The sequence below is a fragment of the Hyla sarda genome, chromosome 6 (genome assembly GCF_029499605.1).
Source record: "Hyla sarda isolate aHylSar1 chromosome 6, aHylSar1.hap1, whole genome shotgun sequence".
Classification (NCBI taxonomy): domain Eukaryota; kingdom Metazoa; phylum Chordata; class Amphibia; order Anura; family Hylidae; genus Hyla; species Hyla sarda.
In genome coordinates, this window is record NC_079194.1 from 254,566,658 (window position 1) to 254,627,605 (window position 60,948).

General features: G+C 46.3%; 1 protein-coding gene across 1 annotated transcript; it reads left to right on the forward strand.

Moving 5' to 3' along the window:
• The first annotated feature begins 13,410 nt into the window (after positions 1-13,410).
• On the forward strand, positions 13,411-59,697 carry LOC130276938 (phospholipase A and acyltransferase 2-like). Its single transcript, XM_056526979.1, has 4 exons — positions 13,411-13,959; positions 47,508-47,607; positions 55,495-55,754; positions 57,807-59,697. Exons 1-4 carry the CDS (start codon positions 13,948-13,950, stop codon positions 57,906-57,908), a joined length of 474 nt encoding a protein of 157 aa, XP_056382954.1. The 5' UTR covers positions 13,411-13,947; the 3' UTR covers positions 57,909-59,697.
• Positions 59,698-60,948: the final 1,251 nt, after the last annotated feature.

Here is a 60,948-nt window from a genome sequence, read left to right on the forward strand (position 1 = left end):
GACTCGAGGGCAGTGAGTGATTCCTCGATCCTTGGCAATGGATAAGCGTCTTTATGTGTGACATTGTTCAATTTCCTGTAGTCGACACAGAAGCGAATGGTTCCGTCCTTTTTCTTGACTAGGACAAGAGGTGCCGCCCAGGGGCTCTGACTTTCTTAGATTACATATGCGTCTTTCATGTCGGCCAGCATGTTCTTGACAGTCTGTTAAATGCCGAGCGCGAAAGGAAGGTGTCTTTCCTTGATAGGAGGGCTGTCACCTGTGAGGATTCGGTGCTGAATCAATGAAGTCTGCCCAAAAATCTGTGGGGTGCTTGCTGAAAGCCTCATGGTACCTCTTGGCAACATTGATGATTCCATTGACTCTCCCTTTGGTGACAGTGACAAGGCTTCTAGCAGCTCGAACAAGAGGACGCTCTCCCTATTGCATAGGTTCCAGCAGGGCTTGATAGTCCCTATTCTTAACTCCGGGACATGCACAACACCAGATAATGGTCTCCGTGTTGGGTTGTAAGGTCACCGACCTGATGTCTTGAACTCATACTCTGCAGATTTCACCTTGCTTATTGGCAAACTCCTGCTCTGCCTGTAGAACTTTCAAGTGGTGCTGCAAGAGAGGCATGCAAGGCATCTAACACTTCAGTGAAACAATTCTTCATAATGTTCATCCCCAATATAAACTCAGCAGACCCCCTTATCTGTCACATTAGTTACAATCACTCCCTGCCCGCTAAGTACATGCTCTCCCAACTGAATGGTTGGCTCCCATTATCCATGTCTGCTGACTGGTTGCCCATTACCCGCAACTACTCAGATGTTAACAACATCAGGCTCACACACAATAAACTAGCATCCCAAAGAAAACACTTTTAGGTATAGTAGACACTTGTGACCCTGTATCTATCAATGCCTCCAACAGTACACCTTCTACAATAACTTTTACATAGGGGCAGGACGCAACATAAAGTGAGAGACATGACTTAGGTCTTACGGGCAGTGGACCTGATGACTGTTTTCCTGAGGGCTGGTCCATGACCTAAGGGGAAATCCGTTAAAATCCCAGAACTGCATTTTCCAATGTCCTGATTTGTAACAATAAGTGCAAAGGGGTCTTTAAGTCCCCGAGGGTCTATTGGATGGAGGATTGAGGTAATTGAAATTGCAGGTAACAGGAGCAGGGGGCTGGTGACGGAGGTGGTATAGATCTGGCTACCGAGTCTAATGGCTCTGGAACAGGTGTGAGGGGGACACAAGCTTCCTCTAACTCATTCCCAGACTCAATCACTTGGATAGCCAGTCTTTTGAAAGCGGGGAAGGACAAGTTGGGGTTTTGGACCACTAACATTCTCAAGTGAGGTTTGTCCTATTTATTATGAGCGGCACAGTGCGGCGGTGGGGCGGTGGGGGGAGCGGTGCGACGCGGCAGTGGGGGAGCGGAGCGGCGGTGGGGGGAGCGGTGGCGGTAATAGGACTCAGGACCCCCGGACAGGCAGGGGGAGAGAAGCGGGTGGCGGCGGCGGCCTATTGCACCGCAAAAGCCACTGCAGTGCATTGATTTAAAGCGCCCGCTTTAAATCAATGATCTGCAGCGGTGTTGCGAGGGGATAAATAGCCGATAACTTATACCGGAATATCGGTATAAGTTATCGGCTATCGGCCCTAACCTCCACCGATTATCGGTATCGGCCCTAAAAACGATATCGGTCGATCCCTAGAAAGAGTAAAAGACAAACAAACTCTGGATTCTCTCTCTGAAATCCCTCAGGGTGAAGGGGTCTCCATTGTAGGTAGGGAGGACAGGGTTCCCCATGAATGCCGGTGCAGACGCTGGAACACCAGGACTGTTGATGATGACTGCAGGTAGAGCTGGCAAGATCCTGGCTGCTGGGGCCTCACCGCTGGAGAAAAAGGTGCTCTGTCACCTGGTTGGTCTGGAGAGCAGGGTTCTGACATCTTGTTGTGTTTTGAGTGTGCTGTTGCTTTAAGAAGAATACGGTGCTTTCCCCTTTAATGATTGCTTAAGTGCTGCTGCGGCTTGGACTTGACTGACGGGGGTACTGTAATGGATGCTCCCCCTCTATTTTGCAGGCACCAGGTTGTAATCCGTCTTGCGACCAGACTTGCAGGTAATAATGGGTTAATGCTAGCAGGTACTGACACCAAAGACTTAATACTGACAATCATTGGTGTTTGCAGAGTCTGCGATGCATGAGGGGTTGATGGATATCGGCAGAGCCTGATGCAGCCACCGGAATCTCCAATATGGCTGTGCCCAGGGAACCTTCTGTTTTGGTCCGGTCGGCAAAATCTTCCCCAGTGCAACACAGGGTGGCAATTTGGTTCCTCCTCGCTTGATTGAAGAAGCGTCACTGTGGGGACTGACGGGGCGGAGCTGCGACCGCTCGCGCGCGTGGGAAGCACCGAATCCTCTTAACCCTTTTAGGTACTAACTCTGTACAGTTCACAGTATCAGTTAACAGTCTTTTCTTCACCTCCCCCTCTAATTCACAAGCGCCATGTGTAAACCACTTTTCATTTGCAAAGCCATACGCTTCCTGGCGCAGACTTAAATTGCCTCGGCATGCGGTTTTTGCAGACAATATTGGACACAGTTCAAACTAGGGGTGGACTTGTGGCATATAGCGCACACTCGTATCCTGTTCGTGACGCCAAAAGTTGTGGTAGCAGGGGATGATAAGGGCAGCTGTTTTTACCCTAGGGGCAGATGGCATTAACTACTTGTATTAGTGATGCCAGGGCGTGGTTTGACCTGAAGGTATACCGCTGGATCCTGAGCTAGGCACAGGGGCAATATAGACTCTGAGGCCAAGTTACGGACAACGGTAGCTTTACTGAGAGTAGACAGTTGGTAAAGTCTATACAGTTTAGCCAGGGCCCAAGGAGGTCACCAGTGATGCAGAGACCTTAAGGGCTTGCTGGGACTTGTAGTAGGAATGGACAATTGAATGCAGACCATGCTGACTTGACAGATGACAGGGACTGACTAGACTTGACTCATAAAGCTGTGACTTTAGCTTACTTGACTTGATGGTGGCTGCAGGACTGGACTTTGAGGACTTCCAACACTCTGGACACACACTAGGCACGACTGCACTGGACCTCAGCAGGAAGCAAGAACTAAGAGAGAGAAGCTCCACCCAGGGCTTATATGTGGGAGACTAGCAGGGAGCCCATAGGTCACTCTTGGGATCACCTGGTCACTGCTACCTCCTGGGTAACAATCACATGACATAACTCCTAAAGATACAACACATTTTATAATACAATACACTGCAGAACATATGTACAGAGGGGAAACAGGTGCAAGGAGCCCTGGGGACACTGAAGGAGGCTGCCAGACAGGACAGCAAGGGTACGGGGCAACATACTGGGCCACCACATATATACACTGGGAGAGGGGGACAAGTCTTTATACTTACAATGACAGGACAAGCTGGGCAGTAACAGAAGGTGAGGTGCAAAGCTGTCACCTGAGAAGTAGTTATCTGGTCCTAATCTTTGCATTGCTTGCGGTGTATCACTAATAATAAAAATGTATATATAAAAAACAATCAATAGCAGCAAGCAAACCATGCTACCAAGCAAAAGAGGGTGCAGACAGTCTGTGAGGGCCTAGGTCCAAAGTCTCAATAAGGATCCAAAGCAACCAGCCCCCCTCACATGACATTACTTGACTGTCTCCCCAACAGACCCCCCCCCCCTCACATAACAGTACTCCACTTACTCCTCAGCCAACCACATAACAATATTCCACTTGCTCCTCAGTCCTCTAAAATAACAGTACTCTACATACGCCCCAGCTCCCCCCCAACATAACATGACCCTACATACTCCGCAGCCACTCCCCCCACACATGACAGGACCCTATATACTTCCCAGCCCCCCCCCCACATAACAGAACCATACATAATCCCCAGCCCTCCACATAACAGTACCCAACATACGGCCCAGCCCCCACCCTACATAACAGTACCCTACATACTCCCCAGCCACCTGCCCCCACATAACAGGACCCTAAATACTTCCCAGCCCCCCATAACAGTACTCCACTTACTTCCCAGCCCTCCCCCCTGACATAACAGGGCCCTACATACTTCCCAGCCCTCCCCCCCCCCCCCAATAACAGGACTCTACATACTCCCCAGCCCCCAATCCACATATAATGGGACCCTACATTCTCCCCAGCCCCCGCCCCCCACATAAGAGGACTCTATATACTACCCAGCCCCCATAACAGTACTCCACTTACTTCCCAGCCCCCCTCACATAACAGGACCCTACATACTCCCCAGCCCCCCTCTCCACATATAACAGGACCCTACATTCTCCCCAGCCCCCACTCCCCACATAACAGGACCTATATACTTCCCAGCCCCCCTCCCACATAACATGACCCTATATACTCCCCAGCCCCCCCCCTCACATAACAGGACCCTACATACTTCCAACCCCCCTCACACAACAGGACCCTACACCCTTCCCAGCCCCCCCCCCTGACATAACATGGCCCTACATACTCCCCAGCCCCCACCCCTTACATGACAGGAAATTACATACTCCCCAGCCCCCCCTCACATGACAGGACCCTACATACTCCCCAGCCACCACCATGCATAACAGGACTCTACATACTTCCCAGCCCCCCCTTACATAATAGTACTCCACTTACTCTCCACCCCGCATAACAAGAACCTTACATACTTCCTAGCCCCCTCACATAACAGGACTCTACATACTCTCCAGCTGCCCCCCCCCCCCACATAAGAGGACCCTATATACTTCCCAGCCCCCTCTTCCACATATCAGGACCCTATATACTCCCCCCCCTCACATAACAGGACCCTACATACTTCCACCCCTCACATAACAGGACTTTATATACTTCCCAGAACCCCCACCCCCCACATAACAGGACCCTAGATACTCCCCAGCCCCCCTCTCCACATATAACAGGACCCTGCATTCTCCCCAGCCCCCGCCACCCACATAACAGGACCCTATATACTTCCCAGCCTCCCCTCCCACATAACAGGACCCTATATACTCCCCAGCCCCCCCACCCCCTGACATAACATGGCCCTACATATGGTCTCCTCATGCTGCCACCACCTACAGGCTATGTCATTCTGTCACTATATAGTCTCCTCATGCTTCCGCCACCTCCAGGCTGTGTCATTCTGCCACTATATGGTCTCCTGATGCTGCCGCCACTTCCAGGCTTTCTCATTCAGCCACTATATGGTCTCCTTATGCTGCCTCCACCTCCATGCTGTGTCATTCTGCCACTATATGGTCTCCTCATGCTGCCGCCACCTCAAGCCTGTGTCATTCTGCCACTATATGGTCTCCTAATGCTGCCGCCACCTCCAGGCTGTGTCATTTAGCCACTATATGGTACAGCTCGATTTTAAGATACAAGTACAAGCTTTTTCACTGCAGCAACTTATACACTGCAGCAATTATACACTATTGGAGCTGGAATTACCACGGCTGCTGGCACAAGACTTGCCCTCCAATGGGTCCTCAAAAAAGGATTTCAAGTTTGCTCATTCCAATTACCAGGCTTTGTCATTGTGCCTCTGTGAGGCAGTGATTCTAATAGCGACGCCTGTAATTTAAATGTTATACTCATTAACAGTATTAATTCACTAAGGCTGGGTTCACACTGTGGAATTTCTGGGCAGAATTTCTGCTGGAGATCAAGATGGCGGCACTAGGACCGCGCAGACTACATTTCCGTCCCCATAGATGTCAATGCATTTCTGAGCAGATCTCTCAAAAGATCCACCCAGAAATGCATTGCCGTCTATGGGGATGGCAACGAAGTCTGTGCGGTCTTAGTGCTAAATCTCCAGCAGAAATTCCGCCCAGAGATTCCATAGTGTGAACCTTGCCTTACACAGCACACTCCCTATGCGTGTTACAACAAGGCAAAGTGTTCTACACCCCTATGGAGGCTCTCTGTAGCCTGGAAATAGCTGTTTTTAATAGCATTTCGCCGCAAATTCGTATCAAACCGAATTTTTTTTAGAAAATTTGGCGAATCAGCCGAATTGAATCTTTCAAAATTTCTCTTATCTCTATTGATTATGTTTGCACTATATTGAGAATAAGGGGAGCTGTGTAAACCCCATGTGACCCTGCCTGCCAAGAGGAACCCCTAAATTCTTGCCGTTATAGGGGGAGATTTATCAAAACCTGTGCAGAGGAAAAGTTGTCCAGTTGCCCATAGCAACCAATCAGATCGCTTCTTTCATTTTTCACAGGCCTTCATGAAAATGAAAGAAGCGAGCTGATTGGTTGCTGTGGGCAACTGGACAAGTTTTCCTCTGCACAGATTCTGATAAATCTCCACCATAGTGTAGAGGGGGGAGGAGTCACCCCAGTTCTAGTACAGACTAAGCTGAGCAACAGTGTGTTTCAAGTGTGTTGTGTGTAGAAGCCTCAAGGGAAGGCCCAGATCAAATTTATTGAATCCGGTCATTCTGCAAGGATTACCCACACGATGGAAGTTCATTCCCTGGTGTAGAATACTACAATACCTTGACAGAACCCTAGCTACCAGGATCAATCTACCCGTTTTACAAATCAGTATCAATTCATTTGGTGAAAGCACCACCAGTCCCAGCAAGGCAACCGGGCTCCCAAGGGGTTAAACTGCATCCTCTCACCCAATACCATACTGTCTGTGTAATACCATCCGTACCCTGCTCAGTAAAGTCAGTTATCTGTAACCTGACATCGGTGTGTTAATTTACCCCCCCATGTCTGGCCCAGGAGAAGCTGTCTCCAACCTCGGACCATGTATATGACAACGGTGCTCTGGTGTCACGAAGTGATAAAGTAATTCCCTACACCACCCATGGTACCACATTTTTTATCTTTTTTATCAGACATAATTCCTATAAATGAGATAACATTTTCTTATGACGTTTATTAGAAAGGTTATACTAGAAATGTTTTGCCAAGATGTACAACATAGAAAATTGATGTGGTTCTTTATTGCTTGGCTTAGAAGGATAAGAGTCCAGATTTCTTCCTGTCCTGCTCACTAGATACAATGATGTAGAGGAAACATGAGCAGCACCTGAAAGTTTCCAGCAGCCATGACAAGAAGCTGACCCATGAGTCCTCAGCTACGCCCCTTTATCTGTCCATTTATATTATACTAATACACTAGATTATTTTAATGACATCATGTCTTATATAGTTTACATATGTCATAAATGCTGGGACATGAAGCATCCTAAGCATAGTAATATTACAACTGCTGCTCCCACCCTCATATAACCAGCTTACTCACTTTTTTGCTTTTTAATTCTGATTATACAAGTTCTCTGCTGATGCGTGTCAGCATTGGCCTACGATGATCTGGCAAAAGCCAAAGATTATGTAGATTGTTTAACCCCTTAAGGACTGAGCCCTTTTTTCACCTTAAGGACGCGGCCATTTTGTGCAATTGTTATGATTCGGCTAGCTGGATGTGGATCCTCTGTGTCAGCGAGGGATTGGCGTGGACCGTGTCGGTGGACCGGTTCTAGGGTTGCTACTGGTTTTCACCAGAGCCCGCCGCAAAGCGGGATGGTCTTGCTGCGGCGGTAGCAACCAGGTCGTATCCACCGGCAACCGCTCAACCTCGCTGACTGCTGAGAAGGAGTGGGACAGAAGGACTAGGCAGAGGCAAGGTCAGACGTAGCAGAAGGTCGGGGCAGGCGGCAAGGTTCATAGTCAATAGTAATAGCAGGAGGTAAGGAACACAGTAATGGTAAACACAGTAGACGCTTTCTCAAGGCACTAAGGCAACAAGATCCGGCAAGGAAGTGCAGGGGAAGTGAGGTAATATAGCCAGGGAGCAGGTGGAAGCTTATTAGGCTGATTGGGCCAGGCACCAATCATTGGTGCACTGGCCCTTTAAATCTCAGAGAGCTGGTGTGCGCGCGCCCTAGAGAGCGGAGCCGCGCGCGCCAGAACATGATAGCCGGGGACCGGGACGGGTAAGTGGCTTGGGATGCGATTCGCGAGCGGGCGCGTCCCGCTATGCGAATCGCATCCCCATCATGAATGTCAGTGCAGCGCTCCCGGTCAGCGGACCCGACCGGGGCGCTGCATAGAGGAGAACGCCGCGAGCGCTCCGGGGAGGAGCAAGGACCCGGAGTGCTCGGCGTAACAGTACCCCCCCCAGGTCTCCCCCTTTTTTTGTCTCCTTGTCCCTTCAATAGAGACGAGAAAATAGGGGGCGCCTCTTGAGTCTCCTTCTGGAAAAAGAAGTCCTGGGTAGCTACACCAGCGGCAGGCACTTCAGAAGGAATGGGGAGGGGGGGCAGAGGGAGAAGCATGTCACAGGGCAGAGTGTCACCAGAACGGGGGCTATGAGGAGGCACGGCACAGTCCTGATAGGCCTTGGGGAGACCAGGCACAGGAGGAAACACAGAGGCCCGACAGACGGGGCTGGGAGCAGACGTGAGGCATTCCTTGCGGCAAGCAGGACCCCAATTCTTGATCTCCCCGGTGGTCCAGTCAAGGGTGGGAGAATGATGCTGGAGCCATGGCAGACCGAGGAGGACTTCAGAGGTGCAGTTGGGCAGGACCAAAAATTAAATTTTCTCGTGATGCAGTCCAATGTTCATAAGCAGGGGCTCTGTGCGGTAACGCACAGTGCAGTGCAACTTCACTCCGTTGATCGAAGAAATGTAGAGCGGCTTGACGAGGCGGGTCACCGGAATGCAGTACCTATCAAGCAAAGAGGCCAGAATAAAATTTCCAGAAGAACCAGAGTCCAAGACGGCCACGGCTGAGAAGGAGGAGTTGGCAGAAGGAGAAATCCGCACGGGCACAGTGAGACATGGAGAAGCAGACTTCGTACCAAGAGACGCCACACCCACGTGAGCTGGGTGCGTGCGTGCGTTTTCCAGACGTGGAGGAGGAATAGGGCAATCCACCAAGAAATGTTCGGTACTAGCGCAGTACAGACATAGATTTTCATCCCTACGGCGAGACCTCTCTTCAAGAGTCAGGCGAGACCGATCCACTTGCATAGCCTCCTCGGCGGGAGGCACATGGGTAGATTGCAAAGGATAGTGTGAGAGAGGTGCCCAGGGATTAAGGTCTTTTGCCTGGCGGAGTTCTTGGTGTCTTTCAGAAAAACGCATGCCAATGCGGGTGGCCAAATGGATAAGTTCATGCAGGTTGGCAGGAATCTCTCGTGCGGCCAGCACATCTTTGATGTTACTGGATAGGCCTTTTTTAAAGGTCGCGCAGAGAGCCTCGTTGTTCCAGGATAATTCAGAGGCGAGGGTACGAAATTGGATGGCGTATTCGCCTACAGAAGAACTACCCTGGACCAGATTTAACAAGGCAGTTTCGGCAGAAGAAGCTCGGGCTGGTTCCTCGAAGACACTGCGAACCTCAGAGAAGAAGGACTGTACAGTGGCGGTGACAGGATCATCGCAGTCCCAGAGCGGTGTGGCCCATGACAAAGCCTTCCCAGACAGGAGACTAACCACGAAAGCCACCTTCGACCGTTCTGTAGGAAATTGGTCCGACAACATCTCCAAATGTAGGGAACATTGTGACAGGAAACCACGGCAGAGTCTAGAGTCCCCATCAAATTTGTCCGGCAGGGACAAGCGGAGGTTATATAGCCAGGGAGCAGGTGGAAGCTAATTAGGCTGATTGGGCCAGGCACCAATCATTGGTGCACTGGCCCTTTAAATCTCAGAGAGCTGGCGCGCGCGCGCCCTAGAGAGCGGAGCCGCGCGCGCCAGAACATGATAGCCGGGGACCGGGACGGGTAAGTGGCTTGGGATGCGATTCGCGAGCGGGCGCGTCCCGCTATGCGAATCGCATCCCCATCATGAATGTCAGTGCAGCGCTCCCGGTCAGCGGACCCGACCGGGGCGCTGCATAGAGGAGAACGCCGCGAGCGCTCCGGGGAGGAGCAGGGACCCGGAGCGCTCGGCGTAACAGCAATTCTGACCACTGTCACTTTAAACATTAATAACTCTGGAATGCTTTTAGTTATCATTCTGATTCCGAGAACGTTTTTTCGTGACATATTCTACTTTAACATAGTGTTAAAATTTTGTGCTAACTTGCATCCTTTCTTGGTGAAAAATCCCCAAATTTGATGAAAAATTTGAAAATGTTGCATTTTTCGAACTTTAAAGCTCTCTGCTTGTAAGGAAAATGGATATTCCAATTATTATTTTTTTTATTCACATATACAATATGTCTACTTTATGTTTGCATCATAAAATTTACGTGTTTTTACTTTTGGAAGATACCAGAGGGCTTAAAAGTTCAGCAGCAATTTTCCAATTTTTCACAAAATTTTGAAACTCGCTTTTTTTCAGGGACCAGTTCAGGTTTGAAGTGGATTTGAAGGGTCTTCATATTAGAAATACCCCATAAATTACCCCATTATAAAAACTGCACCCCCCAAAGTATTCAAAATGACATTCAGTCAGCGTTTTAACCCTTTAGGTGTTTCACAGGAATAGCAGCAAAGTGAAGGAGAAAATTCACAATCTTCATTTTTTACACTCGCATGTTCTTGTAGACCCAATTTTTGACTTTTTGCAAGGGGTAAAAAGGAGAAATTTTTTACTTGTATTTGAAACCCAATTTCTCTCGAGTAAGCCCATACCTCATATGTCTATGTTAATTGTTCGGCGGGCACAGTAGAGGGCTCAGAAGGGAAGGAGCGACAAATGGTTTTTGGGGGGCATGTCACCTTTAGGAAGCCCCTATGGTGCCAGAACAGCAAAAAAAAACACATGGCATACCATTTTGGAAACTAGACCCCTCGGGGAACATAACAAGGGTTAAAGTAAACCTTAATACCCCACAGGTGATTCACGACATTTGCATATGTAAAAAAAAAAAATAAAAAAATTACCTAAAATGCTTGGTTTCCCAAAAAATTTACATTTTTACAAAGGGTTAAAGCAGAAAATACCCCCCAAAATTTGAAGCCCAATTTCTCCCGATTCAGAAAACACGCCATATGGGGGTGAAAAGTGCTCTGCTGGCGCACTACAGGTCTCAGAAGAGAAGGAGTCACATTTGGCTTTTTGAAAGCAAATATTGCTCTGGGGGCATGCCGCATTTAGGAAGCCCCTATGGTGCCAGAACAGCAAAAAAAAACACATGGCATACTTTTTGGGAAACTAGACCCCTCGGTGAACGTAACAAGGGGTTAAGTGAACCTTAATACCCCACAGGTGTTTCACGACTTTTGTATATGTAAAAAAATATTTTTTTTTTACCTAAAATGCTTCTTTTTCCAAAAATTTTACATTTTTAAAAAGGGTAAAAGCAGAAAATACCCCCAGAAATTTGTAACACAATTTCTCCCGAGTGCGGCGATACCCCATATGTGACCCCAAACTGTTGCCTTGAAATACGACAGGGCTCCAAAGTGAGAGAAATTAGGGATTGCATAGGGGTGGACATAGGGGTATTCTACGCCAGTGATTCCCAAACAGGGGGCCTCCAGCTGTTGTAAAACTCCCAGCATGCCTGGACAGTCAGTGGCTGTCTGGTAATACTGGAAGTAGTTGTTTTGCAACAGCTGGAGGCTCCGTTTTGGAAACAGTGGCGTACCAGATGTTTTTCATTTTTATTGGGGAGAGGAGGGGGGCTGTGTATATGTAGTGTATGTGTATATGTAGTGTTTTTTACTTTTTATTTTATTTAGTGTTAGTGTAGTGTAGTGTTTTTAGGGTACAGTCGCACGGGCGGGGGTTCACAGTAGTTTCTCGCTGGCAGTTTGAGCTGCGGCAGAAAATTTGCCGCAGCTCAAACTTGCAGCCCGATACTTACTGTAAACCTCCGCCCATGTGAGTGTACCCTGTACGTTCACATTGGGGGGGGGGGGGGGGGGACATCCAGCTGTTGCAAAACTACAACACCCAGCATGTACGGTCTATCAGTGCATGCTGGGAGTTGTAGTTTTGCAACAGCTGGAGGCACACTGGTTGTGAAACACCGAGTTTGGTAACAAACTCAGTGTTTTGCAACCAGTGTGCCTTCAGCTGTTAAAAAAGCTACAACCCCCAGCATGTACGGACAGCGGAAGGTCATGCTGGGTCTTGTAGTTATGCAACAGCTGGAGGCATACTACTTTGGGTGGGGATGCTGGGGATTGTAGTTATGCAACAGCTGGAGACACACTGGTTTGCTACTTAACTCAGTGTGCCTTCAGCTGTTGCAAAACTACAACTCTCAGCAGTCACCGACAGCCAAAGGGCATGCTGGGAATTGTAGTTATGCAACCAGCAGATGCACCACTACAACTCCCAGCATGCACTTTAGCTGTTTGTGCAAGCTGGGAGTTGTAGTTACACAGCAGCTGAAGGTACACTTTTCCATGGAAAAAATGTGCCTCCAGCTGTTGCAAAACTATAAGTCCCATCATGCCCATAAGGACATGCTGGGAGTTGTGGTGGTCTGCCTCCTGCTGTTGCATAACTACAGCTCCCAGCATGTCCTTTTTGCATGCTGGGAGCTGTTGCTAAGCAACAGCAGGAGGCTGTCACTCACCTCCTGCTGCTGCTCCACGTGCATCAGGTCAGTCCCTCGTCGTCGTCGCCGCCGCCGCCGCTGCTCCAGGGGCCCCGATCCCAACATTGACGCCGGGGATCGGGGTCCCCAGCTCCCGGGGTGCACGTCCCGCACCCGCTCACGTCCTCCGGAAGAGGGGCGGAGCGGGTTGCGGGAGTGACACCCGCAGCAGGCGCCCTGATTGGCCGACGAATCAGGGCGATCGTGCCACCTCACCAGTGCCACCTCACCCCTGCTGGCTATGGCTGTTCGGGGCCGTCTCTGATGGCCCTGATCAGCCAGTAATTCCAGGTCACTGGAGACCGGACTGACCCGGAATCGCCGCAGATCGCTGGACTGAATTGTCCAGCGATCTGCGGCCATCGCCGACATGGGGGGTCATCATGAACCCCCTGGGCGATATGCCGCGATGCCTGCTGAACGATTTCAGCAGGCATCGGGCACTGGCTCCCCTCCAGCTAGCGGTGGGGGGCTGGGAATGGCCAGGACGTACTCAAACGTCCTGAGTCCTTAAGGACTCGGAAAAGGGGCCGTTTGAGTACAACCTGCGTCCTTAAGGAGTTAATCCCTGATGTGTATCCTATTTGGTTCTCTCCATGATTTCTATGTATTGGGATTTTTCTTCTACTCACATTGGGGGAGATTTATCAAAACCTGTGCAGAGGAAAAGTTGACCAGTTGCCCATAGCAACCATTCAGATTGCTACTTTCATTTTGAACAAAGCCTCTGAAAAATGAAAGAAGCGATCTGATTGGTTGCTAGGGGCAACTGGTCAACTTTTCCTCTACACAGGTTTTGATAAATCTCCCCCATTGTGAAGCCATATAAGCCGAGGTGGTATCATGTGAGTGTTGTGGGCACACAGAGCTGAGTCATGTGCCCGGTGCCAGGCTCTGCCTGTTTATCCTGCTCTCTGACTGTCAGCAGATATTACACAAGACTCTGCCTGTATTTATGTTCCCATTTTACATGCACTTTACATCTTTCATCTAGTATTTAGCTCCTGTAGAATGCATGGAATAGATTTATCTGGGATATTTCCTTATGCAGGCTGCACTGGCTGCTAGAATGCTAGAAATGTGAAAACAGCAACAGACTGTGATCCCTGCGCTCTCACCCCCTCATAATCTCTGACTGCCACCATTCCCATTCTCCCTTCCAGAGCTTCCTGTTCCCAGTGCTCCCAGTTCAGTGCATGTGGCCTTTTATAAATCTGTGAATAGGTGTGGTCTGTGACGCAGCTATTTTTGCAGCCTCATATTTATTTATAAGCACAGCTATACTGCCTGCGTCCTGGCGTCTAGATGATGGAATATTAAGGAGAAGACGTCGTCTTATTAAAGGTCAGAGCTACGAAGAGACATGTCACTCCTGGTAAGTGAAATAATCTCCTAATTTAACTCCTAATTTAATAAATCAAAAAGAGCATAAATCAGGTCAAAATTTATTGTAATATACCATAACATAAACTTTAAACTAGAGGAATGATTTTGTTGTGTTTGGATGGGGAAAAAAAGTTAATTCTGCTTAGAAAGAAATAGCATAAAATAACTGATTCGGATTTCCACAGACGATAAGCACACGAGGCACATAGGGCTTTATTGTTGCTGTATTTCTAGTTACTTTAGAGAGCAGAATATCTGGTGTTCTACATTTGTCTCATCTGTCCCTTTCATAAGAATTGTTAAACTGCTTTCTCTGCTGTCAATGTGGTTATTTCCCTCCAAAACCCCTTTTTATGCACTGTACATAAGAGGCGTGGCCTATGGTCTACTGTGCCCTCTTTACTTTTATTCACTGCCATAGGGGTGCGCCTGGGCACACCCTAATCAAGCCTCACCTCCGTGCTGCACTGCCATGCCGTGCATTTGTTTCCCTGCCGATCCAATCCTCCTACACTATGCGAGCAATATCGCCGCACAGTGTAGGACGAACATGCTCCTCCTCCAGACGTCCCCTGTAGCATGCGCGGCACGTTCCATGATGTCACGCCGAGGCGGAGTCACAGCAACGCAAGGGTGAGGCACGGCCAGATGATTACTGCGCATTACCAGCGGCATTACTCTCGGTATCCCACTCTCCCAGAACAGCTTACGGCAGCCAATATCTGCTAGAGGTGATTTTTTCATTTTTAAATCATCAATTTGTAATAAATTGTGTAATTTATTGGTTATATAATTATTATTCTAATAGTGTACGCTAGCACTACCATCTTTCTATGGATTCTCTAGTTAGTTAGTCACCCTAATGTTTTAGTTTAGCAGCTTTAATAATAACAGCTATTGTTTATTTATTTTATATATATATATATATATATATATATATATATATATATATTTTTTTTTTTTTTTTTTCAGATTTTATTTTTTTTCCTCAGCCATGCACACCAAGGGGTAGATTTATCATTAGGTGCCTATTGTAGACACAGATCTACCCCTTTACACTGCTTGTCTAATTTACACTCTTGCTCAAGATTTACTTAAGTTGTGCACGTCCTTTGATAAATTTTGTGCAGATATAGAAACCCCAGCCCCCCCGCTCTATCGTGCACTCCTTCTCTACCTCACACTTCACAGAGCTGGGGCATTTTCCCGCTGTACACTGCTCACATAGGTAGAAGTGCCGGAGCAGCAGTGTGCGCCAAAAAAAACTCTGCACAATAGTAAAATGTAAATCTTTATAAAGTACACAGAGGGGGAGATTCTCAAATAATTTTGCACCAAAAATAGAAAAATCAATTTTAGCGTAAAAAGTATCGACCACATTTTCAAAGATTTGTGACGCGGTTTACACTGTTCATGTCAGTTTTGTAAAAGTGGGCGTGTCCACGTATATTGTCTGCTTTGCATGATATTTTCAAAGGGGTGAGAGTCAAGTTTACATCAAAAATTTCACACCAGCTTTTTGATAGTGTAGAAATCACAGAAATGGTTGTAGTTTTATTGTTTTTGTTTTCTTCTCATTTTAGATATGTGAATGCGGAGGACTACGGCAGATTTAGAGGATTGCGATGATGAACAGCGTTATTTTAAATGTCAATAAAAGGGTTAACAAGGGCTGTGGGGAGTGTTTTTTTTCTATAAAAAATTTTTTTCAATGTGTTGTATTTTTTATAATTGAATTTTCATGCTTAGTAGTGGAAGCCGTCTTGTAGACAGAATCCATTACTGAGTCAGGCCTTAGCATTAGCCCCAAAATCAGCTAACACTAACCCCCAATTATTGCTCCCCGTGACCCACCGCCACAGGGGTGCCGGGAAGAGCCAGTACCAACAGGACCGGAGCATCAAAAATGGCGCTCCTGGGCCTAGTCAGTAACAGGTGGCGTTATTTAGGCTGAGGAGGACCAGTAACAATGGTCCTCGCCCACCCTGGTAACGTTAGGCTGTTGCTGCTTGGTTGGTATCTGGCTGATAATGAAAAAATGGGGGAACCACACACTTTTTTAAATTTATTTATTTATTTAAAATAATAATAAAAAACGTATAGGGTTCCCCTATTTTCAGTATCAACCAGATACCAACCAAGCAGCAACAGCCTGACATTGCCAGGGTGGTCAAGGATCATTGTTACTAACCCTCCCCAGCATAAATAACACCAGCCTGTTACCGCCTAGGCCCAGGAGCGCCATTTTTGATGCTCCGGGCCTGTTGGTACCAGCTCTTCCCAGCACCCCTGTGCTGGAGGTTAGCATTAGCTGATTTTGGGGCTAACGCTAAGCCCTGGCATAGTAATGGATTTTGTCTATAAGACGGCTTCCACTACTAAGCCTGAACATTCAATTGTAAAAAACATAACACATTGGAAAAAAAAAATTATTTAAAAAAAACACTCCCCTACAGCCCTCATTAACCCTTTTAGTGAAATTTTAAAAAAAACGCTGGTCATCGTTGCAATCCACCGAATCTGATGTAGTCCTCTGCATTCACGTATCTGAAATGAGAAGAAAAGAAGATAAAGGTTAGTACATATTTGGCGCTCTTCCTTGCGGAGTGCGCACATAATACTGTGTGTTCCTAAACAGGGAGCCTCCAATTATTGCTAAACTACAACTCCCATCACAGCTGGAGTCTCCCTGTTTGGGAACCCAATGGCAGAAAGGCTCTGTTCCCATTATGCAAAACACACAATGAGAACATAGTCAGGTCTGGGCTGTGTAACTCCACCCCCTAATGATGTCATCACTAGGGGGGTGAAGCGATAAAGGTTGCCGGAGTGAGCCCCCCTTTTGATCTGCCCCTCAACCCCTGGACTATAACTCCCATCATGGACTGAGTCTGCCTCATGATGGGAGTAGTAGTCCAAGGGGAGAGTGACAGATCAAAAGGGGGTCTCACTCCTAAGACCCCCTGCAACCTTTACTGCTCAACCTCCTAGCGATGACATCATCAGGGGCGGAGCTACACAGTCCAGGCCTGACTCTGTTCTAACGCATTTTGCATAATGGATCACAGCAGGTCATTCTCCGCTGTGATCTGCATTTATTAACTTTACAAGCCGACGGCACATACAGCTCCACTCCGCTGCCCGACGGCTCCAGGCTACTGTATGAAAAAAAATGTATCGGTGTATCACACGCACCCTCATTTTCACAGGAAAGTTTGAGGGGAAAAAATTTATGTAAAATAAATTACTTGGAAGCTCTGAACTATAGGCCTCATCATCCTCCCAACTTTGATTCCCCCTGCTCCTCAGTTTGCCCCCCCCTTCCCCATTCCACATCATTCCTCCCCTTTTATCAGCCCCTGTGCCACATTTACCCCCCCCCCCCCTCTGATCCCCTGTGTGCCTCCTTTCCCCTGTGATTCTCCTTGCTCATCATTCCCCCCAGCACATCATTAACCCCCTGCTCATCATTCACCCCCTCTGACTCATGATTCCCCCTGCTCATAATCATCATTCTCCCCCTGGTCATTATTTCCCCCCTAGCTCATCTTTCCCCCCTTGCTCATTGTTCCCCCCCCCGTCTCCCCCTACTTTTTTTATTTTCATATTTCCTTGCCTGGCTGCACTCCAGCAGGCTCAGGTAATGCAGCGGGTCTTGTGGGCTGTGTGGATAGTATGACAAGTGACGTCTCCTGCCGGCTTCTCTGCACGGCATCAGGGACAGCATCCTCATTCTCTGCAACCGCCGCTGGTCAGAGTGGCCACAGCGCCGGCTGCTTGTTTAAGTTTAGCAGCCCGACCACGGCCACTTTATAACAGTCACCCGCGGCAGCTGCAGTAAATGAGGAGTGGAGTGATGTCCCTGATGCCGCGCAGAGGAGCCGGAAGGAGACATTACTGGTCATACTGTGGTAGACCTTGGGGGGTGTATGGTAGTGGTGGTATAGTATTGGTATATGAGGGGTTAATGTTAACCCTATAGTTCGTGACAACAGGCTGAGGGCTGGTATGCTGAATCAATGTTCCGGCCTATCGCCGCCCTTCCCAGTAATGATAGGTGCATGAAATGACTGAAGGTCCACAAAGAGATTGAACTTGAACAACTTTACTGAAGTGCTTGCAATATCCACGGCACAGTAACAGTCTCATATAAACAGTCCTTAGGTTACTTAGTGACTGACAGTTGTTGCGGACCTTGAGTTAGTGATACAGCCTCTGAATTTATGATTTGCAGATCCGTCCGGATTTAGGGGAGTTATTAGGTCCGGTGATGCTGCAGAGTGTTTGGGAATTTATACACTCTATAATTAGATTGTTCAGCCGTCGACACAAGGCTCAGGCCTTACTCACTGCGTTAGTTGCTGTGCAGATCCTTCTCTCATGACAGCCCACAAGGTAAGAGAGAGAAACATGGCCGCCGGTCCCTTATATGGGCAGGGGGCGGGGCGAATCTGATTGGTCCGAACGTCTGCCATTACATGGTGTAATGGGATTGCTTACGTCACAGGGCCTCCAAAGGTCCTTAAGCTTAATACCATAGAGTTCACCGAGTCACATGACCCGCAGGTCCTGCAACGCTATGGAAACAAGTAATTAACCATTTATTTACATATATGTTATCCTATGTACATTAATCTTTGCATAAAATACTGATCTATAAACTGAAATGGAGGCGACTAGGGGTAGACTGGATGACAGGGATCCCTACGTCCTAGGGACTCTGGCTATGGGGACCCATACATAAATAGGTACCGTATAGAATGTGGTACCGGGACACCACAATACTATCTACACAGCCCACAAGACCTGCCCCATTACCTGAGCCTGCTGGAGCGCGGCCAGGCAAGGAAATATAAAAAATATTAAAATCAGGAGGAGAAGTGTCCGGGCCCTCAAGAGCCACCGCTGGTCACTGTTTTAAAGTGGCCGTGGCCAAGCTGCTGATCTTTAACAAGCATCCGGCACTGCGGCCACTTTAAATCAATGAGCAGAACATTTATCGCCAATTCATAATCCCCGCTGCCAGGAGACGGGAGCTCTGCTTGGTGAAAAGCTATGCACCAAACAGAGCTCCCATCTCCCGGCGGCGGCGATTATGAAGAATGAGAGCTGTATACAGAAGCCTGGAGCCGACAGCGCATGTGCCGCCGGCTTGTTAACTTAATAAATGCAGATAGCAGCGGGTCTCTGGAGAATGACCTGCTGCAATCTGCACCTCAGCCCCTGGACTATAACTCCCATCATGGGCAGAGTCTGTCCATGATGGGAGTAGCAGTCCTAAAAGTCCTGCAGCCAGGGGATGTGCAAGTGCCATTCCTCAGCGCTGCGGTACTACAACTACTCCCATCATGGGACAGACTCTGCCCATGATGGGAGTTATAGTCCAAGGGCTGAGGTGCAGATCGCACTGGGTCATTCTCCAGAGACCCGCTGCTATCCGCATTTATTAACTGTAAAAGCCGGAGGCACATGCGGCTCCACTGCGCTGCCGCCGGCTCCTGTATACAGCTGTCACATTTCATAATCGCCACCACTCCACTCTCGGGCGTGGATTATGAAATGTGATACAGTATACAGGAGCCGGCAGGCAGCGCAGTGCAGCCGCATGTACCGCCAGCTTTTACAGTTAATAAATGCGGATAGCAGCGGGTCTCTGGAGAATGACCCAGTGCGATCTGCACCTCAGCCCCTGGACTATAACTCCCATCATGGGCAGAGTCTGTCCATGATGGGAGTAGTAGTCCTAACTGTCCAAAAATAGTTAATACAATTCTCAAATGCTTTAGTAGTAGACACTTTGGTACGTGTCCTCCAAGGTGGTGTATATGTGCGCAAGAAAAGTGCATTTGTACATTTTTTTTTAGTTTAAAAAAAAAAAACACGCAGTTAATAAATTTGATTCTACAGTAGAAAGGGCTCTATGGTAAACTTAACCATAGACATGGCTATGAAGAATAATATCAGATTTTGCGCAAAAAAAAAGACGCAAAAAAACTCTTGCACAAATTTTGCGTTAAAAAAATAGACAAAAAAAAGCTCTATATACGATAAATTCCCCCCTAAGAGTTTATTTCTTCTTCCTTCATGCTGCATTTTTATTTAATTTACTCATTCGTTCAGCCTCAGTCAGACCCATCTGTGTCACATATTAAAGGGGCAAATGACTACCTACTGATAGTTTAGATTCAAATACAGATTGTTCTGATTTATTGTTGTAAACTTGCATGATACTACATATTGTTCACACAGAGCACCTGACCTGGGCTGGTTTACTGAGTGCAATTCACAATGAGGGGCATTTACTAATCTTTTACTATGTAGTCTGATTTTTACCCTGTTTTTTTCTACTTCATTTTTGACTATGTGCGACAAATTTACTAAATTGTTGCACGGTGTTAATAAATTTGGCACACATAGGCAAAAGTGGGAAATTTACTTCATGTAGTAGAAAAAATAGTCTGTTCCTTTTTCCTGCTGTCTGAATAGGTTTGGCTGCCAGGTTTCCTTCTGGATCTTTTGTTTTTGAGTTTTTTTTTTTGGGGACTTTTTCACCACATCTAAATAATTCAATAACTAAATTGTAGTCATGGCTCAGAATAGTGGTAAACGGCGTTTAGTGTGTGTGTGTGTGTTTATTAAATTTTTTTAACACTGTTTTTTCTCCCTAAATGTACTTTTTTTTGTTACTTCTTCTACAGATCCGTGTATCCTGTGGACTCCTTCAGTGGACTACTTTGACGACCAGTGTTTTTCTTTGCTTGATGTTAATAAAATGGTTAACGAGGGCTTGTGGGGGAGTGTTTTTTTTGTAATAAATTTTTTTTTAAACCTGTTGTGTTTTTTTTTTTTTTTACTTTACTAGACAGGCTTAGTAGTGGAAGCTGTCTTATAGACGGAGTCCATTACTAAGTCGGGCTTAGCGTTAGCCACAAAAACAGCTATCGCTAACCCCCAATTATTACCCCGGTACCCAATGCCACAGGGGTGCCGGAAAGAGCCGGTACCAACAGGCCCGGAGCATCAAAAATTGCGCTCCTGGGCCTAGGCAGTAACAGGCTGGCGTTATTTAGGCTGGGGAGGGCCTGTAACAATGGTCCTCGCCCACCCTGGTAACGTCAGGCTGTTATTGTTTGGTTGGTATTTGGCTGAGAATAAAAATAGGGGGGACCCTATGTGTTTTTTTTAAATATTTCACTATTTTTAAAAAAAAAAAACATAGGGTCCCCCTTATTTTCATTCTCAGCCAAATGCCAACCAAACAGTAACAGCCTGATGTTACCAGGGTGGGCGAGGACCATTGTTACTGGCCCTCCCCAGCCTATATAACACCAGCCTGTTACCGCCTAGGCCCAGGAGCGCCATTTTTGATGCTCCAGGCCTGTTGGTACCGGCACCCCTGTGGCGTTGGGTACCGGGGTAATAATTGGGGGTTAGCGCTAGCTGTTTTTGTGGATAACGCTAAGCCCAGCTTAGTAATGGACTCCGTCTATAAGACAGCTTCCACTACTAAGCCTGTCTAGTAAAGTAAGGAAAAAACACAACAGGTTTTAAAAAAATTTTATTACAAAAAACACTCCCCCACAAGCCCTTGTTAACCATTTTATTAAAATCAAACGCTGGTCATCGAAGTAGTCCACCGAATCCGAAGTAGTCCACAGGATACACGGATCTGAAATGAGAAGAAAAAAAAAATGGGTTAGTACATTTATTATCACCTGCTCACACATCTCCCGCCCCGCACGACTACAACTGCCAGCATACCCTTACAGTAAGGACATTCTGGGAGTTGTAGTTGTGTGGTGCAGGAGATGTGTGGGCAAATGACAAGCTTGTCCCCTGCCCCCAGCTGCAGGACTACAACTCCCAGCATGCCCTTACAGAAAGGTGGGGCGGAGGTGGGGCACAGTGTTTCCCAACCTGGGAGTTGTAGTTTTGCAACATCTGGAGGCACCCTGGTTGGGAAACACTGTTTTAGGCCAGTGTTTCCCAACCAGGGTGCCTCCAGATGTTGCAAAACTACAACTCCCAGCATGCCTGGACACCCAAAGGCTTGGGCAACTTACCGGCTTCCGTAGGATCCAGCGCCGCACGACATTGCCACGCGACAGTGCCGCCCGACGATCTCCGTCACCGATCGTCGCTGGAGCCTCGGAAGGGTAAGTCCCCTTCGCCGGTCCCCTTCAGCTGTTTAGTTTTGCAACAGCTGGAGGACTACAGTTTACAGACCACAAACCAGTGGTCTGCAAACTGTGGCCCTCCAGCTGTTGCAAAACTACAACACCCAGCTTGCCCTGACAGCCAAAGCCTTTGGCTCTCAGGGCAGGAGCCCAGGCTGACATTACAGTGCTCCTCATATGGCCTCCCCGCTACCCTCACTTATGGGGACACTGATATCCCCCCCCCCTTGTCTCCCGCCCGTGCCGCTCAGCTCCCGCTGCTACAAGACTACAACTCCCAGCGTGTCCTCACTGTAAGGGCATGCTGGGACTTGTAGTCTTGCAACAGTTAGCAGACAGATGGGAGTTGTGTGGCGCTGGCAGGTGAGAGGGGGGGGGGGGTGTAAATCACTGCAGTGTCCCGGTAGCGAAGTGAGGGTAGCGGGGAGAAAGTATGTCGGAGCCCGGGCGGCAGTAGCTTTTCCTGCTCCATGTTGGAGCTGGAGTAAATTTAGTCAATTTTTACAGCCGTTGCGACAGTTTATTGCGCAATTAATAAATACCTGACTACTGCAAGTAAAAATGAAAACTTGCGTAAATCAAGCGGGGAAAAAAAAGTTGACTTTCTAGCTCTTGCTAGAGAAAGTCGCTCGAAAAATAGGGTAGGCGCAATTGCGACAATTTTGCGCCAAAAATAGTCAGAAAAAAATGACTAAACCCCTTAGTAAATGCCCCTCATAGAGATCATGAGCAAATTGTGCAGATCTGTTTATGTATGTGTGCAGAGTGTATTTGTGTGTATGTTTTTATATATATATATATATATATATATATATAGACACGTGTGCGGCGTGAGTTTGTTCTTTAGGGTGCACACCCTAATGCAATAGGCTGCGCACGCCTATGTTCACTGTCCTCTCGCTCAGTGATTGGCAGATATCCCGCACAGGAGCTTTTGTCAGATATTACAGCGCAGGTGCAATAAGCGAGTGAAGCCAATGCCAAAGTGGAAGAGAGTTGGCGGATGCCTGGGAAACTAACTGCGCCTGCGACACCTATGAAAACACTGGTGCCTGCCAATTATTTAGCAAAAGGGCGGCAAATGAGAGGCAGTGCTGCCTCGGGGCACAGCAGACCCTGGTCCATACCTCCTTGACACATGCATGGCACATTAAACGTTTTTTAGGATATAATATGGATATAATATATTTAATATGTAAGGGATTATTTCTACCGATTCATCTGTTGTAAATTTGAACTAGGACATTTTTACTTTGCTCTTGAAATAAAATGGGTTTACCAATGAATCGTTCTTATAGTCAAAGTCCTGAAAGGCTGTTAAAGGGGTACTCCCACCCTAGACATCTTATCCCCAATCCATAGGATAGGGGATAAGATGTCTGATCGCGGCGTGACGCCACACGGGGGCGGAGTTCTGACATCACGGACTTCCGTTCCCATAGTTGCGACTCATACCCTCCAGCGGTTCCGGTGAGAACACAGGTGGGTGCCGCAAGCAATAATGCGGGGGTCCCCAGCGGCGGGACCCCCGCGATCAGACATCTTATCCCCTATCTTTTGCATAGGGGATAAGATGTCTAGGGTGGGAGTACCCCTTTAATAGCTGTTTAAGAGTAGTGTTTCTTGTGTTTAAGAGAAGTCTTTTCTTTTCTAATATGTGCTGAAGGGTTGGGCCCTGGACAGTGTCTCCTACCTCCTCTTGCAGCCAACAATAGACAAAACAAGTTTTCTCAGCTATACCGCCATGTTACTTAAAGCTATACTGTCATTTAAAACAACTTTTGACTTGTAGCTCAGAGATTGCAGAGCACCTTATTCCCCAGCTGACCGCCAGATTAGACCTTTTCTCTGGATAGACTTATGTAGAGAAAAGGTCACATTTGATTGACAGCCAGGAAATAAGGTGCGCTGCAGTCTCAGAGCTACAAGTCAAAAGTTGTTTCAAATGACAGTAACACTTCAAAGTGAATGTCTCAACTGGGATTTTTTTATTTATTACTGGTTAGAGCCAGATACTGAAGCATGTTCTTATTTTGCTAATTTGTTTACATTTTCTGAATGTAATAGCAGTACAGTGCAAAGCAAGGAGCGCAGGCGCAGTGGGGAAGGCACAGTGACATGTATCGCATGTGCTCCTCCATAGGCAGCCATGTATGGACGAATGACCCGTCCAGCTGCAAACAGGGACAGGGAACCTGGCGGGATGGAGCTCTGTGATTAGAGAAAACAGGGCAGCATAGAAGTTTTACAGTATCAGTAACACATTATATTCACTGCAGTGCTATATTAATAAAAATGGTAAAGGTGACCAACACCTTTTAAAGGGGTTATCCACCATAAGGTGATTTTAGTACGTGCCTGGCAGACAGTAATGGACATGCTTAGGAAGGATCTGCGCTTGTCGGGGGGGCTAAATGGCTGTGTTGTGAGATTACCATAATACTGTGGCTAGCTTTTTGTGAACTAGATATTTCCTGTTGGCATTTGTTCTCCCAAACTACACATCCCATAGTTCCTTGTTTGTAAGTGTGGGGTCACTTTTCTCCCTCCATACATAATTCAATCCCACCCATTGAACTACAAATGAGCTGCATTCCATTCAAAGACCAGTGTTTTCTAACCAGGGTGCCTCCAGCTGTTGCAAAATGATCTCTCTTCCACTCAGCGGTTGCTCCACCCATTGAAGCAGGATAGGCTTCCTTTGCACACATGACTAGTGATGTCATGTCTCGGCTGCACTGCAACCTGGGAAAACCCGTAACCTGAATTTTGTATGCTGTTAAAAATAAATACTGGAGTGAAAAATCTCAGAAGAATATTGAGAACACCCTCACACACAGGTACAGACACTATATTATGACCTACACTAACTGTACAGCCTCTGTAGCATAGTCAAATAAAACAAATTCCTGGAATACCCCTTTAAAGTAAGGACATGGCCATAGGCACAATTAACGTCTCCAGACGCTATTCTTTGCTTGAGGCAGGTTTGTAAGCATGCTCTATGGGAGGCTGAGCTTCTTCTGTCTTTGCTCTGTTGCTTCATTTTAAAGACCCATTACAATGTCCTGTTAAGAAAACCCTTAAAAACGGCGGTTAAAAAATCACATTCAAGTCTATGGGATTTTTTCATTATCCGTTATCACCTATTATAGCCCATTATCAATAACAGATGTTATTTGTGATGGGAGAAAAATTAATGCATGTAACGTTTTTTTCTCCCGTCATAAATAACGTCTGTTATTCATAACGGGCTGTAATGGATGATAACGGATAATCAAACAATCCCATAGACTTGAATGGGATTTTTTTACGGACGTTTTTAAGGGTTTTCTTAACGGGATATTGTAAAGGGTCTTTGAAACGGAGCAACATGTAGTGTGAAAGGAGCTTAAAGGGGTACTCCGGTGGAAAACTTTTTTTTTAAATGAACTGGTGCCAGAAAGTTAAACAGATTTGTAAATTACTTCTATTAGCAGCTGTATGCTACAGAGGAAAATCTTTACTTTTTGAATGTCTTTTTTGTCTTGTCCACAGTGATCTCTGCTTACACCTGATGCCCGCATCAGAAACTGTCCAGAGCAGGAGAAAATCCCCATAGCAAACCTATACTACTCTGGACAGTTCCTGACACGGACTGAGGTGTCAGCAGAGAGCGCTTCCTGTGGAACACAGTAGCCAGGAGCAGTTGTGTGTGAAGCAGCTTTGGGTGTGTCCCTTTTTGTGTTTCTCCAGAGTTCCAGAGGCAGAGCAGGTGATTCACCAACCTTTCCCAGGGGTGTGGCAGGCTCCTTGGGAGAGTTTTCCCTGCATGGAGCCCCTGGCCTCCACTCCCCGTTCTTCCAGGCTGGCGGGGGGTGGAGAGAAAACAGCGACAGCCATTTTTCCGGCCGGAGGAAGAAGATCTGGCAGAGTCTGCAGCAATGCAGGCTCGGCTCCTCCGGCAATGGGTGCCAGCCAGAGATCCAGTGGAAGGAAGGCGAGGAGGCAAAGTATTGAGTTGTGGGCTGAGAGAGGGCCCGAAGAGTCCAGCGAGACCTACTGCTCCCGCATGACCGCACGGTTTGCTGAATACGACCGCTGCGGTAGGGAGCTTAGGTTGATGAGAGAGGACCTGCGTGGAGCCCAGAATCTGGCATGCTCTGGGTCCAAAAAGAATAAACTGGAACTGAAAAAGAGGATTGCAGCCCTGAAGAAAGACATTGCAAAGATGGAGGAGAGGAGAGCAGAGATCCTGGAGGGAAGCGGTCTCTTCAGGGAGAAGATGGAGAACCGGGATCGGTTTGCCGCCATGAAATCCCCAGGTAAGGTGGAGGTGGATGATGGGGAGAGTAGTGGCGGTGAAGAAAGAGAGGATGGTGGTGTTGGTGTAAAGGAGGAGGAGGTGGAGGAGAAGAAGTTGGAGGAAAGTGTACAGGTTGTGGAGGATGATGTATTGCCTGACCCTACTCCCTGTGACACCCAGACCACTAAGACTCAGGACAGCTACATAGAGCCGGCTCAGGTGGCACTACCGCTAAGCGATAGTGAGGATGATGATGTGGAGAGTGAGGCTGGGGGATTGCTGAGGGCTATAGTGATGCAGGAGTCCCCAGCCCACCTCCAGAATTTTACATTTGGTGATGACCAGTGTGATGACACATTAGTAAAAAGAAAGGCAAAAAAACAGAAGACCCAGGAAACTGTGCATTATGTGTTCCGTCCTTTCCAGCAGTCTGGGCCAGCTGCAAAGCTGGTTCAGGCTGCTGGGTCCTCTAAACTGCCAGACTCCGTTTCTGTGGTGGAACGGAGCCAGCATGGGGGATACAGCATGGCGTCAGTAAAAGCTGCAGACGCAATAGATGTGAAGCCCACCCATCCTGCCGGTAGGGAGGGGCAGGATGGGCTCATGGTGGGCAGCGCGAGTTATGCCCCTGTGTGCTCGGGGGGCGGTTCCCCGAGTACTGTGGGCATTACCGGCACTGCAAGGCACTCCCCTGTGAGGGGGGGAGTGTCCGGGCGCCGGGATTATCCACAGAGCCTGTGAAGTCGGGTGAAGCAGGTGCTGGCGCTGTGGGAGGAGCTGGGGTGCGCCCGGTGGGGCAGTCCCAGAATCAGGATGTGATAGCAGCCATGAAGGAGAAGCCATCGGCGTCGACCCCAGCAGCGGCTAAGCCAGCACAAAGGGCTTTACTAAAGCCAGCCATACTACAAGTCCCAGCCAGCCCAGAATTTGTTAGTCAGGACAACAATGTAGGATGTGATATTGATGGGTGTAGTAGTGTTGTGGGTGAGAGGAGTGTATGTGGGAGTGTCAGTGGAGTGAATGTTGATGGGAGTGGTAATAGTATGGCTGGAAATAAAGAGGTTGAGAGTTGTGGTGTGAATGGTGTTGTAAGTGGTTCTGGCTCTGGGTCTGGTCCGGCTGCCCCCCCGGCAGTGACTGCTCCCAGGAGCTATGCTAATGTCGCTGCCGGGGGTTCAGGGGGGTCCCCGTCTCCGTCCGGCCCTGGGGGCCATTTGCAACAGCGCCTCCTGGAGGCTCTATGCAGGGGTGACAGGTCGATCCAGGTAGAGGGAAGGGGTGAGGTCGACCTGTCTTTCTGGATAGAGAGACACGGTTTGGGGGCTTTCCGAGAGCGGAATGGGGAGGTGGTCTGGTCCCTCCCGACACCCGGGCAGGACAATAACCGTAGGAATGTGGTCCGTCTGATTTGGAGGGGCGAGGATGCGTGTCCACCTCGCGCTAAAGTGGTTGAGCTCCTCCTTCAGATGGAATTCAGGGCGAGTGACATCTTTGCCCTGATTCACCCCTACGGTTCGTCTGAGTTTGACGCCAGTTTCGTTCGGCCAGAGGGTCTTGAACTCTTCTGGTCAAACTATGAAGTGGCGAAGAACGAGCCCGGCTGGCGGGATTTCACCGTAAAGGCGATTTCCCGTCAGAACTCTGTCAAGAAAGTGACCGTTTTGACCCGTAACGAGTCGCTTTCTTGTTATGACATCATGACCTGGCTCGGTCGGTATGGGGATGTGACGGACATGCCCAAGAAAAACTTTGATGAGCACGGGATCTGGTCCGGGGCCTGGATGTTTTCCGTCAAACTCAAGCGTTCAGGCAGTACGGTTGCCCACATTCCGTCAGCCGCCTTCCTTGGATGTGACAGGATCCAGGTCTTCTACCAGGGGCAGCCTAAGGTCTGTCACAGGTGTGGCAGCCCCACCCACTTTAGCGCAGCCTGTACTGTGCAGGTCTGCGCTTTGTGTGGTGGGGTGGGTCATCTGGCCGCATCCTGTCGGCAGATCCGGTGCCACCTGTGTGGTGTCCTCGGACACCCTTTTAGCCGTTGTCCTAGCGCCTTCACCCGTGCGGCGGCCGCTCCGGCTGAGGAGAGCTGTGAAGTTGCCTCGGCTGGGGAGGGTACGAGCAGGGATGGGGGCACAACAGGGCTAGTGAGGAGGAAAAAGGGCCCCGCCAAACTAAGGCGGGAGGAAAATCGTAGAAGGAGTAGGGAGCTGGAGAGTGCCCAGGTGGCGGGGGTAGCTTCAGCCCCTGCTCCTGAAGCTGGCCCTGTAACTGCTGAAGCCCTGGAGGAGAACGTGCTAGATGAGGAGATCAGGAGACTGCGCAAAGAGGATGGCAATATGGCCGACCTTTCTGATTCCTCCCACTATGAAAGTGTGGATGAGGATAGTGGGGAGAGGCCTAAAAAGAAAGATAAGGGCAAAAGGAAAGGGAGAAAGAAGAGGTCAGAGTCATCTGTTCCTTGTACTACGGGCCAGGTCCAAAACGGAAGCCTGACTGCCCCCCCTCTGATTGACCTGTCAAACCGGTACCTCGTCCTCGATACCATCTCCTCCCCCTCCTTGGAGGGGGAAGGTGAGGGCGGGGTGCCTAGGAAGAAAGAGCCTCTGGGGGGAACTGGGCCCTGTCCTGTCGGGACACCTTCCTCGGAGGGCAGGGCTAGACCGGGGCCGGATGGAGACGGGGATCAAATGGATCAATCTGAATCCAAAAAAAGGTCTAAGTGTGGTCCTGCCCTCTCGTCTTCTTCAGGGGATGAGGGGGCGAAAAAGAAAGGGAAGCAAAAGTAAAGGGTGTGGCCGTCTAATTTAATCACCCTGTATGGCGGCACTCACCCCATTGACGCTGGCATCTATTAATTGTGCCAGCATAAAGTCGGATACGGCTAGATTTGCAGCCTTTGATTTTCGGCCGTGTTGAAGCCGATATTTTCTTTTTACAAGAGACCAGGTTGTCAGATCTAGCCTCTCTGGTAAAAACCAGAAGAGAGTGGAGGCGCGGCCCCTCCCACTGGTCTCTTGCAGCTGAGCTGTATAGTGGGGTGGCGGTCCATTTTACCGCTCCTGTTGAATGCCGACGGGTTATTGAATTAGAAATGGGGAGGTGCCTGATCTTAGATGTCTTCATGAAGGGACAAGAGCTCCGGCTCATTAACATCTATGCCCCGCAAACTAAGCGGGGCCGTAAAGATCTCTTTATGAGGATTAAGCCCTTTCTTTTTACGAGTCGGCAAGTGATCTTTGGAGGGGACTTCAATAATGTCACGAGGTCCCAAGATCGGGGAGGCTCCAATGGTCCGCTGACTTGTGATAGTGTGGCACTGATTAGCATAACTAGAGAAGCTCGCCTAGAGGACGCCCACATCCGGAGCCCCTCGGGCCACGCGGGTTTCACCTATCATCAAGGGAGTCGCAGGTCTAGGATAGATAGGTTTTATTTAAAGGAGGAAGCCGTCTCTTCTGCAGTGTCCGTGGTTGAGGTGGAGTTCTCCGATCACTGTATGATTTTGTTTTCCCTGAATGGGAAAAGGTTATTGGAAGCTGAATTCGTCCCTCCTGGAGGAAGCGGAGATAAGACAGTCCTTTGAGGATTTTTTTCAGAGTCAGGTACCTTTACTGGACCTATGTAGTAGTAAGTCAGAGTGGTGGGAGATATTCAAGAAGCGGGTTGCGGGGTTCTTCCGCCAGCTCTCGAGCCTCAGGTCCCTGAACAGGTATCGCTTGTATCAGGGTCTGAGGAGGAAACTCGAGCTTCTCGTCTCGACTGGAGGTAGCCGATGTTACGCCTAGCGCTCCGGGTCCCCGCTCCTCCCCGGAGCGCTCACGGCGTCTTTCTCCCTGCAGCGCCCCGGTCAGTTCCGCTGACCGGGAGCGCTGCACTGTCATGGCCGTCGGGGATGCGATTCGCACAGCGGGACGCGCCCGCTCGCGAATCGCATCCCAGGTCACTTACCCGTCCCGGTCCCCTGCTGTCTTGTGCTGGCGCGCGCGGCTCCGCTCTCTAGGGCGCGCGCGCGCCAGCTCTCTGAGACTTAAAGGGCCAGTGCACCAATGATTGGTGCCTGGCCCAATTAGCTTAATTGGCTTCCATCTGCTCCCTGGCTATATCTGATCTCCTCCCTTGCACTCCCTTGCCGGATCTTGTTGCCTTGTGCCAGTGAAAGCGTTTAGTGTGTCCAAAGCCTGTGTACCTGAACTTCTGCTATCCATCCTGACTACGAACCTTGCCGCCTGCCCCCGACCTTCTGCTACGTCTGACCTTGCCTCTGCCTAGTCCTTCTGTCCCACGCCTTCTCAGCAGTCAGCGAGGTTGAGCCGTTGCTAGTGGATACGACCTGGTTGCTACTGCCGCAGCAAGACCATCCCGCTTTGCGGCGGGCTCTGGTGAAAACCAGTAGCCTCTTAGAACCGGTCCACTAGCACGGTCCACGCCAATCCCTCGCTGACACAGCGGATCCACAACCCGTAAGCTGAATCGTGACAGCCGAGAGGATATCTCCAGAGTGAAATCCTTGCTGATGAGGTGTCAGTACGATAGACACACATCTTTGGTTTTTGAGAGGGATTACGGGAAGTACCGCTCGCCCGACCCTTACAGAAACTGTAAGATGTCAGTGAGTAGTAAAGTCATTTCAGGACTGATTGATAGTACAGGATCTCTGAATCGGTCCAGATCAGGGATCTTGGAGGTCGTCAGATCCTTCTACTCGCACCTCTTGGGGAGGAAGGATCTAGATCGAGACAGGATGTCGGTTTTCCTGACTGAAACCATTCCTGAGCCAGGGGTAGATCCCTCTCTTGATGTTTTGGCAGAAGAAATCAGGGAAGAGGAAGTGAGACTGGCGATCGAGGGGCTCGCCCCCAAGAAGTCGCCAGGTCCGGATGGCTTAACATCCGAGTGGTACAGGACCTTTAAGGAGTCTTTAGCTCCCCTCTTGACTGAGGTATTCAATGAGTGTAGGGGAAGTTAAAAAACAAAAAAGAAAAAAAAAGAAAAAATGTGTGTATGTATATATGTATGTATGTGTGTATGTGTATGTATGTGGATATGTGTATGTATGTGTATATATATATATATATATATATATATATAGTATATAAAAAAAGGAAAAAAAAATATAGATGTATAAAAAAATAATATATATTTTGTTATTCAAGTTGGATTATTTTTGTTACGGCAGCTAGCCTTTTTTTTTTTTTTGTCTTGTTATTAGGGGGGGGGGCAGTGTGGTTATGTTTCCTAGTTTGGATATTTTTAGTTTTTGATCCCAGCGAGGAAAGCTTTATTTATGTTCATTAGGTATGTGTGTGTGTGTGTGTGTTGGACTATAGTAGGTAATGATTTATTTATTTATTTTTGGTTTATCTGGGCTGGCCGGTTTAAGTTGTTATTTTGAGATGAATAGTTTGTTATGTTCAGTTTTGTTAATTTTGTTACAGTGAAATGAACTTGTTTTGTGTTTTGTACTTTTATAATAAAAAAGAGTGTCAGCAGAGAGCACTGTGGACAAGACAAAAAATAAATTCAAAAAGTAAAGAATTTCCTCTGTAGCATACAGCTGCTAAAAAGTACTAAAAGAATTAAGATTTTTTAATAGAAGTAATTTACAAATCTGTTTAACTTTCTGGCACCAGTTCATTTAAAAAACAAGTTTTCCACCGGAGTACCCCTTTAACTTTAATCCTGTGTAGATCACTTTCCAGCAGTCTTTTCTTCACATACAGAACAGGAAGTTTTTGGCTAAGTTTCCTCTTGGGTTTTTTTCTGGCAGTTTTTGGATATCTGCCACTGCAGTTTTTGAGCCAAAGCCAGAAGTGTATTCAAAAGGAATATGACATATAAAGGAAGGACTTATACTTCTCCTCCCTTATGGATCCACTCCTGATTTTGGCTCAAAAACTGCAGTGGAAACTTAGCTTAAGGGTGCGTTCACACGGCCGTTTGCCCCCGTTCCGTTTAAAAAAAAACGGATTTAAAAAAAGGATAGAAACGGCTGATCAAACGGGTATCCGTTTTGAAGTGTTTGTAACCATTTTTAATCCGTTTTTTTTTTTTTTTGTTATGATAAAATCAGCCACCTACAGAGTCTGTTCCATAATGGAGGTAGTAGTAGTACAGAGGCTGAGGGATTGATCGCACCGGGTCTCACTTCTGACACCCGATCCGATCAGAAGTTATTAAGCAGGGGAGCGGGCGGCATGGTCCGCAATCCTGCGATCACCGATGTATTTTACTTTCATTTCTAAATTCCCCGCGGGGAGCTCTGAATGGCCGGTACTGAGGAGCCAATCAGGGCTCCCTGCAGGGATTTTTAAAATGGACAATGTATATTAAAAGCGCTGTGGGGGGCAAGATATATAGCGCTATATATATCTAGCCCCCCAGCACATTTATAAAGATATAACCCCCGCCAGCGCAAAAATATATACCCCCGCAGTATATATATATATATATATATATATATATATATGTGACCCCCCCACCAACGCATTTATAATGTAACCCCCGCCTGCGCCTTTATAATTATATACAACCGCCAGCGCATTTGTCAATATATACCCCCTCCCAGCGCATTTATGTGACCCCCCGCTGGCACATATGTCATTACTGCAGTGCGATGTTTGAATAGTAGTTTACTCGCAGAGCATCACACCGGCCGCTGCCGGCGCGATGCTGCTGATAGAATACCATTCATACATCACGCTGCAGGGGCATATTATATAGAAGTGCTGTGGGGGCCAGATATATAGTATTATCTGGCCCCCACAGCACTTCTATATAATATGCCCCCGCAGGCTGCAACGCGATGTATGAATAGTATTCTATCAGAAGCATCGCGCCAGCAGTGGCCGGTGTGATGCTCTGCGAGTAAAATACAATTCATACATCGCGCTGCAGTAATGACATATGCGCCAGCGGGGGGGGGGGGTCACATAAATGCGCTGGCGGGGGGTATATATTGATATTTGCGCTGGCGGGTTGAATATAATTATAAAGGGGCAGGCGGGGGTTACATTATAAATGCGCTGGCGGGGGGTCACACATATATATATATATATATATAAATATATATGTTGTGGGGGTAAATATTTTTGCGCTGGCAGGGGTTATATCTTTATAAATGCGCTGGGGCTAGATATATAGCGCTATATATCTTGCCCCCCACAGCGCTTTTAACCCCTTAAGGACCCAGCCATTTTACACCTCAGGACCCGGCCATTTTTTGCACATCTGACCACTGTCACTTTAAACATTAATAACTCTGGAATGCTTTTACTTATCATTCTGTTTTTTCGTGACATATTCTACTTTAACATAGTGGTAAAATTTTGTGGTATCTTGCATCTTTTCTTGGTGAAAAATTCCAAAATTTGATGAAAAATTTGAAAATTTTGCATTTTTCTAACTTTGAAGCTCTCTGCTTGTAAGCAAAATGGATATTCCAAATAAAAAAAAATGTTATTCACATATACAATATGTCCACTTTATGTTTGCATCATAAAATTTATGTGTTTTTACTTTTGGAAGACACCAGAGGGCTTCAAAGTTCAGCAGCAATTTTCCAATTTTTCACAAAATTTCCAAACTCACAATTTTTCAGGGACCAGTTCAGGTTTGAAGTGGATTTGAAGGGTCTTCATATTAGAAATACCCCACAAATGACCCCATTATAAAAACTGCACCCCCCAAAGTATTCAAAATTACATTCAGTCAGCGTTTTAACCCTTTAGGTGTTTCACAGGAATAACAGAAAAGTGAAGGAGAAAATTCACAATCTCCATCTTTTACACTGGCATGTTCTTGTAGACCCAATTTTTGAATTTTTACAAGGGGAAAAGGGAGAAAATGTATACTTATATTTGTAGCCCAATTTCTGTTGAGTAAGGACATACCTCATATGTCTATGTAAAGTGTTCGGCGGGCGCAGTATAGGGCTCAGAAGCGAAGGAGCGACAAGGGGATTTTGGAGAGTACGTTTTTTTTAAATGGTTTTTGGGGGGCATGTTGAATTTAGGAAGCCCCTATGGTGCCAGAACAGCAAAAATCCCCCACATGGCATACCATTTTGGAAACTAGACCCCTTGAGGTACGTAACAAGGAAGAAAGTGAGCCTTAATACCCCACAGGGGTTCCACGACTTTTGCATATGTAAAAAAATAAAAATAAAATTTAACTAAAATGTGTGTTTCATCCCCAAATTTCACATTTTTGCAAGGGTTAAAAGCAGAAAATACCCCCGAAACATTGTAACCCCATCTCTTCTGAGTTTGAAGGTACCCCATAAGTTGACCTGAGGTGTACTATGGGTGAACTACAATGCTCAGAAGAGAGGGAGTCATATTTGGCTTTTTGAGAGCAAATTTTGCTCGGGGGCATGTCGCATTTAGGAAGCCCCTATGGTGCCAGGACAGCAAAAAAAAACAACATGGCATTCCATTTTGGAAACTAGACCCCTTGTGGAACGTAACAAGAAATAAAGTGAGCCTTAATACCCCACAGGGGTTTCACGACTTTTGCATACGTAAAAAAAAAAAATCACTAAAAGGTGTGTTTCCCCCCCAAATTTCACATTTTTGCAAGGGTTAATAGCAGAAAATACCCCCCAAAATTTGTAACCACATCTCTTCTGAGTATGGGGGTACCCCATAAGTTGACCTGAAGTGCACTACGGGCGAACTACAATTCTCAGAAGAGAAGGAGTCATATTTGGCTTTTTGAGAGCAAATTTTGCTCGGGGGGCATGTCGCATTTAGGAAACCCATATGGTGCCAGGACAGCAAAATAAACCCCACATGACATACCATTTTGGAAACTAGACCCCTTGAGGAATGTAACAAGGCGTAAATTGAGCATTTACCCCCCACTGGTGTCTGTCATATCTTTGGAACAGTGGGCTGTACAACATTTTTAATTTGCACAGCCCACTGTTCCAAAGATCTGTCAGACATCTGTGGGGTGTAAATTCTCACTGCACCCCTCATTACATTCCGTGAGGGGTGTAGTTTCCGAAATGGGGTCACATGTGGGGTTTTTTTTTTTTTGCGTTTGTCAAAACTGCTGTAACAATCAGCCACCCCTGTGCAAATCACCTCAAATGTACATGGCGCACTCTCCCTTCTGGGCCTTGTTGTGCGCCCCCAGAGCACTTTGCGCCCACATATGTGGTATCTCCGTACTCGGGAGAAATTGCGTTACAAATTTTGGGGGGCTTTTTTCCCCTTTACCTCTTGTCAAAATGAAAAGTATAGGGCAACACCAGCATGTTAGTGTAAAAAGTTTATTTTTTTACACTAACATGCTGGTATAGACCCCAACTTCACCTTTTCATAAGGGGTGAAAGGAGAAAAAGCCCCCCAAAATTTGTTAGGCAATTTCTTTCGAGTACGGCGATACCCCATATGTGACCCTAAACTGCTGCCTTGAAATACGACAGGGCTCCAAAGTGAGAGCGCCATGCGCATTTGAGGCCTGAATTAGGGATTTGCATAGGGGTGGACATAGGGGTATTCTATGCCAGTGATTCCCAAACAGGGTGCCTCCAGCTGTTGCAAAACTCCCAGCATGCCTGGACAGTCAACGGCTGTCCGGCAATACTGGGAGTTGTTGTTTTGCAACAGCTGGAGGCTCCACTTTGAAAACAGTGGCGTACCAGACGTTTTTCATTTTTATTGGGGAGGGGAGGGGGGCTGTGTAGGGGTATGTGTATATGTAGTGTTTTTTACTTTTTATTTTATTTTGTGTTAGTGTAGTGTAGTGTAGTGTTTTTAGGGTACAGTCACATGGGTGGGGGTTACAGCAAGTTTCCCGCTGCGAGTTTGAGCTGCCACGCAAAATTTGCTGCATTGCAAACTTGCAGCCCGATACTCACTGTAAGCCCCAGCCTATGTGAATGTACCCTGTACATTCACAGGGGGGGACCTCCAGCTGTTGCAAAACTACAATTCCCAGCATGCACAGTCTAAGTGCATGCTGGTAGTTATAGTTTTGCAACAGCTGGAGGCACACGGGTTGGGAAACACTGAGTTAGGAAACAATGTTTCCCAACCAGTGTGCCTCCAGCTGTTGCAAAACCACAACTCCCAAACATTCTCAGGCATGCTGGGAGTAGTAGTTCGGCAACATCTTTAGAGCCAGATGTTGCCGAACTACAACTCCCAGCATGCTTGGAGTTGTAGTTTTGCAACATCTGGAGGACTACAGTTTGCAGACCACTAATACAGTGGTTCCCAATCTGTGCCCTTCCAGATGTTGCAAAACTACAACTCCCAGTATGCCAAAACTGTCCAGGCATGCTGGGAGTTGTAGTTCTGAAACATCTGAAGGGCCAGATGTTACAGAACTACAACTCCCAGCATGCCTGGACAGTAAGGGCATGCTGAGGATGTGTAGTTTTGCAACATCTGGAAGGGCACAGTGGTCCAAAAACTGTGGACCTCCAGAAGTTGCAAAACTGCAACTCCCATCATGCCCAGACGCCAAGGGCTGTCTGGGCATGCTGGGAGTTGTAATTTACAGGGTCCCAATACAGCAATGCATGTCGCTTTACGGCGACGTGCATTGCTGTAAAGGGCCTGACCGCGGCTGAAGATCTACTCACCTGTCGCCGCCGCCGCCATCTTCCTCGCCGGGATCCGGGTCTTCAGGGACGAGGTAAGTACCGGGGCCGGTCCCCAGCACTCCCCCATCCCCCGCCGCGTCCTCCGGTCTTCCTCCCGTCCTCTCCGGACTTCCAGGGGCAGAGCAGGACGGGAGGAAGTAACCGCCCCCCCCATCTGCGATTGGTCGGTTAACTAACCGACAGATCGCAGGGAATAGGAGGAGGTGGCCGGCTTGCCACCTCGCTCCTATTCTTTAGCATGGTCCTTGCTGTCTGTGACAGCCGGGATCATGCGAAATTACCGGGTGGTCGGGTCCCAGAGACCCGATCAGCCCGGTATCGCCGCAGATCGCAAGGGCGATTTCCCTACATGGCCCCCCTCGGCGTTTGCCCTGGATGCCTGCTGAAGGATTTCAGCAGGCATCTGGTTCTGATCACTGCCCGGCGAGCGGCAGAGACCGGAAAACGCCAGGACGGACGGGAACGTCCTGGGTCCTTAAAGCCCATAGTGGGGGGACGTCCGCGTACGTCCTGGGTCCTTAAGAGGTTAATATACATTGTCCATTTTAAAAATCCCTGCAGGGAGCCCTTATTGGCTCCTCAGTACTGGCCATTCAGAGCTACCCGCGGGGAGTTTAGAAATGAAAGTAAAATACATCGGTGATCGCAGGGTTGTGGACCATGCCGCCCGCTCTCCTGCTTAATAACTTCTGATCGGGTCTCAGAAGTGAGACCCGGTGCGATCAATCCCTCAGCCCCTGTACTACTACCCCCATCATGGAACAGAGTCTGATCCATGATGGGGATAGTAGTACAAACACTAATGTAGTCCCCCCCAGCCACCGGCAGATTCCCGCAGCTGGGGAATTACTACTCCTATCATGGAACAGACTTGTTTCCATGATAAGAGTAGTAGTAGTCCCACAACACTGTAGGAGTCTGCTGATGTCACCTCTTCTGAGCATGTTCAGATGTAATTACTGATATTTTAAACCCGGGTTCAAACAGATGACATTAATGATAAAATTATGATATCCGTGTTTTCTTCGTTTTTTTTTCACGGAAGAAAAAATACTGCATGTGCCGTTTTTTTCTTCCATGAAAAAAACGGAAATGAGTGCAAACGGGTGCACACGGATGTAAATGGATTGTAAAAAATTCCCATTGACATGAATGGGATTTTTTTTAAACCGTTTTTAATCTGTTTACAATCTGCAAAAACAGAGCTGAAACAGGGATAAAAAAAACGGGGGCAAACGGCCGTGTGAACGCACCCTTAGTCTAGTTTTAGAGAGAGGAAAATAAGCGCTCCATAGATTAATATTGTTTAAACCCTAAGGGTGAGATTAGGATGTAAATTAGCTGCTCACCCTAGGTAGTTGTGTAGCCACATACACAACAATGGTAATCGCATGTAAGGTAGGTTGTCTGCTACCCACCGAAAAGTGTACGGCAATAGATAGTTGGCTTCAGAAGAACCCGGCTAAGTGGCGCTGATCGACCAGACAGGTGAATGGATAAAAGAGGATTTATTGACCAGAATGCAATGCGTTTCGCTGCGCATGCGCAGCTTCCTCAGGCATGACAGGAGGGATACACAGCAGGTTTGTATGGGTAAGAATTAACCATTTCAGTGACAGTGCAAAACTCAGGGGAAGCAAAATCACCTGTGTATTTGCAACACCCATATTGTGAATGGTCGTGGACGGTCCGCAGATACCGAACTCGCGCACCAATCACAATATGCGGTTCACAAAAAATGATCACAAATATGTATATAAATATTCTTATAAAAGAATAGATAAATGAATAATTATTACTAATATCCAAATATATATATATATATATATATATATATATTTATATATACCGTATATACCCGAGTATAAGCCGAGTTTTTCAGCACGATTTTTCGTGCTGAAAACACCCCCCTCGGCTTATACCCGAGTGAACTCTCCGCCCTCAGTGGTCTTCAACCTGCGGACCTCCAGTGGTCTTCAACCTGCGGTGGTCTTCAACCTGCGGACCTCCAGATGTTTCAAAACTACAACTCCCAGCATGCCCTGACAGCCGATGGCTGTCCGGGCTTGCTGGGAGTTGTAGTTTTGAAACATCTGGAGGTCCGCAGGTTGAATACCACTGCCCGGGCCTTCGTCATCATCCAGCGTCCCTGTGCATCGTCGTCAAGGCAACGTCATTATTCCGGGGCCGGGCGCGGAGAAGAGGCCCACCCGGTGAAGATGGACAGCCCGGAACGACTATCCCTCCCCACCGAACGTTCCTGCAGCACAGATGGCCCGGACCAGCTCACCCAAATGTCCCGCCGAGCGGAGGTGAGTACAAAACTAAAGGGGGGAGGGGGGGCTGGATGATGACGAAGGCCCGGGCAGTGGTCTTCAACCTGCGGACCTCCAGATGTTTCAAAACTACAACTCCCAGCATGCCCGGACAGCCGATGGCTGTCCGGGCATGCTGGGAGTTGTAGTGTTGGAACATCTGGAGGTCCGCAGGTTGAAGACCACTGTTAAATCAGACATTGACAAGCGGTGATGATGAAGGGGGTGGTGTGGGATGATGACAGGGTAATGTTGAAGGGGGGGATGATGAAGGGGGGGATGATGACAGGGTAATGATGAAGGGGGGATGATGACAGGGTAATGATGAAGGGGGGGATGATGACAGGTGATGATGATGAAGGTGTTAATGACAGGGGTCTGGATGATGACAGGGGGGATGATGTATTTCACACCGTAGGCTTATACTCGAGTCAATAACTTTTCCTGGGTTTTTGGGGTGAAATTAGGGGCCTCGGCTTATATTCGGGTCGGCTTATACTTGAGTATATACGGTAAGAGCAAAAATAATGTACATATATGTACATTCTATTACACAAAAATCTAAACAGAAAAAAGAAGAGAAAATCTGTATATATAAAATAAATAACATACAAAAATATAAACAATTATCGAACATTTTCTATTGATTAAGTCCCTGAGGTGTCAGGGTTGCAAGATTAAAGATCCAATAAGATTTGCGGTTAATACATTTTTGATTTGGAGTTGTTTCAGGAATGGTTTCTAAAATGATAAGATGTAAATCATTAATGTTATTATTATGTATTGTAGAGAAATGACGAGAAATACTGTGTAATAAAAAACTATTTTTGATATTGGATCTATGCTTGCACATACGTGATCGCACGGTTTGAATCGTGCGACCCATGAACTGTAGCTGACAACTGCAGTATAATAAATATACAGCAAATTGGATGTCACAACTCACTCTATGTTCAATAGAAAATGTTCGATTAGTTTGAAATGACTCAAAAGTAAGATTTGGAGTGCCAATCAAGGAACAACATGAACATCGTACCCTATTACAGGGATAACAGCCTACCGGCAATATTAAAGAAGTTTTAATCTCATTAGTACTATTTTATAACTAATTAGGGGCCACTAGGCTTTGTAGATTTCTGGATTTACAAATCTACAAAGCCTAGTGGCCCCTAATATGGGTGTTGCAAACAGGTGATTTTGTTTCCCCTGTGTTTTGCACTGTCACTGAAATGGTTAATTCTTATCTATATAAACCTGTTGTGTATCCTTCTTGTCATGCCTGAGGAAGCTGCGCATACGCAGCGAAACGCGTTACATTCTGGTCAATAAATCCTCTTTTATCCATTCACCTGTCTGGTCGATCAGCGCCGCTGAGCCGGGTTCTTCTGAAGCCAACTATCTATTAGTCTAGTTTTAGGCTGTGGTAAGAGTACAAATTGCAAAGTTTCAGGATTATTTTATAAAATTGATAGTAAAATGGAAAATTTGAAAATAAAACCACAAAAAAAATTCTTTAAAAAAATATTTTAACATAAAGACTTGATTTGAACAATAGAGGATTTTTTATGACACGCTCCCTTTACTAAGCTTTGGTCCTTCTCTCACAATTATGGAAGTAAACTATTTCTGTGGGCGGTACTTGGCAGAGAGAGAGTAACTGACCTTGTGTGCCCACCAACATGCCGCTCATTGGGGGGGGGGGCATGCTGGCACCATATGCTTGTATGATACATGATTTGTATGTATACTGCTAAGCTAAAAACCTAATGAAAAGAGAATTTTTATTTAAAAAAAAGTCGCATGTATGTAAAATGTATGTGAATGTTAACCACATAGCTGGATTGAGCATTGAGTCTTTTGCCATATATGAGGAGAGCAAATGTTGTGCACAATCGGCCTCATTTACTAAGAGTGTTGGGTTTTTACTAGTGGGAAATGTTGTTTCAGATTTGTAGGATTACACACTATTTACTATAGGGATCACATATTTACAAGTCGGGAAGATTTTCTGACCATCTTTTTCTAGGTGGAAATTTCCATCCATTTATTCACAGGATTTTCTGTGAATTCAATAGTGAATAGGTCGGGTTGTAAACCACGCCCCTTTGTGACAGACCACACCTCCTTTTTAGGCTTTTCCCAGTGCAATGTCGGGGTAGTTGGACTTTCCTGGTGCAAACTGTCGCGCAGTGTCTCAGACATGTCTCAGACACTGTGTACCAACAAAACCCTACAAAAACTAGTGGGTTTTAGCTTAGTAAATGAGGGCCAATATAAATACTTACACAGCCTTTACCATGAAACAGAAAATACCGAGCGTGAAACTAATACTTTGTGGTTATGTCTAAAGTGGAATCAACAACACAATTACTAAAAGTAACAGTATATAATAGATTAAGCAGAGGATTCTCAATCTATAAACAGCTATTAGTGTTACTAAGCAGTTCAATTTAAGGTTGTTTAAAGGGGTACTCTGGCCCTAAGACAATATATCCCCTATCCAAAGAATAGGGGATAAGATGTCTAACCGTGGGGGTCCCGCCGCTGGAGACCCCCGCAATCTTGCATTCAGGACCCACCTCGGGGGGTTGCACGCCGCTCTGCAAGCTTAGAATCTACCGTGTGACGACCACGGGGCCGGAGTATCGTGACGTTATGACTCCGCCCCCGTGTGATGTCACGCCCCCAACCCCGCTATGCAAGTCTATCAGATTCTGAGCTGGCAGCGCAGTGTGCACCTCCCCGACATAAGTGCTGAAAGCAAGATTGTGGGGTCCCCAGTCGAGACCCCCGCAGTCAGACATCTTATCTCATGATGTCTTGAGGCTGGAGTACCCCTTTAAGGCAATTTAAGATCTATTTTGCTGAGTATAAGTGAATACACTGTACTTTAGCATATAGAACTTTCCACTATGGTCTAGTCTTTAGGTTATTTTATTCCGTATATTAATGCTCTGAGCAGACTGTCAGAGGAGACTGGCCAGAAACAAATCACCCTAATACCGGAGACTATTCATTTAAAAAAAAATTCCACTGGATAACCCCTCCACATCTCTGCTGGGTTTATTGTTGTGGGGTTTACCTGTCACAATTGTCTTTGTCTTACATTCTGTGATAGGAAAGAGATTTACCTATTCGAACTGCATATATTACCACTAGCAACACTAAAGTATGTAAAGCATATTCAACGATTCGCTTGACAGTATTACTGCTTATAAAGTTAACTAAAAGTGAACAAATTTCCAAGTATCCATCCTTAAGAACAGTGACTTTGTTACCCTGTGTTGTTAGGAGTATTTTGTTTTGTTGTACACAGTGGAGTTCAGTAAAGTTAACCCCAGTATGTCTAGCTCGTATGCCCTACGCCCGGTCCCAGTGTTTAAAACGGGGTCACGTCGTGACCCCGCATCATACCGGGTCGGTCTTGGCTACTAATCATAGCCGGGACTCTGGGCTAACAGTGTGCGGCATCAATTGTTGTGCCGCGCACAGTTAACCCTTCAGATACGGCGATCAAAGTTGACCGGCGTGTCTGAAAGCGAAAGTTAACGCTTCCTGGCAGCTCAGTCGGGCTGATCGGGACATCGCGATAAAATCGCGATGTTCCGATCAGCTGGGACGCAGGCGGAGGTCTCCTTACCTGACTCTGCAGCGTCAGATCGTCGATTGATTGCTCCAAGCCTGAGCTACAAGCTTGAGCAATCGAGCCCCTATCTGACTGATCCGTGCAAAGCTATGGCTTTGCAGGGATCAGCATAGGAGATAAGTGTGTGCAGTGTTATAGGTCCCTATGGGAGCTATAACACTGCAAAAAAAAAAGTTAACAAAGGTCATTTAACCCCTTCCCTAATAAAAGTTTGAATCACCCCCCTTTTCCCATAAAAAAAAACTGTGTAAATCGTTAATTAAATCGCACGGTCAATGGCGTGCGCGCAAGAAAATTCCAAAGTCCAAAATAGTGTATTTTTGGTCACTTTTTATATCAAGAAAAAATTATTAAAAAAGCGATCAAAAAGTCTGATCAATACAAATATGGTACCAATAAAAACTTCAGAACACGGCGCAAAAAATGAGCCCTCATATCGGCCTGTACGCGGACAAATAAAAAAGTTATTGGGGTTAGAAGATGAGAATTTTTTACATATAAATTTTCCTGCATGTAGTTATGATTTTTTTCCGAAGTACGACAATATCCAACCTATATAAGTAGGGTATCATTTTAACTGTATGTACCTACAGAATAATGATAAGGTGTTATTTTTATGGAAAAATGCACTGCGTAGAAACGGAAGCCCCCAAAAGTTACAAAATTACATTTTTGCTTCAATTTTGTCGCACAATGAATTTTTTTTCCGTTTCGCCGGATTTTTGGGTAAAATGACTAATGTCACTGCAAAGTAGAATTGGTGGTGCAAAAAATAAGCCATCATATGGAATTTTATGTGCAGAATTGAAAGCGTTAGGATTTTTAGAAGGTGGTTAGGAAAAAATGAAAATGCAATAACGGAAAAAACCTGCGTCCTTAAGGGGCAAGGCTGATTCTATAATCACAGAAATTAAAGGGAAATTCTGGGTAAAAACATTTATCCCCTATCCAAAGGATAAGGGATAAGATGTCTGATCGCGGGGGGGCCTGCTGCTGAGACCCCCCGCGATCTCCCTGCAGCACCCGCATTCTACGCAGTGCTGAATCTCCAGTTTCGGGAACCTCCGGGTTTCTGGGACTGGGGACGTGACGTCACGCCCCCTCCATTCATGTCTATGGACGCAGGGTTTTTCCGTTTTTGCATTTTCATTTTTTCCTAATCACCTTCTAAAAATCATAACGCTTTCAATTTTGCGAAACTGGAGGTTTCCGAAACTGGAGATGCAGCACCCGCATAGAATGCGGGTGCTGCAGGGAGATCATGGTGGGTCTCAGCAGCGGGCTCCCACGATCAGACATCTTATCCCTTATCCTTTGGATAGGGGATAAAATGTTTTTGCCCGAAATACCCCTTTAAAGTATGCAAGCTAAATGTGAATGACACATACCCCATAGGAATAAATGCATAAAACAGAAGAGAAAAACAACATGGTTAGGGATGTGATAGGGATATGATAAATAACAAAAATAAAGCATTCAGACAATTAACCCCTTCCCAACCCATGGCATACATGGACATGTTATCAGCAGCTGACATCTGCTGGTAATTACGTAATGATCTCTCCGATGTCCATCATTTAACTGTTTAAATACTGTGATCTATACAGATCACAGCATTTAAACATTAAATGCCGCTTTTCCCTGGTGTCTAGTGGTCCCTAGGGGTTATGGGTTGCTAGGGAAGCCAGAGGCCTTACCTGGTCCTTGGTGTCTTCCCTGGCTCTGAGATTGCTTGGGGCTCCCTTTGGCAGCCCTTAGCAATTGAGCACAGATTTCATGGATCAATGTAATGCAATAGCATTACATTGATCTATGTAAGCAATCTGATGATGGCTTATGATAGGCCCCTAGGAGGGACAAAAAGTGTGTTTAAAAAAAGTAAAAATTAAAAATTTTACAAATATTAAAAAAATCCCTCCCTTAATAAAAATTCAAATCACCCCCCTTTTCCAATTTTTTTAATAAAACACTGCACAAACAAAAAAATACACATATTTGGTATAGACGCGTGTGTAATTGTCCAAACTATTAAATTATTATGTTTCTGATCCTGCACAGTGAACGGCATAAATGTAAAAAAATTCCAAATGCCAAAATTGCTGATTTTTGGTTACATTACATCCCAAAAAAATCGTAATAAAAAGTAATCAAAAAGCCAGAACTACACAAAAGCTACAGCTCATGGCGCAAAAAACAAACCCTTACACACATGGTGGAAAAATAAAAAAGTTATAGGAGTGAGAACATGGTAATGAACAAAGTTTTTATTTTTTATTTTTCAAGGTTTACATTTTTTTTAACCATAAACAAAACAGAAATATTTTTCAAGGTTTACATTTTTTTAACCATAAAATGAAACAAAAATGATTCAAGTTTGGTATCATTGGAATCCTACTGACCCATAGAATAAAGATGGAATGTCATATTTACCATATTTTGAACTCCCCAAAAATTATTGCCCTACAAAATTGTGCAATTTTATACTTTTTTAAATTTTGCCCTGCATATAATTTTTTTCTGGCTCTGTAATACATTGTATGGAAAAAAAAAGTGAATCAGTGGAAAGTCCAACTTGTCAAGCAGAAAATAAGCCCTAATACAACTTTGTCAGTCGCAAAATAAAAGAATTATGGAGAAAAAAAATACTTGAGCCAGTAAAAAAAATTAGCTGGGTCATGAAGGGGTTAAAGCAGGATGGTAGTGAGGAAGTATTACAATTTAAAGAGCTTTGACTCCTAGGGGATTGCTGAAATTGTTCGTCCACTCCGGCATACCACCTAGGTGCATTACGTTTACCGGATGACTGATCCAAACAACATCCTGCAATTCATTGATATTTATAGGTGATCCCTTGGGAGTCAGGGGGGAGGGGAACAGAGTTTCTTCCCTAAGGCCTAGGTTTAGGATTTTCTAGGTTGGATTGTGGTGTTGCAATTCTTTTTTGGTGATATGCGGGAGGCAGATATGTGTTCCCAGGGGGAGGGATGGGGAGAGATTGTATGTTTGCTGCTGCTTAATTCCTTGGGATCATTACATTATTGTCTGAGCAAACTGTTCCAGATGTTTTGTTAGAGGCTTATTTATTTTCTCCTTTGCCTTTATTTGTATTATCTTATTGTTTTACTTCTATTTTTGTATGTACTTGTGCATGTTTTGCTTTGTTAGATAACATTGTTCAAAAAACTTATATTGGAAAAAAAAATTATAAAAGAGAAGAATAAATTGTGTAAAGACAAATAAAAGTAGGAAACGGTAAGTAAAAAGTATCCAAAATATTCTTCACCAATATAAATAATAAGAAATGTAATTATATAAAAGTGTTGATTCCCTTAGAAATAATCTGGGTTTAATGGTGGGGGAGGATGAGGAAAGGGCCAATCTACTAAATGTCTTCTTCTCTACTGTATTAAAGGAAAACTGTCACCCGTTCACCCCGCACTATAACATGATACGCGGGGTTATAGTGCGGGTGAACCGTAGACCGATGCAGGGTCTCGGACTGCTATACCTACCTGCAGTCTGGCATCCCGTTCCTCCAAAGGGCCCCCTTGTGCCAACGCTCACTTGCGCACTGAGGCGGGCCCGCCGGCTAGATTTAAATATTCATAAGCGCCGGTCAAGTGAGCGCTGAGGAGGGATGAGCTCTAATGTGACCAGTGCTTATGAACATTTAAATCTAGCCAGTGTGAACGTTTTTCTTTAGCACATGAAAATCCAATGTCAGACAGCATAAAAAGGGATAATGTAAATTCTCCAGCACATCTCACCTGTTTAACCCAACAAGAAATGCAGCGCCCTCTAATGACATTAAAACACACTAATCACCAAGCCCAGATGTTTTGCAGAAATAAAGTACAATGCTAGACAGACCCTTATTCCTTTTATTTAATGGTTCTATAAAGACAGGGATGGTTCCACAGAACTGGTACTCAGCAAATGTGGTACCAATATTCAAAAAGGGGTCAAAGAAGGCATCCTGGAGACTATAGGCCTGTAAGTTTAACATCTGTTGTGGGTAAAATATTTTGGGGTTTTCTGAGAGATGCTTTTCTGGAATATCTTGAAAATAACCTTCTAACACAGCACCAACATGGGTTTATGCGGCATCAGTTCGGTCAGACTAATCTGATCAGCTTCTGTGAGGAGGTCAGTTATTGTTTGGACCTGGGTGAAGCTGTGGATGTTATATATTTGGACTTTTCTAAGGCGTTTGATACTGTGCCACACAGAAGGTTAGTTCATAAAATGAAGGGGTCAGTTGTGCACCTACCTGTTCAGGGTCTGTTCGGCACAAAAAAAAAGAGCCAAACGGACCCTGACGGGTCAGAGCACAATAGCAGTATGGACCTAGCATGTTGAGCAACATTAAATGTTTTCATCAGACAAAGAATTTCCATTGCTTTCAGAGACATTTGGAAAGCATCCATCATGTTACTGACTATTATTATAGTCAAATATCATTATTTTATTATTTCAGCTATGTTTATTTTTTTTTTTAGGGTCCACCTCCTAAACCTGGGGACCTCATTGAATTTATCCGCTCCTTTTATAAACATTGGGGCATCTATGTTGGTGATGGCTATGTTGTACATCTCACAGGTAATGTCATTTACATTGAATCTAGCTTCTGAACCCCTGGCTATAAGGCCTTATATTGTATACTAAATGGTCCAAATTCACAAGAGAAGGAGCTTCTAGCAGCAGAGGCAATTTTAGAGATCACTGAATTATTTTAGAGTGGGGATCACCTAATGTGCCCCCTAGATTAAAACCCAGACCCCTAAATCTATCCCCATTTCAGAGAAAAAAACTTTTCCTCACTTCTTTACTCTGCTGCACACAGGACATAATGCTAGTCAGCCTGACAGTAATAATTCCCGGCACTCACCAATGTATGCTCAATGACATCAAGGTCTATTCGTGTCCTTCATAGTATAGATACATAAAACAGGATGCTTTTCAGCTAGATTCACCTTCCCTAGCTGTCTCAGCTGTTGGTTGTGTTGCAGCACAAAGCTTCCGCCTGCGCCGACTGAATTAGTCGGCTCTAGGACCGTGCGGACACTGCAGTCTCCTATAGACTGCTATGTGTTCCACTAGGATTTCCGCCTGAAGAAAGAGCAACACCTTTCTTCAGGCGGAAATTTTCTAGCGGATTTTTCATCCGGTTTTTCCGCTTCACAAATTTCGAAGTGTGAATTTGTGAATGGAAAACCATTCACTACACTATGCATTATAGTAAGCGGAATTTCTGCCAGAAATTTCAAAGCGAAAATTCCAGCGGAAATTCCGTAGTCTGAACCTAGCCTTAGATCTTTGGTGATGGACCCTGAAGGAGCCCTTAACTATGGGGCGTGATTACACCTGAGACTGCTGCAAACCCTATATTAATCCCCATGGGAGGACTCATCTCCATGAAACTCTGATGACTGTCTAGGCACATGTGTTAACAGCATATCTACATGTCAGTAATATGGCCCTGTTTTTGTGGATAAGTGATAGGCAGGGGTCAAGTCCTGGGGAAAAAAAGGGTGGGAACTCACCGTAGATTTCCACTTAAAGGGGTAATAGACATCTGATATAGGCAAATATAGGGGATAAGATGTCTCCCACGTTCTCCCTGCTGCTCCTGGCATTTGTTTAGAGCGTTGGGTACAGCGCCAGAGGCTCGTGACGTCACGCCCCCTCCCATAGACTTGCATTGAAGGGGCATTACTGTGACATCACGAGCCTCTGCCTTGCATCACCAGTCATCCGTCATGGAGCGAAGTTCGCTACATGCACCGGATATTTGGGGTGCCGCAGCTGAGATTGCGGAGGTCCCCAGCAGCGGGACCCCCGCAATAAGACATTCTATCCCCTATCCTTTGAATAGGGGATAACATGTCTAGGGGCGGAGTAACCCTTTAAGGGCTGGCCCTGCAGGACTCATGGGAACTGTATTCCTGCTGTGGAAAAAGTGCAGGAACGCAGTTCCCATGAGTTCCTGCAGGACTTGAGCCCTGGTGATAGGGTTCATATTCTGGTATATGGGACCTTGACTGTACAAGGCATGCCGAGGTTTTTCTGATGTGGCATGTTCTATTATAGGCCATTTCCATGCAAGTTATTTTCTCTAGAAGCAATAAGAAATGCTCCGTACATAAAACAAGAAAAACTTGCAAACATCTGAACGTATATTCTGTGTAGACTTTGTAGTACTGTATATATGTAGAGCTGTAGAAAGATGGAGAGACTTTTTTTATTTCCTGTTTCATGACAATATAACTAGTAGGTTGTATTGGTAATATTCTCAATATGCAGTACATTGTGCTATGTTGTGTTGCTGACTGTTTCCAGTAGGAAGCTCTGTTCTATTACATACGATACAAGATCACTCATGTATCATCCAATTTTCTACTTGTTTAATTTAGATGTATCTAAAGTTTACATTACAGATATATGTTGAAAGCTAAAGGTAATGAGGGAATTTACTATTGTACGCTGTGTCTGACACGCCAACTGCATTGTGTGAGATGTTTTTTTTTTGTGGTATTTATTAGTTTGGTGCACGTTGGTTAGTAAATTCCTGTCCAGATACGAAATACATACAAAGGAAGATAGAAAGAAAATAGAAGCGCAACACTCACACGATGGCTTGAATTCAAGCTGTATTAACGAAGGTCCAGATACCGATGACTTCTGCAGGGAGGCGAAGGTGGATTAGGGGGGAGCTCAGACGGTGGCAGCGGTCCGTATCGCGCCAATGTGCGCTTCGTCAGGCCATCTGGCGCGATACGGACCGTGGCCGCCATCTGAGCCCCCCCACCCCCTAATCCACCTACGCCTCCCTGCAGAAGTCACCGGTATCGGGATCTCCGTTAATACAGCTTGAATTCAAGACTTCTATTTTCATTCTATGTTCCTTTGTCTATTTGTATCTTGAGACATGATGCACAATTAGTGACCCACGCTGGGATATCACCTCCTCCTTCTCCACCTGGACATATATGTGTGTCGTTCAGTTGTTGGTGCCAATTTTTTTCACTGCAGTTTTCTCAGTACTTTTTCTGTTGGTCACATTTACATAGTTATTTCCTCTTCTGCTTTTTTGTGTGGCTTGTGCCAGAAATTGTGCCAGAAATTAGCCTTTTTATAAGCAGATTAATCAGCAAAATATACATCATTCTAGGCATACCCCTTTTTCTGGAGCTAAACCTCTGAATATGAACATGTCGAAAAAGAGTAGCCCATACAGTGTTTATTAATAGCAAATGATAGGACAAAAATGTGGTGCATAAGAAATAGTAAATTCCCCTCCAATATTCTTAGGAAATCATCCTAGATAAAGTATAAAGATGGATCCATCTGTGGTGTCCCGGTATTGCATACCGTACCTTGTGTAGTGGTCCCCAAAGTCAGAGTTACTACGTTCAGGTAGGGTCCCCCAGGTGGAAAAGCCCCTAGTTGCCTCCTCCTTCTCTAATTTCATAATGCTATTCTGTATATATTTAATATTGTGTATATTTAATATAATGTATATTAGTCTACTTACCTTGTTAGTGTCGCCGGACCTTCGGTCATGTGACCATGTTAATTCTTCTATGGTATGTTGGAGGACCTTTGGAGGTCCTTGGGCCACATGTTTACCCATAACTCTCTGTACAGGAGATTGACAGTTGCATGGACCAGTAAGCTTTAGTCCAGCCCCTGCCCCAATAAGGGAGCTGTAGCCAATTATCGCTCTCTTGGGTTGCTGCTCTTTTGGATGCCGGACTAGCAGTACCCCCCCCCCCCCCTCTTAGGTCTCCCCCTCTTTTGGAGCCCAGGAACCTATGGATGAGCTCCTTGTCGAGGATATTGTCCTCGGGCTCCCAAGACCTCTCTTCGGAGCCACAATTCTCCCAATCAACCAGATTTTTTTTTAACCTCTGACGACCTTGGAGGCGAGGATTTCTTTTAGCTAGAAGACGTCAGAGGACCCAGTGACAGGAGCAGGAACGGTGACCTTGGGGGAAAAGCGGTTAAGAATGAGAGGTTTGAGAAGGGATACATGAAAGGAGTTAGGAATACGAAGAGAAGGAGGAAGATGGAGCTTGTAGGAGACATAGTTGATTTAAATTTTGACTCTATATGGTCCAAGGTAACGAGGACCTAACTTGTAGCTAGGGACACGAAACCGAATATATTTGGCAGAGAGCCACACTTTGTCACTAGGGGCAAAGACAGGAGGAGCTCTTCTCTTCTTATCCGCATGTTTCTTCATGCGAAAAGAGGCCAGTGAGAGCGACTTTTGAGTTTCCTTCCAGATAGAAGAGAAGTCCAGGGTCAAATCATCTACGGCAGGAACTCCAGATGAAGTGGGGATGGGGAGGGGGGGAAGAGGGTGACGGCCGTACACCACAAAGAACGGAGACTTGGCGGATGACTCAGAGTTTTTGAAATTGTCTGAGAATTCAGCCCAGGGTAACAGGTCGACCCAATCATCTTGGCGGGAGGAAACAAAATGTCACCAAGGATCTGATTTACTCTCTTCACTTGTCCATTGGACTGCGGGTGGTAGGAGGACGAGAAATTGAATTTTATCTTTAATTGATTGCAGAGAGCTCTCCGAGACGATATGCGTAGGAAGCCCGTGAAGACAAAAGATCTGCAGAAAAAATTGCTTCGCCAACTGTGGCGCAGAAGGAAGGCCTGGAAGCGGAGTAAAGTGAGCCATTTTGGAAAAACTATCAACTACCACCCAGATGACAGTGTTGCCATGGGATACAGGAAGATCAGTGATGAAGTCCATGGCTATGTGGGACCAAGGCTGTTCAGGCACCGGCAGCAGATGGAGAAGACCAGAAGGTTTCTGACGAGGGGTCTTGTCACGTGCACAAACTGTACAGGCTCGTACGAAATCAGTCACATCCTTTTCCAAGGAGGACCACCAATAGTGTCTGGCAATCAACTGTAAAGTCTTTTTTATTTCAGCGTAACCAGCCAGAAGGGAGGAATGGCCCTATTTGAGGATCCAGAGGCGAAGACAGGGAGGAACATAAGTCTTACCTGGAGGGACAGGTACCAGAGAAGCAGGAGCAGAAGAGATCAGGCACTCAGGGGGAATGATGTGCAAAGGAAGGGTCTCGGCTTCAGAGGCATCAGTGGTACGAGATAGAGCATCAGCTCTGACATTCTTGTCTGCGGGACGAAAATGGATCTGAAAGTTGAAACGGGCAAAAAAACAACGACCACCTAGCCTGGCGAGGATTTAGCCGCTGGGTGGATTGGAGATAAGACAAATTTTAGTGATCTGTATAAATGGTGATGGGGTGAAGGGATCCTTCCAGAAAATGTTGTTACGCCGAGCACTCCGGGTCCCCGCTCCTCCCCGGAGCGCTCTCATTCGCAGCGCCCCGGTCAGCGGGGGTGCGCTGCGATATTACTCCCAGCCGGGATGCGATTCGCGATGCGGGACGCGCCCGCTCGCGATGCGCATCTCGGCTCCCGTACCTGACCCGTTCCCCGTCTGTGTTGTCCCGGCGCGCGCGGCCCCGCTCCTTAGGGCGCGCGCGCGCCGGGTCTCTGCCATTTAAAGGGCCGCTGCGCCACTGATTGGCGCAGCAGGCCTAATCAGTATCCTCACCTGTGCACTCCCTATTTATACCTCACTTCCCCTGCACTCCCTCGCCGGATCTTGTTGCCATTGTGCCAGTGAAAGCGTTTCCTTGTGTGTTCCTAGCCTGTGTTCCAGACCTCCTGCCGTTGCCCCTGACTACGATCCTTGCTGCCTGCCCTGACCTTCTGCTACGTCCGACCTTGCTCTTGTCTACTCCCTTGTACCGCGCCTATCTTCAGCAGTCAGAGAGGTTGAGCCGTTGCTGGTGGATACGACCTGGTTGCTACCGCCGCTGCAAGACCATCCCGCTTTGCGGCGGGCTCTGGTGAATACCAGTAGCAACTTAGAACCGGTCCACCAGCACGGTCCACGCCAATCCCTCTCTGGCACAGAGGATCCACCTCCAGCCAGCCGAATCGTGACAGTTGTCTCCACTCCTCAAGAGCCAACTTAATCGCCAATAGTTCACGGTCTCCAATGGAATCATTTTTTTCTGGAGGTGAAAAGGTTTTGGAGAAAAATCCGCAAGTGACATTTTTTCCTTTAGTGGATTTTTGTAGGAGAACAGCTCCGGCTCCAACAGAGGAGGCGTCATCCTCTAAGAAGAAGGGCTTCTGAGGATCAGGTCTGGACAAGACTGGAGCAGAGGAGAAGGCGGCTTTGAGGTGGTTAAAGGCTTCCTCCGCCTGTGGCTGCCAGGATTTCGGATTAACATTTTTCTTAGTCAGTGCTACAATAGGAGCAACGATGGTGGAGAAGTGGGGAATGAATTGACGGTAGTAATTTGCAAATCCGAGAAATCTTTGGATTGCTCGCAGGCCAGTGGGACGAGGCCAATCCATTATCGCAGAAAGTTTATCAGGATCCATTTGAATACCTTGTCCGGACACAATGTAACCCAAGAAGGGAAGACTGCTGCGTTCGAATAGACACTTCTCAATTTTGGCGTAAAGTTGATTTTGGCGTAGTCGCTGGAGCACTTGATGAACATGAAGGCGATGTTCCTCTAGGTTGGAGGAAAAAATTAGGATGTCGTCAAGATAGACTACCACACAAGAGTACAGCATATCCCGAAAAATTTCATTAACAAAGTCCTGAAAGACTGCTGGGGCGTTGCATAGACCAAAAGGCATGACTAGGTATTCAAAGTGACCATCTCTGGTATTGAAAGCGGTCTTCCATTCATCACCTGCTCGAATACGGATGAGGTTATATGCGCAGGAATTCTCGTGCGGCCAGGACATCTTTGATGTGACTGGATAAGCCTTTCTTGAAGGTCGCGCAGAGGGCCTCATTATTCCAGGATAGCTCAGAGGCAAGGGTGCGGAACTGGAATAGCGTATTCGCCCACTGAAGAACTGCCTTGGACAAGATTCAGCAAAGCAGTCTCGGCTAAGGAAGCCAGGGCTGGCTCCTCAAAGACACTACGTACTTCTGAGAAGAAGGACTGGATTGTAGCAGTGGCAGGATCGTTGCGGTCCCAAAGCTGTGTGGCCCATGACGAGGCCTTTCCAGACAGCGGGCTGACCACAAACGCCACCTTAGACCGTTCTGTAGGATGTAGACATCATCTCCAGGTGTAGGGAACACTGGGACAGGAATCCACGGCACTGTTTAGAGTTCCCATCAAATTTGTCTGGAAGAGACAGGCGGAATCTGGGAGCAGCCACTCGCTGCGGAGGAGATGCAGGAGCTGGCGGAGGAGAAGGTTGCTGTTGTTGCGGCAGAAGCTGTTGCAGCATAGCATTCAACTGAGTCAACTGCTGACCTTGTAGCGCGATCTGCTGTGATCTACTGTCAGGATCCGGGCTGGAATTCAGGGAGGACACGGGTGGTGGATCCTCTGTGTCAGTGAGGTGATGGCGTGGGCCGTACCAGGGGATCGGAATCTAAGGGGTTACTGGTTTTCACCAGAGCCCGCCGCAAAGCGGGATGGATTTGCAGCGGCAGGTAACCCCCAGATCGTTCCACCCGATAGCGACTCAACCTCACTGACAGCTGAGACAGGCGTGGTACACAAGGACAAGGCAAGATCGGACGTAGCAGAAGGTCTGGGCAGGCAGCAAAGGTTCGTAGTCAGGGGCAACTGCAAGGGTCTGGGTACACAGGCAATGGAACACACAGAAACGCTTTCACTGGGCACAAGGCAACAAGATCCGACAGGACAGGAAGGGGAAGTGGGTTTAAGTAGTGAAGGGAGTGCTTGGAACTAATTGGGCCAGGCACCAATTAATGGTGCACTGGCCCTTTAAATCTGAGAGACCCGGCGTGCGCGCGCACCCTAGAGAGCGGGGCCACGCACGCCGGGACTGAGCAGAAGGATGGGGCCAGTGAGTGACACGGGATGCGATCCGCGAGCGGGCACGTCCCGCCACGGGGATCGCATCCCCGCCGAGGGACACAGAGCAGCGCTCCCGGTCAGCGAGTCTGACCGGGGCGCTACAGGCAAGAGAGTAACGCCGCGAGCGTGATTACTGGACTGAATCTAAACCCCTAAATCCAGGGGATCACCGCAACAATTATCTAACTAAGCTCAATAGACTCACGAGGTCCCAACTAATTGTCAAGCTCTAATAGATTCTGTTATATGGACTGTCCCTGTTCATTATTGCCTAAAATCTTCAGTAAAAGTGCTGACAAGATTCTGCAAATCTCCGGTTGTGGACAATCAATTATTTCCTATCTCCCTATCGCTCTTGGGAAGGGTGGCGGTAGGACAAGCATACAGAGAATAGCCCTCACCCTGGCGTCACGGATAGAAAGGGTTAAGCAAGCACCCTTAGTAACCGCACAGCTACACTCCCATATACCCTACTCCTCCAGGCTATCACATAGCTAATATATGTTTGCTATATCATATTGGCAGTGAGAATCATGGCATTAACTTTTCTTCTTACGCTTCTCAGATCAAGAAGGTGGGTCGAGTCTGTCATCTGCTTTTGGGGGCTCCGCAGTAGTCAGAAAAGAACTTCTAGAGAAAGTGGCAAACGGATGCAATTACAAGGTTAATAACAAATATGATGAGAAGATCAAACCCTACCCTGCAGAAAAGATAGTCCGGGCAGCCCTGCAGCTGGTGGATCAGCCAATGCAATATAGTGTTACCAGCGCCAACTGTGAACACTTTGCTACAGAACTGCGATATGGGAAAGGCTTCTCCGACCAGGTATGGGGAATTGTTTGATGACAAACTGAATGGTGTGGGAAGAGTGTCCTACAGATGACAAGACGTAACACAGCTGCTTGGACAATATTTGGTATTAGTGATACTTGTCTAATGATTAATATGGTGCTTCTGTAATTATAGAACAAGGAGTCATTTATATTTATTATAAAATAAATAGTGTACAGTGTCCCCATATTGTGTTCATTGATGGACTGGTCCTTCTATGTTCCGAATGATCCTAAGGTGAATGGGCCTAGATGGAAGGTGGGTCCTCAGAATTATTTCCACCCTATTCTGACTAAGTCTATTCAATTAAAGGGGTACTCCACTGGAAAACATTTTTCTTTAAATCAACTGGTGCCAGAAAGTTAAACAGATTTGTAAATGACTTCTATTTATAAATCTTAATCCTTCCAGTACTTATCAGCTGCTGTATACTACAGAGGAAGCTCTTTTCTTTTTGAATTTCCTTTCTGTCTGACCACAGTGCTCTCTGCTGACACCTCTGTCCATTTTAGTAGAGAGCACTGTGGTCAGACAGAAAGGAAATTCAAAAAGAACAGAACTTCCTCTGTAGTATACAGCCGCTAAGAAGTACTGGAAGGATTAAGATTTTTAAATAGAAGTAATTTAAAACTCTTTTTAACTTTCTGGCGTCAGTTGATTTAAAGAAAAATGTTTACCAGTGGAGTACCCCTTTAATTGTCTGTAAAAACGTACCTATTCGCCGATGACTTTGAGAACATTGGGGGAGATTTATCAAAACCTGTTGAGAGGAAAAGTTACTGAGTTGCCCATAGCAACCAATCAGATCGCTTCTTTCATTTTTTCAGAGACCTTTTTTAAGAAATAAAGGAAGAAATCTGATTGGTTGCTATGGGCAACTCAGCAACTTTTCCTCTAGACAGGTTTTGATAAATCTCCCTCATTGTTCATCACATAACAATGCAGGAAGAGATTCCATGCCTGCACACTGTGTGAAATGTCACAGCATAGGGGAGCTAGAGAAGGGGGCATCCGATTGCCCTCCAACCGCACACCAATCACCTCCCACCACCACAAGGAGGGACACCCCCCCTCCCACTACACACCAATCACCTCCCACCACCACAAGGAGGAACACACCCCCTCCCACCACACACTAATCACCTCCCACCACCACAAGGAGGGACACACCCCATCCCACCACACACCAATCACCTCCCACCACCACAAGGAGGGACACACCCCATCCCACCACACACCAATCATCTCCCACCACCACAAGGGAGGGACACACCCCCTCCCACCACACACCAATCATCTCCCACCACCACAAGGAGGGACACACCCACTCCCACCACACACCAATCACCTCCCACCACCACAAGGAGGGAAACACCCCCTTCCCCTGAGAGGATTTCTAACACTGTGAGCTAATGAGAAGAGGTATTTTTTATAGTAAATACAGGTGAAAGAGGCATAAAAAGGTCAGGATTAGGTGCTGAGTAACATTTTTTTTTTTTCGTGGGACCTGACAGGTACACTTTAAGTATTGTAGAGGTACTCCAGTGGGAATTTTTTTTTATTTTATTTTTTTAAATCAACTGGTGCCAGAAAGTTAAACAGATTTGTAAATGACTTCTATTAAATAATCTTTACCCTTCCAGTACTTTTTAGCAGCTGTATGTATTTGTCTTGTCCACAGTGCTCTCTGCTGACACCTGATGCCAGTATCAGGAACTGTCCAGAGCAGGAGAAAATCCCCATTGCAAACCTATGCTGCTCTGGACAGTTCCTGACACGGACAGAGGTGTCAGCAGAGAGCACTGTGGACAAGGCAAAAAAAGAAATTCAAAAAGAAAAGAATTTCCTCTGCAGCACACAGCTGCTAAAAAAATAATGGAAGAGTAAAGATTTTTTAATAGAAGTCATTTACAAAGCTGTTTAACTTTCTGGCACCAGTTGATTTAAAAAAAATTCCACTGGAGTACCCCTTTAAGCAATTACAATTCTTTATATAATACAATGTATTCTACATTATAGAAATTAATCAGTTGTTCTGTTTTTCAGGTTGCTAATGCTGCCACGTACACCGCTGTCGGAGGAGGAATCTTTGTTGCAGCACTGGCCACCATAGTTGCTGTTACACGAAGCAGAAGACAAAACCAATGAAGTCAAGATCAATTTGTCAGAACTTGTTTGTGTGAGGGAGTGGTTTGTAAATGAGTTTTTAAGGAGTGTATAATATATTCACCAATCACTTATAATATGAAAACCACAGCCATAATATAAAGGACCCCCCTCCTACCTCCAAAACAGATATCTCTTTTTGAGGCCTAGACTCCACAAGACCTCGAAAGATGTCCTGTCATATCTAGCACCATGAAATTGTCATAGTCCTTTAGAGGGGTACTTCAGAGTAAATAAAAGTTGTGTAGTTCTTTCCAGTCTGACCACAGTGCTCTCTGCTGACACCTCTGGAACTGTACAGAGCAGGAGAGGTTTGCTATGGGGATTTGCTCCTACTCTGGACAGTTCCTGATATGGACAGAGGTGTCAGCAGAGAGCACTGTGGTCCGACTGGAAAGAACTACACAACTTACTCTGTAGTATACAGCAGCTGAGAAGTACTGGAAGGGTTAAGATTTTTAATTAGAAGTCATTTACAAATCTGTATAATTTTCTGGCTCCAGTTGATTTGAAAATATATAGTTTCCTTCAGAGTACCCCTTTAAGAGCGAAGTGAGATGTGAGGTGCGGCCTCTATGGATCAGACAGATCAATTAGATTTAGATCTAGACATTTGCGGTCAACCATCTCTAAAACATTTTTTGCAGTGTATTAGGGCAGATTTTGCTGCTATCAGAGGACATTATTTTTAGGGACTACCACTGTAGGGTGCACTTGGTCTGCAACAATGTTTAGGTAGTGGTACGTTTCATCCTTACAAATGTCGGGAGTTAAGGTCATTGTACAGATCCTCTTCCAGGTTGCCTTCATGTATTTCATCCTGGTGCTATTGCTTCCACACATAAGTGTTATGCACATACCATACCATTTGCATAAGGTGTAAGAGAACAGGACCCCTCAGACTGGGCCATCTTCTTCCATAGCTCCATGGTCTAGTTCCGATGCTCATATGTAGGTGCTCTCAAAGGTGGAAAGGTAAAGTAAGGGCATTGGTCTGCTTCTACACAGCCCCATATTCAGCAGCCTGTGATGCACAGTGTGTTCTGATATCTTTCTATCATAGCCAGCAGTAAGGCCAGGTTCACACTGCGGAAGCTCCGGACGGAATTTCCATTAGAGATTCAGCGACAGCGCTAGGACTATGAGGACTGCATTGCCGTCCCCATAGATGGCAATGCATTTCTGAGCGGATCTGTTTTTGCTGAGCATTGGGCACTGTTACCAGTTCAGCTGTTGTCCTTCATTGGAACATTTTTAGTAAGCACTAACCACTGCATACAGGAAACACCCCACAAGACCTGACATTTTGGAGATGCTCAGTAATGGATATTTAGACATCACAATGGCTTTTGGTAAGATCCTTACATTTGCTTCCAGGATTCAAGGACTGAATGTTGCCTTGATGCCACACACTGAAGCCAGCATAGAGCGGGCCTTCAACAGCGGATTTGGAGCGTAAAATACGCTGTAAATCCGCGTGTGTGAACGTACCCCTATACATTACACATTTTCTTCACCTGTCAGTGGTTTAAATGTTATGGCTGATTGGGATAGATGGATGGATAGATAGATAGATGGATAGGTAGATAGATAGATAGATAGATAGATAGATAGATAATTTTTAGGCATCACCAGCATTGAGTTGTATGTTTTGCCCATGTTTGCATGGGTTTTCTCCAGGTACTCAACTTTTTTGCCACATTCCAAAAAACACACTAATAGATAAAAGGGTTTGCCTTAGAGTTTGAAAAAAATAAAAATAATAATAATGCTCCAGGGTCCTCTTCTTATTTACAGGCTTCCAGAAATAATGTGCCTTAATGAACGGTGTCTTGTATTTTTACCCAATTAACAGAAAGCTCCTTTTATTGGCTTTCTAATAAACTGGCCCTGGTGTGATAGTGTTACAATGGGCCACATTTAACACCAGTTTTCTAACATTAACAAATATGGCGTTTTGATAATTTTCTACAACAAACACTAATGTCATGTGTCAGAAAAATGGTAGGGACTTATTTTTATCAATGTCTTCTACTTTACTTAGGACATGTTCACATCTGTGTCAGGTCTGTTCTGTCACTCCGCTGCATATTCCTTTCATTGTAGAAAAAATTAGCTGGACATTAACAGATCCTATTGACTTTAATGGGTTCTGTCTGGTTTCCATCTGGTGTTTGTTTTCTTAGCAGAATTTGACTGGATGGCAAAATACAAATGTTAACAGAGTTAACAGTCAGAAGTCGCAACACGTTAACCCACCAAGCCTGACTGTTAAAGGGGTGCTCCAGTGCCCAACATGTTATTCCCTATCCACAAAATAGGGGATAAGTGTCTGATCGTGGGTAGGGGTGCGACCGCTGGGACCCTCCGTCATCTCCTTTCCCACGCCCTGGCTCTGTCCATGCACAGAGCGACATCTGCTACGTGAACAGATTACTATTGACCATGGCACAAAGCTGTGGCTGACACATCCTTCCAAGTATCTCTTTGGAAGAGCCGGAGATACACAAACACTGTATCTACAGCTTTCCCATAGAGATACATGGAGGGGAGTGTCAGCCACAGCTTGTGGTCAATAGTAATCTGTGCACAGAGTGGATGTCACTCTGTGCATGGAGAGAGCTGGGGTGCAGGGCAGAAGATCAGGGTCCCAACCCTCTGCAATCAGACACTTATCCCCTATCCTGTAGATAGGGGATAGGATGTTCGGCACTGGAGGACCCCTTTAACTTGAACTGCGTGCAATGTTGTTGTTTTTTTTTTTTGTCCAGTCAAATCCTGCTATGTAAACAGAATGTGTGATGGCATCTTTGAACAGAGTTCTAATTCAGATGTGAACCTAGCCTTAAAGGGGTTATCCACCATAAGGTGATTTTAGTACGTACCAGAGAGTTCACTCGAGTATAAGCCGAGGGGGGCGTTTTCAGCACAAAAATCGTGCTGAAAAACTCGGCTTATACTCGAGTATATATGGTATGTTTACTTTGAGGCCTCTTTCCTGGACTTTGAGTGGTAAATACTG

Coding starts and splice junctions, on each gene's coding strand:
- LOC130276938 (XM_056526979.1), top strand. Junction 47,608..55,494: donor CTATGTTGTACATCTCACAG/GTAATGTCATTT, acceptor TACGCTTCTCAG/ATCAAGAAGGTGGGTCGAGT. Junction 55,755..57,806: donor GGAAAGGCTTCTCCGACCAG/GTATGGGGAATT, acceptor TCTGTTTTTCAG/GTTGCTAATGCTGCCACGTA.